Raw genomic sequence first — 72,089 nt, forward strand, 5'->3', positions numbered from 1 at the left:
TACGGATAGTCACGGTCCTTGGAACTATAAGGTAAATACCATCATGTCTAGGCCTCAAGCAAGTCATGGATTCCATACAATTGCGGTACTTCCATCTGGAGACCCAATTACCAATTTACGAATTTCAGTTTGAATATCAATTTGTATTAATTTTATTACACAATTACAACCCTTTTCTGCTTCTTCATAAATTTTTGACATTTTTGGCTTCTTGGTTGATCCTCATTAGCCAATTTGCTTTGATACCAACTGTAAGATCCCTGACAACACTGCGCAACGAATTTGGGGTTGCTAGCAGGCGGAAGTAGCACTTCTTGCATGAGGTAAGGTCCCACACTTGGGGCCTCGCCCACCACGGATATCCAGACAAGAGACTAATCCATCGGTTCTTCCAAAACTGAACTCGGAAAAACTTTCCTTGCCCGAAAAGCACGGGTGATTCCTCCAGGATAAATTTTCTCTAACGTAGTCAAAAGCTTGAACTAACTGAACTAATCTGACTGAACCCATAAGTCCCATAGTCATATTAGGGAAAAGATTATACTTGGATCATGGAGACCAATGCTTTTTTCCTCATTGAGAGGCAGAGCCGTTGATTCTTTTCCATAGAACAATTTTTATCCAGGATTTACCTCATCTATCGTACTATACAGAAATTGAGTCTCGATTTACGGATCCATCATTCCAGCCTAACCCCATCCAGTCCCATGGGTTAGCCAACCGCCCAACCACTATAGTGATGGGATCCAATTAGGAATTTGGTTAGGTTTTGTCTCAAGTACCAAGGAAAAGAGTTCCCAAGCCCCCTAGCCGGATATTCATGCAAATATAAAACTAATCACACCACTTACACACCCAATATGAACTTGCCTTTTTCACAGATTCAAGAATCTTTAAAACAATCATTTAATGAAACCATAGTGTTACTAATTATAATCCTCTAAAAATCCAGTTGAATCCTAATTTCCAATTCGTTCCTTCATTCCTTCATCGGTGTACCTATGGCATCATTGGCCAGAACGCTCACCACTTGTTCACTCAGGGGCCTTTTCAATAGTTCCTAGCTCATAGTACCCAATAATATAATCACATAAAAATATCCAGATGGAATCTCCGTTGAAGATCAGCAAGATCAACCAACAGATCCATATAAAAGAGCCATGGACTCATCCGTTGAGGACCAGCAAGGTCAATCAACCAGATCCATGCCCGAATTCAGAGAAAACAACTCTTACTCCTTGTTCCAATATCTTCCCCGACGTACTTGTGGGTATCTTTGGCAACCCAGAGCCTGAGCACCGTATGGTCACACCACCCTCTAGGATCCTTCGTAGAGGTCACCTAGCGCTTCACTCATAGGCCGCTTCCTCGGTCCCTCATCCACTGTACTGGAAGCTCACCATTTAAATCAAACTGAGGCTGGTCAAGACCTCGGTCGACCTTGCTACTCGAGACGTCCTCCATTGACTCTCCGTTATAGCAGTTGCAACTTTAACAGATAGGTCTCCACGACTTCAATCATAAGACGGTCAAAATGCTTTCCCAGTATTCTTGACATAAAACAGTCATTTAAAAACAGATTTCACATACAAATACTATCCAACAATATTTCCATCTTTTCTCATTACTCCGCATCCTTTCACATTAGTCCCCATCTTTTCTCATCTTACCACAATTTTATTTTCTTCATCGATCCCTATCACATCACATCATTCCCACATCAAATCGCATCCAATGGCATCATCCACATATCAATCCACATCATCCATACATCCATCCACATCAACCACATCAATCCACATCATCCATACATCCACCATCCACATCAATCCACATTATCCACACATCCATACACATCTTTCATATATCCATCCACATCAATCCAGACGTCAATCCACATTATCCATACATCCATCCACATCAATCCACATTATCCACACATCCATTCACATCATCCATACATCCATCCACATTACCCACACATCAATCCACATTCATTTCATAAGTCTTTCCATTCTCATCTAATCATATCTTTTTCTATCTCATCACTTACTTCCTCATTTATCCTCATCATTTCTCATCCACTTGCATCTACCCATACATCTCATCACTTCACTACTTATCGTTCATTCACATCCTGATTCACATCACATCACATCCATTCAAATCCCTTATCATTCATTCACATCCCGATTCACATACTAACACATTCATTCACATCCTATATCATTCATTCACATCCTGATTCACATGCTAACACATTCATTCACATCCCTTATCTTCATTCACATCCCTTATCAATCATTCATTCACATCCCGATTCACTAACACATTCATTCACATCCTATATCATTCATTCACATTCTGATTCACATGCTAACACATTCATTCACATCCCTTATCATTCATTCACATCCCGATTCACATGTTTACATCTTGATTCACATGCTATCACATTCATTCACATCCCTTATCATTCATATCTATCCAATTTACATCACATCTCATCGCCTCAATTCTTGTTCATATCCATCACATTTACATCCACATGTATTCTCCCACATACATCCACATCCATACTTATCACATACACATCCACATCTATCCTTTCACATACATCCACATCCATTCTTTCACATACATCCACATCCATTCTTTCACATACATCCACTTCTATTCTTCACATACATCCACATCGATCCATCCATTTATTCACATTTATCTGATTCACATCACATCTATCCATCCATTCATTCAGATTTATCTAATTCACATCACATCTATCCATCTATTCATTCACATCACATCTATCCATCTATTCATGCACATTTATTTGATTCACATCACATTAGTGGGAATAACACGTTTATAAAAATCCCTTTATACATCTATTTATGCATAACTCTTTTGAAATAAGAATAAATCTTTTGAAATAAAAATAAATTCTTTATGCATCTTTCTATGCATAAAATCAAAATTGATGAGAATAACTCTTTTGAAATAAAAATAAATTCTTTATGCATCTTTCTATGCATAAAATCAAAATTGGTGTGAAAGTAACACTTTTATGATAATAAAATTTCTTTATGCATCATTTTATGCATAAAAATCAATATTGATGAAAGTAACACTTTTATAATAAAAAAATTCTTTTATGCATCTATTTATGCATAAAAATCAATATTGATGAAAATCACTCTTTTATAATAATAAAAATAACCAATATGCATCTTTCTATGCATAGAATTTAAATCTAATAGAAATAACACTTTTGTAATAAAAATATTTCTACTATGCATTTTTCTATGCATAGAATTAAAAATAACACTTTTAAAATACACAAACGATGGGGATCACTCTTTTTGAATAATAAAAGGTAATACTTAATTCACAAAATTTAAGAAAATTTTGCCATAACCTCCTTTGTATAGCTTACCATTTTTTAGTTTTTCTTATTCTTAATTTACTTAAAAATTATCCCCAATTTGTTTAAAGCATTTTAAAGTAATCAAATTCCACTTTTAAAAGAGAAACAATGTGAAAAGTTTAATTCCAACAATTAGATTACTTATCTAGGATAAAGAAAGGCTGAATTTAAGAATGAGAGAGGGGGAAAGCCTTTCCAGCAAGGCATAGCATCAGATTATCATTTTAAAGATAACAAAAAATTAGAAAACCATTAAAGAATAAGAAAAAGTAAGATTTCTAACTTACATGAAATTCTAGGAGCTTTCCTTTGGCTTGATGGTTTAAGAGATCTACTCTTGTTTGTAACAAGAGTGGCCACCTCAGAACCTTCTGAACCCTTAGGATAAGGCCTTTTGATGAACAGATTATAATTGATTTCTAATGCACCTTCTTTTTGAACTTCTGTTTCAGGGGAATTTATTTTGATAAGAAGAGATATTTTTTCATCCAAAAATATCTAAAAATTGAATAACCTCTCTCTAGAATATTTTCTCTCTCTATAGGCCAAAACAGGGTAAAACAGGATCTTTCTTTTATTTCAGAGAGGGGAATAATTATAAGATCAGAAGGGCAGGTTCTTACACCTGCACACCTCAAAAGCCGGAGGGAGGAATCTTACACAGACCTTGATCATCACTCAATAAAAATGTTATTTGTGTTTATGGTTGTGCATGACCTCAAATGGGCACACAATTACAAAGATGTAGGACGTGTAGTTCTTATGTATATGTACAAATCTCCATTCAAGCATCTCTGTGTCTTCTTGACAAGTAAACATCCATTACATATTTTGTCTCTCGATCATGATCAGTGCTCATGTGTAAGTCTTCTTGTCTTTAAAATAAGGCCACTGTAAAAGCCATGGGATAGTTGTTCTTTCCAAGAAGCTCTGAAACTGCTCACATTTCTGGTTGCCCATCTTTGGAAAAATAAGATAATTTCTTGGCATATTCCACATGACCTTGTATGCAGTGTCATTAAAAAATGGCAGTATTACTTGCATCTAAGTCTTTAAGCACCTTCTAAACACAATTCAAATTCTTGTGTGGTAAACCCGTTTAGCCAATCATGATATTTGTACTTTGACATTTCTCCTTACCCATCAACACCTTGAATTTTTTGTAATGTTTAGGGAGGGGAGAGATGTTGGAATTAGGGTTGCAGGAATGCACACACAACTTCAAGAAGATGAGGAAGATTGAGCACAACACAGTAGTGTATTATGAGTGCCAAAAATGAAAGATTACAAGCCCTAGAAGATAATGGGCGTATATACAATGCACGGGGGAAAAAACCTCCTAGTGAGGAAAAAAGTGCCCCGGCGGTCCTAAGTGTGTTCACACACATCACTAGTATAATATGGTAACAAATCCCCCCTGGAGTGATGCGGTGAACAAGAGCTAGCACTCATGTATAGGGAAGTGTCTAGCTATGTGGACGAATCCACAAAAGGGAGTAAGCCCAAAGCTTTGCGAAAAGCTTCGAACTTCTCACGAGGCAGAGCCTTTGTGAAAAGGTCTGCAAGGTTATCCTGTGTTGGCACATAAGCCAAACTGATCTCTCCTGCAGAGAGTCTCTCCCTGACATAATGGTAGTGCACCTCAATGTGCTTCGTACGAGCATGGAACACTGGGTTCCGCGCAACTGCCAATGCGCTCTGACTGTCAGTGAAGATGGTGGTGGCAGATGGCTGCCCAACACCCAAATCAGCCATAAGGCGTCTGAGCCACACACACTCAACCGTAGCTGTGAAAGCTGCCTTGTACTCAGCTTCACAACTAGAAGTGGCCACAGTAGGCTGCTTCTTGCTCAACCATGATATGCATGAGCTTCCAAGCATGAAGCAAAAACCACTCGTGGACACGCGTGTGTCATAACAACCAGCCCAGTCAGAATCTGAAAAAGCATGTAAATCTGGCGGCAATGATCCCCCCTTGGGATAAAACAACCCAAGATGCCGAGTACCACTCAAATAGCGAAAGATACGCTTCACTGCCTGCCAATGCTTAATGCCTGGGCTATGCATAAATCTGCTCACCTGTGAGACTGCAAACTGAATGTCTGGCCTCGTAATGCATACATAAATGAGGCAACCAACAGCTGTTTGATAGAGTGTGACATCAAAGTGATCTCCAGCATCATGAAGACTCAACTTCAAACCTGTCTCCATTGGAGTAGCAATAGGCTTGCAGTCTTCAAGGCCAAATCTCCGCAACAATGTTTCAATATACTTTGTCTGACACAAAGCAATACCTCCATCACACTGCTTAAATTGTATCCCCAAATAATGATGCAAATGCCCCAAATCTGACATCTCAAAAGAGGCATTCAAATCAGCCTTAAAATCAGCAATATGACTCTCATTTGGTCCTGTGAGCAGCATGTCATCGACATAGAGAGCAATGATTAGATGTACACCATCCACACGTTTAACATACAAAGTGCTTTCTGTTGGACTATTCTGAAACCCATGTGCAGTCAAATATGCATGTATTTTTTCATACCAAGCTCGTGGAGCTTGCTTTAAACCATATAAAGCCTTTTTTAACCTGCACACTTTGTTTTCCTGCCCTCTTTGAACAAAACCACGAGGCTGCGATACATACACCTCCTCATGCAAATCTCCATTTAAGAACGCAGTCTTTATGTCCAGCTGATGTACATTCCAACCATTATGAGCTGCTAATGCACAGATGCTACGAACAGTGGTCATACGACATGTGGGAGCAAAAGTCTCATCAAAATCAATGCCCTTCTCTTGAGCATAACCTTTTGCAACAAGCCTAGCCTTATGGCGATCCACTGTGCCATCAGGCTTACGCTTCAATTTGTATACCCACTTAGTGCCAATGGCCTTCTTGCCAGGGGGCAAGTCACATAAAGACCATGTACCATTCTTCATAATAGCATCGTATTCTGCTTGCACAGCAGCCATCCAATTTTCTGAACTTTGTGCCTCATCAAATGAAACAGGCTCACTTTCATCGCACATACTAGAAACAGCCAATGCATAACAATCTGACGCATAAGAGGCACCATGAGAGCCAGAACGAGTGCGACTAGACAAAGGGGCATCCAACTTGCTGTCACGCAAAGTCTGCACCAGCCATCTAGGCATATTCCTAGAGCCCTCAATCTCTTGTCTCTCATCCTCAAGTGCATCATGCACATCTGCATCAGATATAGGCTGATCTGTGCCATCATTTAAAACCTGCATAGGCTGAAAAACTGCCTCATGAGGTATTGCACTTGACTGTGCACCACTGAAAAGAGGCAACAATGTATCATAGACATCACGTGAGCTGATATCTGTCTCCTTAGTACATGAAACCAAGGGCTGAACTGCATCTTCCACAAATATAACATCACGGCTAACCAAAATGCGCTTTGTCTGTGGATGATACAAACGATAGCCTTTGCTCTCAGCACTATATCCAACAAAAATACATTTGACAGCTTTGTCATCCAATTTTCTGCGATGTTGCACAGGCACTAATGCATATGCCAGGCAACCAAAAACACGTAAATGGCCAACAGATGGCTTGCGGCCATGCCAAGCCTCATATGGAGTGACAACCTGTAATGCTTTGGTGGGACACCTGTTTAGTACATAAGTGGCACACATGACAGCCTCAAGCCAAAAACCATGTGGTAGACTTTGACTCTTAACCATACATCTTGCCATTTCCATGAGAGACCTGTTTTTTCTCTCAGCCACACCATTTTGCTGTGGTGTATACGGCACTGTACATTGGTGTTTTATCCCACGCTCAGCCAGAAATGCATTAAATTCTGAAGACATATACTCCCCCCCTCGATCTGAACGGAGGGTGCCCATCTTACTTTCTGACACATTTTCAGCCATAACCAAAAACTGTTTGAAGCACAAAAACACTTCGGACTTTGCCTTCAAAGGATATACCCATGCATGCCTGGTAAAGTCATCAATGAAAGTCACGAAGTAAAGGTAGTTTCCAAATGATGGAGTTTGCATGGGTCCACAAACATCACTGTGAACAAGCTGCAATCTGCGTTCAGCTCTCACTGATCCATCTTTGGGAAAGGAAGCACGCTGCATTTTACCCAATATGCAGCCCTCACAAACATGCTTGACAGGTGCCTCAAGCTTAGGCAAAGAAGACACCATTTCAGATTTCTGCAGGCGCAGCAAACTTGCAAAATTCAGATGACCAAAACGTGCATGCCACAGTTTTGCATTTGAAATAGCCTGCGTATCCATAATAGCACATGCTGAATCCTCTACACATTTGCCATCCATATTGAGCTTATACAGCCCTCGACATAGTGAACCAGATGCTACAATGATGTCACCACAAGAGAGATCATGAACAGTACATCTGTCATCCACAAATTTTACAACCAAACCTGTTTTGGCAAATGCGGAGACTGACAGCAGATTCTTTTTGATCCCTGGCACATACAATGCATCAAAAAGTGTAAAGGTGTTGCCATTTGCAACATTCAGCACAATCTGTCCAACTCCTTTAACGGGATAAGAGGAGTTATTGGCACAAGTGACAGTATTCCCTGTGGGAGCAGACTCAAGGAAAGTGAATAAACTGCGCTGCGAGGTGATATGCTTAGTGGCACCACTGTCAAAGTACCATACATCTGAATCTACTGCAGACATACATGTGTCATGCAAAGATGGGTCATAACTGCACTGCGCATTGAATGCCCATTCTGTATCTAGCACAACATTAGCAGATTCATTGTTAGAAGGAGAGGCATCTGCAACAGCCATACCAGCCTCTTTCTTCTTAGCCTCTTTCGCAGCCAGCTTAGGACACGCTTTGATGACATGATCATTTCCCTTACAGTACTTGCAAAATGTCTTCTGTTTGTCACCCTTCTTCTCATCTTTGTCTTCCTTCTTTGGTTGCGCAGCATTTGCAGATTTCTGCTTACTAGAAGAAAAGCCAGCTTTACCTTTCCCGCTTCTCTGACTAGCAACGAAAGCTTGATCTGCGACACGCATATTATTCCTGTTTTGCCTTGACTGGTCTTCTTGCAGCAAAACAGAAACTAACTCCTCAAATGATAAGGCATTGGGATTGCCTTTCATCATCAAGCGAAGAGTGGAAGCAAAACCCTGATAAGAATCTGGTAGACCATTCAAAACAGTCTGCACAAGTGAACTGTCTGACAGGATTTCATCTGCAGAAATGAGCTGCTCTTTGAAATCCTTGATCTTTGTCAAAAAGCTATCCATAGAATCACCTTCGTTCATATGCTCATTCTCCAACTGTTTTCGGAGGTAAGCAACACGAGCCTCATTTCTTGCCTGATACAATGTGGCAAGTACATCCCAAGCATCCTTAGAAGTCCTGCAGGAGCGAATATGTGGGATAATGGTACGTTTGACAGACAGCGCAATCAAGGCATGAGCCTGCGCATCTCTACCATCCCAACGAATCTGCTCTGCTGAAAGTGGTGGTTCTCGAACAGCTGCAACAGCACTTGTGCCTGCACCATCATCAACAGTACCTGTTTCTGATGTGTTTGCAGCATTCCCAGCCACAATAGGACGTGCATCAATACCCTGCACAATGTTCCATAACCCCTTTGCTACCAATACATGTCGCATCATATATGCCCACAATGGATAATTGGTGCCATCCAACTTATCCTCAGCAGCCAACATGCGGAATACATCATTGTTGTCAGCCATGGCCAATGACTGTACTACTAGATGTAAATGCTGTCTGTAAGAGGTAAACCTGTATAAAATCGACCTGTGCTATGTAGCACAGCCCAAAACAGACGAATGGGCACCTGTCCTGCAGATTTTAATCTTGACAGAAAATCTGCACAGTAGGACGATTTTGCCTGCGCAGTACTTGGAATGCAAAAACGGAGGGCGAAATGACTTCAGATCAAAATTCTGAAACAAACAAGCCCTACGGGCTCTCCCACGGCATACACTAACCTGCAGACGCTCGTGAAACCTCGTTGCAATCGGAGGAGATGAAGCGGCAGGTGCCGGTGATGCTGCCCGGGAGGAGGAAGCCTGCTCTGATACCAATTGTTGGAATTAGGGTTGCAGGAATGCACACACAACTTCAAGAAGATGAGGAAGATTGAGCACAACACAGTAGTGTATTATGAGTGCCAAAAATGAAAGATTACAAGCCCTAGAAGATAATGGGCGTATATACAATGCACGGGGGAAAAAACCTCCTAGTGAGGAAAAAAGTGCCCCGGCGGTCCTAAGTGTGTTCACACACATCACTAGTATAATATGGTAACAAGAGAGAGAGAACACTCCACTTCTATTGCAAAAATGTGAGAATGAGTTACAAGCATGAGAAATTGGCTTTTATAATTCCATGCCTTTTCCCACTAGGCCGCCACCTGGGAGTAAGTGACTTGAGACGCCCACAACATAGTTACAAGGCTTTTTGTAAGATTCCTTCCTCTAGGTTTTGAGTTGTAAAGGTGTAAGAACCTCCCCTTCTATTTTTGCAATTATTCCCCTCTGAAATAAAAGAAAGATCTTGTTTTACCCTGTTTTGGCCTAGAGAGAGAGAAAATGTCTAGAGAGAGATAATCCAAAATTGAGATATCTTTGGATATAAAAATCCTCCTAGTGTCTAAAATGGTTTCCCCTGAAACATAAGTTCAAAATGAAATTTCTAATGTGCATTAGGAATTAATTGAAAATAGTATAAGGAACCTTAGCCTAAGGGTCTACATTAAAAAAAAAGATTATGGTCCAATTAAGGTTCCAATGGGCCAATTGGATTAATCCAAGTGTTGGGATGAGATAAATCCAAAGAATAAAAGAAAATACCCAAAAATGAGTAAATGCTCACATAAGATGAAGAGTTGACTGAGTACAAGGTTTATTAGTTAAAAGTTATGAGATATTTCTAAAAAAATGAGATATTTTGAAATAATGATGCATTTTGACACCTTGGTAAGGAAAGGGGGACTCTTGAGGTAGGCGCCTCTTTCACATGTGTGGAAGGGTTTTTAATTCAAAAAAATTGTGATATTTTTATCTCTCCTCTCTCGTGGATCAAACCAAATCAAAAAGGGAGCCAAAGTGGTCCAAATCTTATCCAAATTGAGTCAAGCTGAACCTGGAAAATTCTAGAACCCAGTTGGACTTGGTTAGTGGCCTCCCTCACCTATAAATAGACCCTCAATCATTTGTAATAAAATATTGGAGCTATACTATGCCGGTATTATATTAAAATAATCATATTTTTTATTATCCTTTAAATTTTCCTCTCTCTTGGGAGCTTGGAGCTCTCTCTCTCTCTATAACAACTCTTGGAGTTGCTCTTCTCCTCTTGGTGGACCAATTGATTGGTCGGGAGCTTCAATGATAATAGAGGATCAAGCCAAACTTGGAGGTAAAATCAAATTTTATGGTTTTTTTTCTAATTTATCTCAATGACTTTCTTCTTCTCAACCCCTCTCAAGCTTGAGAAGCTTTCTAAATAATTGTTTTAATTCAAATCAAGCTTTCCCTTAAAGTCTTAATGCTTAACTAAGAGAAAGTTAATATTTATGCTTATTTGTAATGCTTTCTTTAAGTAAATCTCTCTCTCTAAAAGAATAGCCATCTTTATGGCTAAATCCCTTGAAAAAGGATGCTTCTCAATGATAGTCTCTTAATTCAAAGCTAAACTCTAGGCTTGTTAAGGTAGAGACTAAGAAAATGATATTTTTATGATTTTGTGTTAACAAAATAATGGTTATTTCTTTTAGATTATTTATAAGTAGTTAAAAACTACTTTGATTGATTCTAAATCAGAAATAGATTATCCTATCAATCAAAGTAGTTAAAAACTACTTTGATTGATTCTAAATCAGAAATAGATTATCCTATCAATTTGGGAAAAGAGAAATAATGGAATGAGCTTAATCTAGTGGGATATAACCATAATTAAGTTTATGATTATGGTTAAAATTGTGATTTAAATTCATAGTTTTATTTTAAGCATAAAAGAGGAACTACTATCATATTTTCATTACAAGCTTTTATTCTTTAGAAAAAAATTGAGAATTATTAGTAATAGCAACAAAGTTATGGTAAAATTTTTAGAAAATAATACATATCTTATTTTTATGCATAATGCTAAAAGAGGACTTCCTACCATATTCTAGGATTGGACATCCTATGCAAAAAGAATGATTTTCATCATATTCATGAGAAATAATTTTTTTATAATTATGCATAATTAATTGATTATGAGAAAAGAGTAAATTTTGGTAAATTTATTTTTATGCAAAAGAGGAATTCCCATGATATTTGAGACCCAATTAAATGGTAAAAGAGGGATTTTTGGCATAGTTCAAATTATGAGTATTTATCAAAAGTGAAATTTTAGGCATTATTAATTTTATTGGAAAATATGGGTAGAATCGATTTTTGTAAATCCCATGAATCTTTTACTCAAAAGAATATGAAAATATTGTGGACTTGACCAGCCTCGGTTCGATTTAAATGGTGAGCTTCCGGTACGGTGGATGAGGGACCAAGGAAGCGGCCTATGAGTGAAGCGCTAAGTGACCTGGGAAGGTAGAGGGTGCTGACCATACCATGCTTTGGGCTTTGGGTCGCCCAAAGATACCCACACGTGCATCGGGGAAGAAAAATGGAACAAGGTGTTAGAGTTGTTTTCTGAACTCGGGCATGGATCTGGTTGATTGTCCTTGTTGGTCCTCAATGGATGAGTTCGTGGCTCTTTTATATGGATCTGTTGGTTGATCTTGCTGATCTTCAATGGAGAGTCCATCTGGATTTTCTTATGTGATCATATTGTTGGGTACTATGAGCTAGGAACTATTGAAAAGGTCCCTGAGTGAACAGGTGGTGAGCGTTCTAGTTGCCAATGATGCCATAGGTACACCGATGAAGAAATGACTAGAATTAGAATTCAAGTTAGATATTTTGGAGGATTATGATCAGTGATACTATGGTTTCATTAAAATATTATTTTAAAGACAGCTGAATGAATCTGTGAAACAGGCAATTTCATATGGGTGTGTAAGTGGTGTGACTATCTTGAAGTTTGCTTGAAGCACCGGCTAGGGGGCCTGGAAACTCTTTTCCCTGGCACCCGAGGTAAAACATAACCAAATTTCTAAATGGATCCTATCACTACAGTGGTTGGGCGGTTGGCTAACCCATGGGATTGGATGGGGTTAGGTTGGACTGATGGATCCCTAAAATGAGACTCAATTCTGTTAAATTACGATAATTGAAATAAATCCCGGATAACCCTTGTTCTATGGAAAAGAATCAACCGCTATGCCTCTTGATGAGGAGAAAAGCATTGGACTCTATGATCCAAGTGCAAGACTCTTCCTTGATCTGACCATGAGACTTATGGGTTTGGTCGGATCAGTTTGGTTAGTGATGACCTTGACTACGTTAGAATAAAATATCTTGGAGGAATGGTTCGATTTTGGAAGAACCGAGGGATTAGTATCTTGTCCGGATATCCGTGGACGAGGCCTCTAGTGAGAGGTTCTGCCCTATGCAAGAAGTGTTACTTTCACTGCTAGCACCCCGAAATTCGTTGCGCGGAGGGGCAGGGATCTTTCACTTTTCTCTATGGTTTGGCCAACTGACCAAGATCCTCTTATCTATCCTTTGAATCTCAATACTTGGGGGCATCTTTAGGGTGTTTCCCTCATCAAATGATGGGATTTACAATATAGCACGGGCACCCATTACATAAGTGTGGGGACATAGTATTCGTGGAATGTGTTAACCAACATGTGGTTAACCAACATGTGGTTAACATTATTGCACTTTTATCATATTTTGTTGGAGTGGATCCTAAGTCAGAGTATATCCTACTCTAAGGGGGCTCCTTTGATTTAAATATAAGAGCTGTTTACAAAAGGTTTAATGTAATATAATAGAAACATGTATCCTATTTTATAGACTCTTCAAGAAATTGTTATTATTATCTAGTTGCATCTAGTTGCATCCAATGTAAGAATGACAATATTATGTTTGCATTTTTTAATTTTAGAGCCACAACAAGGAGAGAATTTTAAGAGAAATTGTTCACATCACCCAATGTGTTATTGCTAGAGTGGATTTAACACCCACCCCTACGTCACCAACCAAGCACTTTAGGACATCAACAATGACAGCCACATCACCAACCAAGCACTTTAGGACATCATCAATGTGATAGCCACGTCACCAACCAAGCACTTTAGGACATCATCAATGACAGCCACGTCCACTACTACCAAGCATGCCTTTAAAAAAAACTAAGGAGAGTACTTATCTTGGATATAGAAGGTATGCTACTCAAGTCAGTTAAAATGCAACATGTTGAAAATACAAGTGAATAGGGTGTGTGCGGGAACAAGCCCTTGGTTAGAGGTTGTAAAAGAGGATGTGTAAATGTGAAAGAACCTGTGAAAAGGTGAGAAGAATCTACTGGGAGAGAATAAAGGATAGCATGACAAGATTTAGGAAGTGTGGAGATATTCTGGGAAGTGTGGAGATATTCTGGGAAAAGTGAAGAGGTGGAGAGAATCAAGGAAAAGAGGTGGAGTGAATCATGGAGAAATCAGTGGGATTTGATGCTTGGATGTAAGCTCTATAAATTGAGGCATTGCCCAAATGAGAACTAGCTAGTTTTTGAGTATCCATGCTTACATTAATCTATTTGTTAATTACCCTAATTACATGTTAATTATTTACTAATCACTTTGTTAATGATGTTGATTCTAGTGTTTGATCCACCATAGCTCATCACAATGCCCTAATTTCAACACAACATAGTGATTTGATGCCAGATTGGGCTAAGTATATGCACATTGTAGAGGTGAAAGATAAGGTGTATTATGTGGTGTGTTCATACATAGAGGTTTTCTTAGAATTTTGCTTTTAATGGTTTGAGGTATGGATACGGATATGCTTCAAGGTATCTAAGACTCAAAATATCAATAAAACCTGCTTCTGCAACACTAATCTAGCATGTGTGGTGTGCTTAGGGTTAGGGTTGGGAGTGATTAGTGCTAATCACTCGTTTTCTCTTGCTTTCCTCTTTCTTCCTCTCTCTCTCTCTCTCTCTCTCTTTCTTACTTGAGTGGTTAGGCTACCAATGTGATCGTCTCCCATGGAGATCCCACACGATCTTCACGAGAGAGGTTGTACGAGAAATCGCCTCGAGGTGACAACGAGTGCCAGAGGAGAGCGGCTACGGTGGAGCTCTTGAGCATAGCTCAAGCTCAGTGGATAGGCAACTTTCCATGACACGTTAGGGTAGGGTTTCCTTAACAAATAAAGTTTAAGAAAACTCTTGCCACCATAAAGATTTAAGGTTGTCATGAACATAAACTTTAATAAATTTATTAAGAGACTAGCAAGCTACATTGAAAACTATCGTCTCATATTAGGAGTACATAAGGATTTCCTCCCTCTAGAAAAACACCTTACAAACATTATCAAAGAGTGTTTACATCTATATATTTCTTTACATGTACTTCTAAACTTCCAAGTACTATCTTGGTTCAAAGTTCTCAGTCCAATGCATGACATTATCATTTTAAGAGCAGCTCTTTCCACAATTCATACAGCCTAGAAAAACCTGCACGAAATAAGTTGCTTCAGTTAGAATGCAGATTCCTTATAAACAATTGTGTATTATTATAGTGGAAATTTCAAATAGAGTGGTACCTTTGTGTTACTTGATATTTAGGAGACCATGGTCAATTAGTGATTTATTTACAAATGTCTTCACAGACGGAGCCTTCAAGTTAGTTCCTCCTTTGCAACCCAATCTTTTAGCTAGTGAAATCAATTTTGTTGGATTCATGCTAGAAATGTGTGTACCTTCTTTCTTCAAGATATCTCATATCTCATCTCCTTTGTGTTGTGATGAACCAATACTCCTTTATCACCTCTCCTACCACTTGTATCAACCAATGCTTCTATATTACCCTTAGAAATGCCTTGTAATTGCTTCACAAGAGGAATTCCACCTATGTTGAACCTGTTTTGTGACCATTCCAAATTATACTCTTTTCAATTGTCAATAACATCACTAATAAGGTTAAATAATTCATGGTCATTTGACACTGGGAGGAGCTGGCCATAATGTAGTTAAAGCCAATGACACTACGTACATCCTTATCATCATTAAGGTAATAATTCCCCCATAAGAATGTTGTCATCCTTCTTATCTATATCAAACTTGGATGGGAAAATGCAGTTATTAACGGGAGTAACACAACCTTTATATGGAGATTCATCAACAAGAACTGTCTTCCTAGGATCACATTCAAAGGCTTTGGACATTCTCTCCAATGGCTTAACATTGCCTCGACACCTAGGCTATCTAGCCTAAATAGTTCTTGTTCTTATAAGTGTAACAAGCCTCTTAATCCCAAATGACAAAAAAAGGAAGTATTTTCCCAACTTTCTTTAGCAAACCTCTCACCATTTGAAAAGCATTATCCTCCATTATAGTTGACTAGATCCCAACATTAAATCTTTCTAAAAGGGTCTAAAATTTTTTTATACATCCAGGTCATAGTATAAGATATCCATTTGGAGCTATCTGCTGTTTGGAGCATACATAGTGGATTGATGCAATGGTTATGGCTAAATAACATGCTTCAATAGTAATCCATTCAAATCCAACACCACAGTGAGCATTGCTTTCCAAGATATGTTTTATCTTGTACAACTCTCATTATCGCCTAATAACTGACTCCTAGGAATATCAGTGAAGCTAATGCTCTTTCCTCATGAATATCAGAGGTTCCTACTTAATTCAAATCCTTATAATGTTCATATCAATTACGACATTAAAACTCTAGTGACACTACATTCTCACAAAAAAACTATAGTGACATCACATTAAAACAATGTGAATGGAAGAATGGCCTTAGGGTTATTCTATACCCTTATGGGATAGTAAACACACAAGACACGGCCCTAACATGATTCTTAATTTGTCGAGAGATTGGCCCAATGAAATATGCATTCCTTTTATAACTTATTGGATAAATGGCAAGAGCTAATATGACAACATAGAAGAGACGTAATCTTTCAATCATCAATGTATAATGTACATAATGTCAAAGAAACTCGTAGTAGTTAGCAAATAGCTCTTCCCCAACATGAATGTCGCATAAGGTTTCAACACATATGTAGCCATACTTAGCTGAATTGACATTTATGGTTGTTGTACACCAAGGTGGTAAGTATGGGACAAGAGTGTAACATACATTTGGTCTCATGTTCATGCCACACAACAATATACACCAAATCATCTGCATAATCTACCTTTGGGTCCTCTTGAAATGAGTACTTCAAATCCCTTGTATATACCTTGGACAACTCCTTTCAATCATCGAGACAATACTTATCTTCTCCATAGTGGAGTGTGCACAAATAGCCCAAGACCTACTTCTTGTATAGTTGAGGCATGGAGCATAAATGCTACACTACTTATCTCAAACATCTCATCAATTAGAATAGGGGAGATGGGTGTAACAAGAGGATCATCCTTTCTCACATATCGTGCAATGCATGAATTTTAATAGACCTATCTGATTGTCTAAGTCCACAATAAGCAGTACAAGTGTCGTTAGAAATAAAAAACGATGAAGCCCATGCCACCCCAACTACTAATGCTATCAGTCGAAACCAAAACATATTTAAAAGTACGTTAGAAACATGGAATGATCCTAGTTCCATTCCATACCCTCTTGTGCTATAGAACAATAGGATACATAGTAGGTATACCCTAAGGGCATTTTATGACCTCTCCCATTCTATAACATCTAGTGCTAGACTAGAATACTAGGGTGTAGACTGGCCCTAGGCCCATTCTATAGCCTCTTGTGATAGTGTGCATATAGAATGGCCCTAGAGCCATTCTATACTCTCTTTTGATATATAATAATAAAATGCATGGTAGATACAACATTGTGTATGGTAGAATGGCCCTAGGGCCATTCTACAATTCTTGTGCAACAGCCTTGTGCTAGACTAGTAAAAAAGGATTCATTCTAGAATGGCCCTAGGGCCATTCTACAATTCTTGTGCAACAGCCTTGTGCTAGACTAGTAATAGAGGATTCATTCTAGAATGGCCCTAGGGCCATTTTAGATTCAATCATGCTATAGAACAATAGGGTGAATGGTAGAATGGCTCTAGATACAATTATGCCATAGAACAATAGGGTGAATGGTAGAATGTCTCTAGGGCCATTCTAGACCACCTTATGCTAGAATGGCTCTATAGAACAATAGGGTGAATGATAAAATGGCTCTAGGGACATTCTAGACCAACTTATGCTACACTAAAACAACATAGTGCATGGTAGAATGGCCCTAAAACAATTTTATAATAGCCCCAGGACCATTATTGAACCTCTTGTTCAAGACTATAACATTAGGCTACATGGTAAAATAGCCCTAGTGCCATTTTATAACCCTTGTCCTCAATAGAATAACATTGTGAGTGGTAGAATTTTATTCTAAAACTTCTAGTGCTAGACTAGAATACTAGGGTGTGTGGTAGAATGACCCTAGAATAACCATTGTGTTGCACTAGAACAACATTGTGCATGGTAGAATGGCCCTAACGGGCATTTAGAATGGCCTTAATGGGCATTTAGAATGGCCCTAGGGCCATTTTATACCCTCTTATAATATAGAACAATAAAATGCATGGTAGAATGGCTCTAGACCCAAGGACTTCTCACATCTCTACCAATCCCTAATGACACTTGGGAACAAATATCTATGGATTTCATTAGATGGGTTTGCCTATTACATCTGGTCATTAATGATATGATCTGTGGACCGTTTGAGTAAGCAAGCCTATTTTTTTACCTTGTAAGAAGACTTTGACTTCTCACCAAGCTGCGAACATGTATATCAAGTAGATCTTTATGCATCATTGTTTATCATCAAAAGTCATTATTTCATGCAGATTCTGTAATAATTTTTGGATTGCTCTTTTCTTCAACTTAGATACTAAGATAGACTTTTCTACATCTTTCCATCCGAAAATGAATAAATTGATTAAAGTTATTAATAGCACTATCTTGGATCCACTTAGAGCCTATGTTGCCCAACAACCTAATTCATGTCATAAGTGCTTTCATCATCTCCAATTTGCTTACAACAATACTCCTCATTCGGCTATTAGTCGTGCACCTTTTGAGATTGTGCATGGAAAAGGTCTACCTATTCCAATTATATGACTTTTCCACAAAATCAAAGGTGTTGACCAATTCACTATAGAATTTTCCACAAAATCAAAGCTGTTGAATCAATTCACTACAGACTTTCCACCTGGGGCCTCATTAATACCCTTCTCTAGATATAAGGTCACTGTGCCTTCATTTGGATTGCACCTATTTACTTTCTTGAGCACTGTTAACTACGCATATTACATCTCTACTTTCTTTAAGTGTGTATCTTAACACAAAGCCATTATTGAAAGCATCACAATCAACACAAGATCCTACATGCAATATAATCTAATACACCAATTGATGACAATGGCCTTCTTGTACTATAAAAAACTTTTGGCATCCAAATCTTTCACGATCTCATAGTTTATATTTAAAAGATCTGCATCCGAGACACGATCCCCTGAGCCAACAAACTCATTGTAGCCTTCAAAAGTATCTTTCTTGCTCAAGTAAATAAGCACACTAAAGAGCTAGACTGCACTAGTACACATGGTGCATCGCTCACAAAATCTATTGTGCCAAAAAATATTTTGTGCCATCCATGTACCTTTGTGTAAGGCATCTTGTAGACACAGAACATTTGTAGATCTTCAGAATGTAAGAAAAACATAATGTGAAAGACTTGTACCACTAGTGATAGCCATGATGTCATTCAATAGTTGGAATTGCATCTCCCTTGTAGAACCCTTTGTGCTATCCAAAACACATAATCCAGTCAGTATTGGATTGCTGAAGTATCGAGCCAAAAACAACTCGCCCTCCATCTCCAAGCTCACCATGGGAACATGCCAAGGATGTAGTTCTTTACAATGATAATCCATTATATGTAGTTTTTTACATCTAATGAAAACTTTGGGATTTCTTTTTCGACCTACAACTTAGCCTTTATCCATGGATCACACTTATGTTGTAGCACACGATAGACATTATCATTGACATTATAGGAGGCATCCAACTCTTCCTAGTTCTTTGAATCATCCAATTTATTGAACTTGATAAGTAACTCCTCTTGGATAACCTTATCTTGCATCATTAACATTACATGCTCAGCCATGTCAATCTTGTCCTTGTCATTAGTACCCTTGGAAAGAAAAATGACTCCTCTTGACTTTAGTTCTTACTGTATGATCTTCACCTCCTCATTTTCTAGCCCTCCCAAGCATCTAAAAAGAGAAGGGTTGGGTTTTCTCCCTTCAATTGTGCCTATGGGTGCCAAATTTTGTTTGGCGATTAATTAATTTATTGAGGTGGAATAACCTTAGGAGTGAGAAATGGGATGTGGCCTTAGAGTCTAAGGTGTGGAGATGGGAGGTTTAAAAAAATCAAATTCTTAAGATTTCTCTGGATCCTTCCTTAACCGCCCTTAGGTGGGAATAAAATGGAAATAGGTTATGGCCATTTTGAGGCTATGGCCTCTACCACGAGAGAGGGAGAGAGAGAGAGAGAGAGAGAGAGAGAGAGAGAGAGAGAGAGAGAGAGAGAGAGAGAGAGAGAGAGAGAGATTCACCTTGTATGCAATGATCGATCTAAAGCTACAAAGTAGACAAATTAATCTACGATGAATAAGTGATGGTGGTTTAAACCTTAGAACCTTGATTAATTAATTGAGCTCATTAGATCTCGATTAATTAATTATTGTGTATAGTCTAAATATGTGTATAGCTTGTTAGAGAAATGAAGACCTCATCTAGAAATGCAACCATATGTGACTGCTTCTATGCAAAGTAGGCACCCATAGATGTTTCTGCACCCTCAATAAATTTCTACAAATACGAATGAGCACAAAGTAAACAACAAGAAAGTTCAAAGTCTAATGTATCTAAAAGTATTTCAATAAGTAAGGAAACATAAGAAATAATAACTTACATCCCAATCTGAGTGAGATTACATGTCCCCTTACAACTCCAGTTGCCGACCTTGAGGGTTTGTGGTAGAATTCCCATTGGACCCTCAAATGCTTGAGTATATCATTGTAGGATTGTTGCTTAAACACTACTTTGAGATATCCATGCAAGCTTCTAGGGGTGCATCAACCACAATACGAGCCTTCAGATTTGCATAAATATTCCTCAAGTAAAGCATATCATCGAGTAATTGATTCCTTAACAAGACCTTGGCAGCATAAATGGAATGTTGGCCATTTATGATCCAATAATCATTAGACCTTTTCCTTTACCACCTCTGCTTCAATCAATGGCTTCCCCCCTTTTTGCCAATCCTCTTGGCATCAAAAGTATGCACAAGACGAAGGATTATTTGCACGATCAATATACTAATTCACCATTTTTGTCACATCCTTCTTGTCCAATGGGAGACATATATATTGTTTGGGTGCTTGTGCAGACACTTTAACACACTGGGATTTCAAACTCAGTGTGTACAAACCAAGAGGAAATTATTTTTCATACTTATCCATATCGACCAGAGGTGAATCCTTCACCTTTCTAGTCTTCTTTGCCAAAGCTTTGAGGTTCATAATCTTCAAGTTTAAGGAAGGCACCTGTTGAGAACCTCTAGCTTCCGATGTAGCAGGATGTTTATCCACATCAAAAATATTGGCCTCTCCTCGTGGAGAAGATCTTGCCTTCTTTGATCTTGATGCAGCACCATACACATTTGTACGGGGCTTTGCCACTCTCTTTTTCAATGCTTCCATAATTGCATCTTGTAGCATATCACCAATGATATCAGAGGGATTATCCACATCTAGCTTCCACCACCCTCTAGAGAACATAGTGTCCTCTTAGTCTACTACCATGCAATCCTTGGCATATACATGAGGAGCAAGTTGATACAATAGTTCTATAAGAATATGGCATAGCGAAAACAGATACAACAAGAGAAAGTACACTAGACTGCAATAGAGAGATTGGAGAGAATTTTAAAATTTTGATTATACCAAACAAGAGATACTCCACAGGAGTTGAACAGAGTTTAAGGGTATAGCCTAGATGATGGCATTATGTATTATAATCGCAGGCTATGCATTCCCAATGATGAGGGAACCAAGGACCAAATTCTGAATGAAGCTCATGATAGCCTTATAGCAGGACATCCAGGTTTCATCAAAACCTACATGTCTGTAAAGAAAAGCTTCTTTTGGCCTGGTCTGAAAAAGGATGTACTGAATCATGTACGTCAATGTCTAACATGCCAGAAAGTCAAAGTTGAGAGAGTAAAAATGCCTGGGAAGTTACATCCATTGGACATCCCCCAGATGAAGTGGGAATGTATCAGTATGGCGGGTGGCTCTACAGAGAGGCGGGTCGTGAAAGAGCAGGAGGGTACGCTGTTTTGCTGCAAGGGGAGTTGGCAGTAAAGCAGAGGAAGCAGGGTAGCACGTCTACTGGTGTGAGGCGCAGCCACCACAGGCGCAAGGGAAGTGAAGCTGGCGCAAAGCTGACTGAACGGGGGACAGCTAGCGACGAGGAGAGAGAAGCCGCTGCGGAGACGGTTGGCCGGCGACAGTGTGAAGAGCGGTGGGTGGCGACTGCAGGCAGAGAGAACAAAGACGGCATGGCTGGTAGTGAAGACGGCCTCTGGTGTGCGTAGGCAAGGCTGGAGAAGTCGCCTTCGTGAAGACGCCGGGAAGCTATTTTGTGTGCTGGCAGTGACTGCTAGCAAAGAAGAGGAGGGTCGCTTTGCTTGGTGACTAGTGTGGAGTGTGGAGTCTGCTATGAAGGTAATCGCCTCTGAGGAGGGCTGCATGTATGGCTAGCGTTGACTGAGAGGCTGGTTGGGTTTTGCTGGGAGGTCACCTTTAAAGCCGGTAGCGCTGGAGATCGTTGTCTTTAGTTGAGGTGCCAGCGCAGAGTACACGCTGCAGGTAGTGTGGTGGATGCGTCCAAGATGTGGGCTCCTACACTACATTGACGCGGCTCACCGCTCACGTATTCATAACGCATCCCCACCAACCACCACCCACTAATGATGAACTTAGTATCCGAGGGAATATTCTAGGTAATATTCCCTATACCATTTCGATTCTCCTCATAATGGGAGCCGTACAAATGTACACCACACATCAATGTGAGATACATGCGGAGAGGTGGTGGGCATTGAACATAAACGCAAGTTCACCCAATGTCTCAATGTCAATACATTCAATATTAGGATGCTAATAAATTAGCAGAAATAGAAACTAGCCTCATTTTCCCTATATCCTCAAAAGACTCATTGCCATCTGTGCTATAAATAAAAAGCTGCATCCTACACATTTTTTGACCTTGTAAATTATGAAAATCTATGTACCACTTCTTGGAGTCACCACTAACCCATCAACATTTATCGGAAAAGTAATTTTATTTTTAGGAGCCATCCTTGTACCTGAAATGAGTTAAAGTTAAATTATACAATCAAATAAAAACCAATCATACTTACAAAATTGAACAAATTAGATACGACCTATGATCATTCTATACCTTTGCATGCATGGAATATCAAGATTAAACAAATTAGATATGACCTATGATCATTCTATACCTTTGCATGCATGGAATATCAAGATTAAACAAATTAGATATGACCTATGATCATTCTATACCTTTGCATGCATGGAATATCAAGATTGTACACGGTAGAATGGCCAATCCCTTGTTTATGTGGTAGAATGGCCCTTATACCATGCACAATATGATTTAGAATGGCACTAGGGCCATTCTATGCTGACTTCTGCTCAACTAAAACATCAATTTAGATGGTAAAATAGGACCATTCTAGACCCCATTATGCATGTTAAAATGGACCTAGGGCCATTCTACCATGTACAATGCACTTAATAGAATGGCCCTAGGGCCATTCTACCATATGGGCCCACTTGTGCTATATTAAAACATCAATCTACCTGGTAGAATGGCCCTAGGGTCATTCTATACCCCCTCGTGCCAACTATTGATACATGGTAGAATTGTCCTAAGCCATTCTCTATCCCCTACATGCATGGAAAATTAAGAATATGCATGGTAGAATGGCCCAAGTGCCCTTCTATACCCCCTTGTTCATGGTAGAATGGCCCTAGGGCCATTCTACCATTCATATTATGCTTTAAAATGGCCCTAGGGTCTTTTATGAATAAGGGGGTATAGAATGGCCCTAGGGTCTTTTATGAATAAGGGGGTATAGAATGGCCCTAGTACCATTCTACCATCCACATTCTTAATTTTCCATACATGCAAGGTATAGAATGGCCCTAGGGTCTTTTACCATGAACAAGGGGGTAGAGAATGGCCTTGGGACCATTCCATGCCCATTTGGGAAAATGGCCTTAGGACCATTTTATCATGCCTAATGTTCTTGTTAGAATGGACTTGGGGCCATTCTACTATGCACAATGTGCTTGATAAAATGGCCTTAAGGCCGTTCTAGCATGCACAATGTGCTTGTTAGAATGGCCATAGGGCAATACCATGCCCATTTGTGCTACATTAAAACATCAATCTACATGAAAAACTAGAGTACCATGCCCATCTGTGCCAAATATTGGTGCATGGTAGAATGGTCACAAGGCCATTCTCTAGCCCCTGCATGCCTAAAATATCAAGATTATGCATGGTAGAATGGCCCTAGAGCCATTCTATATCGTTTTGTTTATGGTGGAATGACCCTATAACCACTAGGGCCATTCTTCCATGCACGATGTTCTTTAGAATGGCCCTAGGGCCATTCGACCATCCATAATGTGCTTGATAGAATGGCCCTAGTGCTATTCCATGCCTATTTGTTCTAAATTAAAACCTCAATGTGCATGGTGGATGGCCCTGGGCCATTCGAGCCATTCCACCATCATGTACAATATAATTGATAGAATGGCCTTAAGATTTTATCATACCTAATGTGCTTGTTTAGAATGGATGTGGGGCCATTATACCATTTACAATATGCTTGATAGAATGGCCCTATGGCTGTAGGGCAATACCATGCCCATTTGTGCTACATTATAACATCAATCTGCATCAAAAAATAAAATTTTTTGTGCCAACTATTGGTGCATGGTAGAATGGTCCTAGGGCATTACACATAGGGAAAGTTCAATCCGAATGCCAAAGGGGCAGAAAATTAATCTTGCAAAAAAGCTAAATCATTTGGAGAGAGCAGTTATATCAAAAAGGGAAGATTAAAGTTCTCAAAAGAGTTCCATTATCTAAAGATATTTCACATATTATGCATGCATGTCATGATGACAATTCAAGTGGACATTTCGGATTTGATCTTATAGCTAGAAGCCCCTGGCATTGTGCCCTCACAGCCCGCAGCCCCCTGGTGCCATGTCATGTCCCCCTCCGCCGGTGCCATGCCATCATCCCCCGCACCGCAGCCCCCCCCCAAGCCTCCCCGCCTTGTGTCCCCCCCCTCGGGCCATGTCATGCCCTCACACCCTATAACCCCCCATCGTTTCAAACACAGGTGCACCAACAACCTGCCCTTTTCGTGATTTGTATATTTAGTTAATTAACCAATAATTAACTAATTAACACATTATTGATTACTTAATTAAATATAAATTAAATGTCAATTAATGCAAAATATTGAAACTAACGTGTAAGCTGCTTCTTCTTCTTCTGTGTTTTCTTCTTCATCATCTTTCTTCTTGTTGCTATGTGTGTGTGTGCATGCATGTGAAAAAGAGAGAGAGAAGTAGAGAGTGTATGCATGAGAGTATGTGTGTGTGTGCACGAGAGAGAGAGAGAGAGAGAGAGAGAGAGAGAGAGAGAGAGAGAGAGAGAGAGAGAGAGAGAGAGAAGGGGAGAGAGGGAGACAGACAAAGAGAGAGGATGGATAAAGAGAGAGGGGGGAGAGAGGGCGACAGATAGAGAGGGACCGAGAGAGAGAGAGAGAGAGAGAGAGAGAGAGAGAGAGAGAGAGAGAGAGGGGGGGGGGGGGAGAGAGGGCCACAGATAGAGAGAGAGGGGGAGAGAGGGCCACAGATAGAGAGAGGATGGATAAAGAGAGAGAGGGGGAGAGAGGGCGATAGATAGAGAGGGACCGAGAGAGAGAGAGAGAGAGAGAGAGAGAGAGAGAGAGAGAGAGAGAGAGAGAGAGAGAGAGAGAGAGAGAGAGAGAGAGAGAGAGAGGGGGGGGAGGGAGGGAGGGGGAGGGGACAAGAGAGAGAGGGACCGAGAGGACAAGAGATGGAGAGAGAGAGAGAGAGAGAGAGAGAGAGGGCTAGAGGGAGAGAGGGCCAGAGAGAGAGATTTCTTTTTCAACCTACAGCTTAGCCTTTATCCATGGATCACACTTATGTCGTAGCACACGATAGACATTATCATTGACATTATAGGAGGCATCTAACTCTTCCTAGTTCTTTGAATCATCCAATTGATTGAACTTGACAAACTATAAATTAAATTTTAAAAAATAAATATTAAATTAAATTAAATTTATAAAATATAAATTAAAAATAGTAAAAACTAAATAAATTATAGAGTAATTAGTAATAATTAAAAATAAAAAATAGTTAAATTAGAAAAGAATAGATAATAGTGTGGAGACATTTGCAAGGAATTTGTGAGAAAACATTGATCATTAGAGTTCTCTCATCACGCATGAAGAGTGGAAGCATCTCTCTCTAGAGCAAATGGGAGAAGAATTGAAAAGTTTGTTTGTTAAATTAACTCTTTTGTTTTTTAAAGTTTTACTTGTTTCATCAACTAATTTCTTTGGTTGTCTATTAGGCAAAAACCCATGCTTCACATGCAGAGAATAATGATTGAAAAGTTGAATTGCTCTAATTAGGATGAGACAGTGCTCTACCATTCAGACTCAAGCAAACCCCAAGTGTTAGAGAAGTACATGTTGTTATTTGGTAACACGGTGAGTTGTTCATCTTGCTTTTAGTTTTGTTTAACAAACCTTTTTTTTCCACCTCTCACATCTTGATTGGAACAAAGATCCACGGGTTGCCATCAAGCAAATCCCTCTTGACTTTGAGCAATTTCTTTCCCGTTGTTGTCTAGAGACGAGGAGGAGACAATAGCCCCAAAGCATTGAAATCACTCCTGGTCTCATACTTTTCATTCTTGATGATGTAGAGTCTCCAACTCATTGGTGTGTACATGAAGGCAGAGTTGAAGACATGGACACTTTTGTCACAGCTCGTCCTTACACTTACTTTGGCCATTGCAAATGCTCCTTATGGATTTGTTCTCCAAACTCAATCAACGACAATGTGAAGTACGGAGTATCTGCCTACAAAAAAGTCATAGAGGCTTTTAGCAAGGTCACTACTTGTGACTCTTGGGCACTAGTATTTTTTCATGCCCATGATCAAAGTACTGCAGCATAGAAAGCCTTCACCGACTCAAACGTGACATGTCAAATGATGACATGGTGAGTAAAACCTTTGAAAATTTTGATACTAGCATTAAGGTGTTATTATGTGTTGCTCTTTTCTTAGATGTTAACTTTTGTTTTGTAGGACATCCATGGTTATAATATTGATCATCTTTCTTGAGCTTCTGAGTTTGCTACCATTGGTTTTTATTCATCTTTGGGCATGCAAAGTAGAGGATCATACAAATTTGCCATGAAACCAAATTGCACAACTATTTTTAAACAACTAAGAATTTGCAAAATGTTCAAGCACACCAATGCGGGTCTACAAGGAGTCATAAATCCATATGAAAAGCCTCAGCTTTTGATGATGGATTTAATTGATTTACTTTCTATGAAAGGAGAGTGGTTGATGGATCTCTTTGCGGGGACTAGTACCACAGCTACCCTATCACTGCATTGAAAAGAGGTAGAAATGTGATTGCAGTGGAATCTAATCCACTCGAGGTAAAATTTATCGAGCAAAGAGTGAGAGCTCTCAAGGAGTTACCAAATGAGTTCCAAGAGGTGGGAATGAAGAGCATGGAATCCAATCCTTGTTTTCTTGATTGCATCTGGAGAGCCATAGCTAGTGAGCAGGTTGGGGAGATAGTTGACCTTGTGGATTATAAGCCAGATGGCCTAGAGGTCGAGGAACAAGTTACTAAGACTACTCTTACAATCACTTCAATGGGAGAGGAGGTGAGGAATGAGGAGAAAGACGAGCATCCCATTCAAGCATAGTTATCATGACTTTTTAGATCACGTTAACACATACTTTTAGTTTCAAAAAACTTGTCATTTTGTTTGTGAAGATACTTGTTTTGAGTTGTGGTTCAAATTGTTTGCAACAATTGTTTGCTGAAGTTTGGCATGTTTTGATTTTTGTTTGGTATGTGGTATAGTTTTATTCATGGATTATAAATTCATTAAGCTTCTTTGGAGATTGCATGAATGTAGGCCTAGTATCTTAATATGTCTTGAAGTTTTTGGCTCTTTCATGGAATGGCCAGCCTACAAAAGCATAAAGCATCAAAACCATTAAAGTTATTTTGCCAGAGTCTCAAATTTGATTGAGATTGAAAAGGCTCATGTTTTTGCTAAGTTTTGGAAACATAGATTTGTAGGTGGTGTCTGTTGTTTTTTTGTTAGAAAAATAGTTTTGGAAACATATCTTTATAGGTGGTGTCTATGTTGTTTTTTTTAATAGAAAAATAGCTTGTTTGTCTCTCGAGACAGAGAAACCATCAATTAATGCTATAGTATTTTTCTTTTAAAAAATAGCATGTTTAACAACAAAATTACAACCCTTTGTTACAAATGGCCATTTTCTAAGTTGTTGTGAAATTTTGGATGAGAAGTCGTCCACACTTTACATGCTCCAAAAAGTGGCCATTTTCTAAGTTGTTGTGAAATTTTGGATGAGAAGTCGTCCACCCAAACCAAGAGATAGGGGGCGCAAGCCTCATCGTCTAAAAGGATCCTAAATAGCACCAACTAGAGTCCTAGTCAAGGACATGAGAATAGATGAGTTGGTAAAAAATCTACTCAACCAAATAGGCCAGCCCCAAAGCCCACCCCAGCCAATTGCTCAAGCTAGACCACAAAGAGATGTGGTTAGGGATTGGCCATTGCTAAGCCAAGGTAACAATAGTTTTATGCTCATTGCCAGTGCTATGGGAACCATGATACAACCCATAATTCATACAAAAAAGCCTAGTAGGGTGGACTTAGGCACCACAGCCCCCATGATCCTAGCACCAAAGCAGCCAACCTTCTAGCCATTCTAAATGCTCCTCACCACCCCAACTAGTTCCTCTCAAAACTCTGCCAATATAACAATATTCAATGACTTTACCATAAACTCCAAGACTCTAGAACAATAGAGCTATGAGTCTATGCCTCCTTGTTTTGAATCCATGGTGCAACAAAGGATGAGAGACTTCAATAACATGTCATGTAGGCCACCTCTTCACATTGTTTCCATTATAAGGGTATCCAATGTGTTTTTGAGTGTCCTCATAGAGCCGTAACACTAAGTTATCGAAATCTATTCCCAAATCTAGTGCTAAACCCTCATGTCATTCCTTATAAAAGCACGTGTGAATTTGAACATCATGTTTTCAAGTATTTTCCCAGTCACCCTAGTGATAGGAGAAACATCTATTTTGACAGTGTATAAGGAGGACTTCCTCATATAATTCCCCTTAATACCATCATAAGGATCCAAACCAAGATAATATACAAGGAAGCATCCAAGGCAACAAGGAAGCAAGAAGATTAAGCATCAACCTCAAAGCCAAAGTGCCTAAGGAAGGTGCAAGTGACAAAGGCTACAATAGCCCTTAAATGCCCAGAACTAGAGTTCCATTTTAGAAGAAAACATTAAACAACATGAGAAAACATAATACATGATCATTTTGCCAACAAAGACAATGACATCATGACTAGTGAAAGTGATTCGAACACACGAGAGCTTCGAAGATGCCTCCCTTTGTAGAATCAACGAGTAATCTATCGCTCAAATGTGCTCTTCTCAAAGAAAAGAACCCCATTGATTACACAAACCTTCCAAAGAAACTAGTACTCCAAAATTGTATTAGAAAAAGAGAAAAAGCCAAGATCTTGTAAGCAAGGTGTAGGTTAAATTAGAACCCATCCTTAAGCAAGTGCTCGAATACAAACCACTAACCTTGCATAAGCATAAGTATCCATGACTTGATTCTAGAACCAATCATAGAACCCGGTGAGGGAACCTCAAAGCTTTCGAAAGGCCTTAACCAAAGCCGTAACATTCTAAAGAGGTCATTAAGAGAGCAAGTTTTAGAGCCTCTACCTCTAAAACCAATCCAACTAGACCCTACATTGCTAGATGCAGTGAAAGAAGGACTTAGTGTGGCAGACAAAAGTTGGTCGTGGTGGGTATCTTCATTTCAACTCCATTAAAGGCACTGCCTCCTAGAGGTAGCAGATTCAATACATATCTCATACACATTGGCAGGTCTAAGCCCACCTCATAGTGTACAAGCCAATCAACGAATATTGCTTGCCCATGGGACATAGCAACATGGTATATTGGTGAAGTGCCATCTTCATGGATTCTTCCTTGAGGAATACCCTTTGTATTTTTGCTAAGAAATTTTTTTAAGTACCTTCTTATGTGCTAAAACCCCCAACAAGATAGCACCTAGAGTAGCATATGGACCTTATGGTGTTGAGATATCGAGCCCAACTAGTGTTGTTGACATTGATGACCCGCTTGGGTGATAGCTTCTACCTTTATGCCACTAGCACGGTTGGTGAGATAATGGTTGATATGCCGCTAGTGGATAACATGTTGTGTGACAACCACTATGGAGTGCTAAAGTTATGGCATAGTTATAGCACCAGCTCATGTAGTGGAGCTCACACTATGGACCCACCATTGTATGTTATAGTAGGAGAGTACTTTCTCTTATAGTATGTACTATTATCTCTTTATGTTAATGGTTGTACACATTCTTATAGTATGTACTCTTATATCTTTATGTTAATGGTTGTAGAGAAGAAAAGAAGATAGAAGGAAATTCAGCCATCCATCTCTCTCTTGTGTCGTGCTCTCTTGTGTTATATTTGCTTGTAACAAGAAACTCAAGCTCTCCCTCTTCCCCGTATTTTCTTTATGGTATCAGAACTTTGGTTTATGTGACAGTTGAAGAGGCAAGCAAAAGGCAAGAACAAGGCAAGGAAGGAAGTGGTACACAGGTAATGGTATTTCCATCTCTTTCCCTCTTTGATTTTGGGGCAACACCTTCGGTGTAGCTATGAGAGCTACAAGCAAACAAGAAAGTCATTATCTCAGATGATCGAGGAATCCTTTTAGATGAAGGTAAAAGACCATATTATGTGCAATTATCATAGTTTTTATGTGTTTTGATGCGATCCGGGCCCGTTTTGGTTCTGCAAGTTTTTTGCAAATAATGAAGTATTGATTTTGACTATTTATGCACAATTTCTAGTTCGGTGCAAAGTTGCAGCAGAAATTTAGTTATAGGATAGTTTGTGTAGAGAATCTAAGTGTTACAAATGTTGGTAGATGTATCTGTATATGATTGGTTCACATACAATGGCATTATAATAGGTTTACAGTACCGCTGTATGTAGCATTATATGGTAGTGGTGTGTGAACACACTTAGGACCGTCAAGGCACTTTTTTCCTCACTAGGAGATTTTTTCTCCCATGCGTATGTACACCCTCTTATCTACTCATTTTGGGATGTGTACTTATCTTTTGTATCTCGCACACATTTGTTCATTCTAATCTACTGAGTTTGTGTGCCCTCAAGCTTCTCTATCTTGTGTTGTGTGTGCATTGTTGCAACCCTAACCCTAATTCCAACAATTGGTATCAGAGCTAGCTTCCTTGACACTTCATCCAGTAGTTTGCCTCCCTCCTCATCACGACCCTACTTTTTTGTCTCCGATTATTGAGATACCCTCTTAGGAGAAGAAGATATATACTATAGTGTGATGTATACGAAGTATACATAGTTTTTGGGGTCCACGATGCGATTTGGGTGCATTTTGGGCACAAGGTTTCTATAGACGTTCTGGAGAGGCATCATTTTGGATTGGTTCTGCTTGATTTTGGGTGTTTGGGCTATGTAGCGGCAAAGATTTGGTATACAGCAGCATCTACAGTGTCTTCAACAATATCAACCATCATACTTTTGCCACTAACACTCTATTCTCTACTCTATGTTATTTTTCATACACTTTGCAGGTGATTGAGTTAGTTGGTAGCCATCCAGGGTTGCATTCAATGAATACTGAGAGTACTTGGAGTGTGTTGAAAGATATTTCATTTGGTAGAAAGTCATAACTAGTAGTAGTAGTGATGTATTCAACATGTTGTCTACTGAGGACAAACTTGATGGGACTAACTACCCATTGTGATCCTATATGATGAGACATGTATTGGTTGCTAAAGGCCTTTGGAATGTGGTCAGTGGTAGTGAAACTTGTCCTGTTTCACAAGTACCAATGCAATCAGTGTTGTAGATACATCTGAAGTTGAATCTAATACAGATGTGGGTCCTCCACATGCACCACCAGTACATCCCACTGCTGCTTAAATGATATGGGATGGAAGAGATGCACATGCACATGCATTGCTTGCAGTTCTTGTGAAGAAAAGAATTATTCCTCATATTCGGTCATGTAAGACTTCAAAACATGCATGGGATGCACTTGCTGCTACAGTATACCAGGTACGCAATGAAGCACATGTTGCATATCTGTGCAAACACTTGGAGTTTGAGCACATGAATGAGGGAGACTCAATGGACAGCTTCTTAACTAAGATCAAAGATTTTAAGGAGCAACCTGCTAGTGTGGATGAGATATATCCTGATAGTACATTAGTGTGGATGAGATATATCCTGATAGTACATTAGTGTGGATGAGATATATCCTGATCAAAGATTTTAAGGAGCAACCTGCTAGTGTGGATGAGATATATCATGATAGTGCATTAGTGCTGCCCACAGTTCTCAATGCATTGCCGGATTCTTATCAGAGTTTTGCCCCTACCTTTAGACTCATAAAATGAAGGAAAATACAAATGCCCTTACATTTGATGAGCTGGTTTCAATACTCTTGCAAGAAGAGTAGTCTAGGCAAAACAGATCTGTTATGCACGTTAGTGACCAAGCTTTTGTTGCCAATCAGAAAGGAAAAGGTAAAGCTTCTTCTCATGGTGGCTATAAGGCAAAATTAGACTCCTCAGGTAAGGATGCAGAGAAAGAAGGTGATAAGCCTAAAAAGAAGGGAAAGTGTCACTATTACAGGAAACCAAGGCACTACATAAATGAGAGTGCAAGAAAAGGCTAGAGGAGGAGAAAAAGAAAGAATCGAGCATGGTTGTTGGGGCTGATGCATCTGCACCAAGTGCAGAGAAGAAGGAATCTGCAAGTTTTTCTCCTCAAGATGATCGGTGGGCATGGACTGTACATTGCAGTTATGACCCTTCTGTTCATGATGTATGCATGTCAGTGGGGCAGAATCGGATGGTTGGTACTTTGACAGTGATGCTAGTAAGCACATTACTTCACAAAAAAATTTCTTCTCATCTCTAGAATCTATCCCAAGTGCAGGAACCGTCACATGTGCAAATGCTTCCTCATATCCTGTTAAAAGAGTTGGTAGAGTTGTGTTAACTAGTGAAAATGGGGGTGTATTTACTCTTTCTAAAGTTTTATATGTGTCAGGCATTAAGAAGAACTTGCTATCAGTTTTAGCCTTAGCCTTGTCAGGCTTGATGGTGAAATTTGTGGATGAAAAATGTACAGTTCAAGATAGAAATGATGGTTATTCTATCATTGCCTCAGGTACCTTGTTTCATGGCCTATACAAGACGGATGTATTTGAGAAGTTGCAGCATGATGCTTGCTCAGTATCTATGACTCGTGCTATGAGTGATGTAGAATTATGGCATGCACGATTTGGCCATTTGAATTATGGCAGTTTGTTACACCTTCACAAAGGCATGATATATTGTCTGAGTTGCCAACTCTTGAGACCCCTACTAGACATGTATGCGAGGGGTGTATTCATGGTAAAATGCATCGGGCAAATGGTGTAGCTAAGAGGAAGAATAGGTCTCTCATGGAGATGGCACAATGTATGGTGAAAGCCTAAGATTTACCTCATGGTTTTTGGTTAGAGGCAACTATGTGCACAAACTATGTGTTGAACAAATGCCCTACCAAGGCCTTGCAGTCTAAAACTCCTTATGAAGCTTGGCATGGCAAGAAGTCTTTTATGGCTCATTTGCATATTTTTTGTTGTCTTCCTTATGCTCTTGTGCCTGAGCACAATGCAGTAAGCTTGACGATAAGGCAATTAAATACATATTTATGGGATACAATTCAGAATGCAAGGGATATAGACTCTACCATCCAGCCTCAAAGCAGATTTTGGTAAGCAGAGATCTTGTTTTTGTCAAAAACTCAGTTCAGCCCATGCTTTCATGCAAAAAACAGCATAATGTATGCTCACAGGACATGTTTGATTTCCTCCTACCTTTGTTGTAGCCATATGTAGAGCAATTGAATGCTCAACCAAGTGCTGAAATTGAGCCTTTGCAGGTGCAAAATCAGCTTGCAAATCAACCTTTTGATGAGGTAATTATTGAGGATGTAGTGGATGAGGAGAGAGCAGCCATAGAAGAATCTAGGCGTATGCCAAAATGGCTTGTGCAGACATTGAGGGATAGCAAGTTGGCAGCTCATTTACCTAGTAGAACTCATGCAGGTTCTCATCATGCAAATTATTCTCATGTGGATCATGTTCTCATTTCTACTTTATGTAATGAGGAGGAGCGCGCTTCCTTTGAGGAAGCACAGGATGATGATCATTGGATGCATGCTATGCAGGATGAGTATAACTCTATACTCAAGAATGACACCTGGTATTTGACAAATCTACCTCATGGCAAGAAGGCCATTGGTACTAAGTGGGTTTACAAGTTAAAATATAAAGCATATGGTAGCATTGATCACTACAAGGCCAGACGTGTTGCAAAGGGGTATGCCCAGCAAAAGGCATTGATTATACCTTTGCACCCACATCTCGTATGACTACCATTAGGTGTCTCATTGCTTTTACAGCATATCATGGATGGAATGTACCTCAGTTAGACATTAAGACTGCATTCTTGAATGGTGATTTACATGAGGAGGTGTATGTATCATAGCCTCCTGGTTTTGATGTGAATGGAGAAGAGTCTAAAGTATGCAGGTTGAAAAAGGCTCTTTATGGCCTTAAGCAAACTCCTAGAATGTTGCAAATGATTTTTGCAACATTCCAATAGAGAGTAACCTCTATGTGAATAGGAGTAAGGACACATTTTTGGTCATCGTTCTATATGTTGATGACATGCTGCTCACATGAGCCGATATAGATCAGATTTCAGCTTTTAATGTAAATTTGCAGTCATCGTTTGAGATGTCAGATTTGGGGCCGTTGCATTACTATTTGGAGATTCAGTTTATGCAGTACAACGATGGCATTGTTATGCTACAGTCTAAATATATATAGAAGCTATTAAAGAGGTTTAATTTTGAAGACTGTAAACCTGTAGCTACACCTATGGAGACAAGAACTCAACTTAGTCTTTAAGATGTAGGAGACTCTTTTGATGCTAGTTTGTATCAGCAAGATGTTGGATCCCTTCTTTATGTATGCAACACGAGGCTAGATATATATAGTATGGGGTCTCACAGTTGAGCAGATTTATGCATAGCCCACATACAAAGCATTAGCACGATGGTAAGCAGGTTTTCTGCTATTTACAGGGCACTCAATATTTTGGATTATTTTATCCAAAAGGGGGTGAGTCACAGCTACATGCTTTTAGTGATTCGGATTGGGTTGGATGTTATGACACATGAGTGTCCACTAGTGGGTTTTTCTTTTACCTTGGTAATTCATGTATATCATGGCTCAGCAAGAAGCAGCCTATAGTGGCCACTTCTAGCTGTGAAGCTAAGTACAGGGCAACTTTTGCAACTACAGTTGAGTGTGTGTGGCTCAAACGTCTTATGGTTGATTTGGGTGTTGGACAGTCGTCTAGCACTTTTCCTTGACAACTAGAGCGCATTAGCAGTTGTTGTGAGGAGCCAAGTGTTTCATGCTTGCACTAAGCTTATTGAGGTGCATTACTACTATGTCAGGGAAAGACTCTCTACAGAGATCAGCTTGGTTTATGTGCCTACACATGATAACATGGCAGATTTATTCACTAAGGCTCTTCCTCATGAAAAGTTCGAAGCTTTTCGTAAAGCTTTGGGCTTACTGCCTTTTCAGGATTGATCGGCCATACCCTGTACATGTTCACATCATCACTCGAGGGGGGATTTGTAGCATTATATGGTAGTGATGTGTGTGAACACACTTAGGACCACCATGGTACTTTTTCCCTCACTCTAGGAGGTTTTTTCCCCCCGTGCGTATGTACACCCTCTTATCTACTCATTTTGGGGTGTGTACTTATCTTTTGTATTTGGCACACATTTGTTCATTCTAATCTACTAAGTTTGTGTGCTCTCAAGCTTCTCTATCTTGTGTGTGTGCATTGTTGCAACCCTAACCCTAATTCCAACACTATAGAAGGTTACAGATTTGCTATAAAAGTAGAAGACTTTTTTGTAAGCTTTTTGTAAGACTTTTTGCAAGCACTATTTTGTAAGTTGCTACACATAAAGATGTCTAACAACTTATCACTAATTATGAGTGAGAAGCTAGACAAGAATAACTTCCAAGCATGGAAGTTTTGGACGACCAGTTTCCTTATCGGGAAAGGATATTGGGAGTTCATCAGGTGATAAAAGGGAGCCAGATATTGGTAAAGAAAATTTGATCCCTCAATAAGTGTAGGCATATAAAACATGGCATCAAAAAGCTAGAAAGGTGTTGTATTAGTTGTCTATCAGTGTGACATATTCTATTATTGTGCATATACAAGCTGTACAAATGCCTAAGGAGGCTTGGGACACCTTTGGTAAAGATGTATAGCACAAACACCCAAGCTCAAAAGATGCAGCTAAAGTAGGAGTTGCATAATGTGACCAGAGGAAAGCTAAGTATAAATTATTATTCTATAAAGGGATTGCAGATTGCCTATCACCAATAGATGATGACGATATGGTGCCCGTCTTGTGATCTTGAATGGTCTTGGCAAAGAATACAGTCGTGATCTTGAATGGCAAAGAATACAGTCTTGGCAAAGAATACAGTCGTGATCTTGACCAGAGGAAAGCTAAGTATAAATTATTATTGTATAAAGGGATTGCAGATTGCCTATCACCAATAGATGATGACGATATGGTGCCCGTCGTGATCTTGAATGGTCTTGGCAAAGAATACAGTCAGTTTCGTACCTCCATTGGAGTTTTTCAAGAGAACTTTCTTGATTTTCAAGAATTGATTACTCTTCTCATCCATGAGATGAATATTGGGGGAGGTTCATCCTTTAGAAATTCAAATGAATGGGCCTTCTACTTAGATATAGGTAGAGGCAGAGGGAGATCATCATCTAGAGGCAAAGGTGAAGATTGTTTTGGAAATAGAAATCATGGGCAGAAAAAACAACAATAGGATTCAAATGTGTGAATAGTTAAAAGAGGCCACTCTAGTGGTAAGGGGAGCCAGAGGGGCCGAGGTCATTGGCAAAGAAATAAGAGCACAAATAGCATATAGTGTTATTACTGTAGCAAACCAAGGTACATGGCAAAGGATTACTATAAAAAGAAGAATGATATTAAAAGTGGAAAATTGTAACAAGGCAACTATATATCATCAAGTAAACAGTGTGGTGAGTGATGACAGAAGTGAGCAATTTTGTGATGTAGCATATGCTCACATGAGATGTGTCAAGCTCTAGAGATGTTTGGTATAGGGATTCTGGTGCCTCCAACCACATGACCAATCATTAGTGAGTGGTTTAGAGTGTTGAGATATTGAGCTCATCTAGTGAGGCACTGGACACTGATGACCCACCTAGGGGATAGGCCCCACACTTACACCACTGGCATGGTTGGTGAGATCATGGGTGATATGCGGCCAGTGGGATGACAGGCTGTGTGACAGCCATTCTAGAGACTGGCATAAATATATCGCCAGCTCATTTTAGTTGGGTTCACACTATAGAGAACCCTAGTATGTATTTGGTTGAGTACCTCTTCATATTGTGTGTACTCTTATCTTTGTATATGGTGTGTTGAGTGTTGTGTGAAGAAGAAGAAGATTTTCAGCCTCTCACCTTGTGTGTTCTCTTTTAGGGTTTTGTGAGTGTGTGTGTGTGTGCTTGCAAGAGCTCAGCTCTCTTCCCCCCTGCATCTTTTCATGGTATTAGAGCCTGGTTCATGCTAAGGGCTGAGCTGCAAGCAAGAGAAGCACAGGGAGCAGTACGAGGGTAAGAGCTTCATCTACTCTTCCCTCTATTTGTGTTGGCGAGTACACCCTTTTCAGGAGCTCTACGGGAGGCACCAGCAACAAACAATCTCTGATTGAGGAGCTTTCTTCGTGGGAGTAAAGCTATAGGGCAACTATAATATCCTATCAGACTAAATTTTTGGTGCCGAAAACGCGTTTCGGGCTCATTAGGACCTCCGTTTTTCAAAAAGTAGGCAATTTCGAGCACTGCGGGTAAGTCATCATTTCTATGCAAAACCCTGTTTTAAGAACTGCAGGAAGACAGATTGGTTGTGCAGACATTGTGTGCACTACAAGGAGGTTAACAGTTGTTGCCATTGGGTGTATGTATGCACATTGAGGTCACTGGTTGTGACATTTGAGTGTAGTACAGTACCGCTACAAAAAATACAGCAGTTTGTGCAGGAGAAACCAGATTGCTGTTTCTAGTAAATTTGTGTGTCTGGTAAGATGCCAAATGATGGCATAAACCAGATTGTTGCTGAGAAGCTTGACAAGAACAACTTCCATGCTTGGAGGTTCAGGTTGATAAATTTCCTGATGGGAAAGGGTTACTGGGACTACATAGAAGGTGAGCATGAAGAGGCACCGGCAGAGATACCAGAGATCAATCCGATTGTTGCAAATGTGAAAGAGTTCAAGAATTGGAACCAAGGAGCCAAAAAAGTTATGTATTGGCTCTCTATCAGTATACAAGACACCATGATTGGGCACATACAGGATGCCAAGTCCCCCAAGGAGGCGTGGGACACCTTGGTAAAACTCTATGAAACGAGTACCAAGGCACGAAAGATACAGTTGAAGAATGAACTTCATACGGTGGAGAAAAAGAGTATGTCTGTGATGAATGACTATGCATTGAAGATCAAGGGTATTGTGGAATCCCTTGCATCTATTGGTGTTTTAGTAGATGATGATGATAAGGTGGAAGTCTGTCTACGTGGTCTTGGACCACAATACATGGCATTCAAGACGTCTATTCAGACTCGGGAAAACATTCCCAATTTCACAGATTTGGTGTCTATGTTGATTTATAGAAGAGAAGAGCTTGGGTGAAGACCAACTGTCTTCACAAAACAAAAAAAGTTCAGAGCAACAGGCCTTCTACAAAAGTTCAGGAAGAGGATGAGGTAGAGGAGGCCATGGACGCGGCCAAGGAGGTGGCCGAATAGGTAATCAGAATTATGGCCAGCAGCAGCAACAACAACAATCCCAGAATTCACAACAACAATAACACGTAGGTGGAAGAGGCCAATTCAGAGGTAGGGGGAGTCAAAGAGGTCGTGGAAATTGGCAAAGGCAGTATAATGATACACGTGGATGCTTTTATTGTGGTAAGCTTGAACATGTGCAGGCAGATTGTTTATAAGAAGCAGGCTAACATGAAAAATGGAAAATTGCAGCAAAACAACTATGCATCCTCGAGCAGAAACAATGAGGATAATGAAAGGTTGTTTGTTATGCAGCATGTCGTTAATGCCATGTCTGAAAATGTTGAAGCAGCACATAAAGATGATGTATGGTGCGTTGATTTAGGTGCTTCGAACCACATGACAAGTCATGGGGAGTGATTCAAGGAGATGAAAAACCTTGAAAGACCAGGTTTTGTGGAAACAGGGGATGACACTGCTCATCCAATTGCCCATGTTGGAGATGTGCCATTGTCTATACAAGATGGCCAAGTGAAGTACCTTGCAGATGTACTTCATGTTCCAAACATAACAAAGAATCTGGTTTCAGTTGGCCAGATGATTGAGCAGGGTCTGCAGGTTCGGTTTATGGTTGTTATGTTAAAGACTTTAAAGACAAGTGCAGGTTGGTTGCAAAAGGCAATAGAGTGGACAGAATGTTTACATTGAATGTAAACATGCCTGAAGTGAGTGCTGCGATGTTTGCAAATGGTTCACGAATTGTTGCAGACACAGATATTGGGCATAAAAGAATTGGACATGTGAATGTGCAGAGAGAATGAAGTCTATGCAGACTAAAGGAATTGTGACAGGGCTGCCAAAGTTTAAAGTTTAAGGTATGCAGAAAATATGTGGAGCATGCCAATTTTGGAAAGCAAACAAAGCATGCATTTCCACGTGACAGAAATGTGAGCAGAAATGCACTAGATGTTGTACATTCAGATGTATGAGATCCTACGAAGACCATGTCTATGGGAGGCTGCAGGTATTATGTGACATTTATCCACACAAGGAAAGTGTGGGTATACTTCATGAAGGAGAAGAGTGAGGTGTTCACTCATTTTTAGAATTTCAGAGTTATGGTTGAAAAGCAAACAGGGTAACATGTAAAGTACCTAAGGTCAAATGGAGGGGGAGAGTACCTCCAATTGAAGAAGAATGGTATTCAAAGATAGTTTACATGCAGATACACTCTGCAGCAAAATGGAGTTGCTAAGCAAAAAAACAGGCACATTGCTGAGATTACGTGAGCATTGATGGGAGAGAAGAATATGCCCCATAGCTATTGGGCTGAGGCTGTTTTTACAGCAATTTACATCATGAACAGGACTCCAACTGCAGCCATACATGATGTAACTCCATAGGAGAGGTTTACTGGGCAGAAAACCTGATTTGTCTCATCTGAAAGTCTTTGGATGCATTGCATATGTGCATGTGCTAGATGAGCTGAGAACTAAGCTGGATCCAAAAGCTGAAAAATGTGTGTTTATTGGGTATTCCCTTGAGCAAAAGGGATACAAGTGTTATAATCCTGCTACACGTGAGTTGAGGGTAAGTAGGGATGTTTTTGATGAGATGAGTAACTAGTATGCTGCTAAAAAAGAAGCTGTTGGGGTGGATGTGAGTGGAAATGTAGTTGCACAGAATGCAAGTCAGCAATCACAGTCTTTGAGTGGACCAGGAGAGTCCTTATCTAGTGGTTTAGTTAATAGACCATGGAGTGGCAGGCTGCGTCATAATACCAGTCCTGCAAATGTGATTAGTACATCACATAAAGGCAAAGAGAAAGTGGTTGAGCCCCTTAGTATGCCTGACATTTTTGCAGGGCATTCTCATGTTGATAGAGAGTCTAGTGGCTCACAAATGAGCCTTGATGAGGATCTTGGGATACCAGCTATGAGAACACCTAGTGTAAAGAAGGCTATGGAAGCCATGAATGCAAAGCTGCGAAGATCTGGGAGAGTGAAGAATCTTGTGCAGAGGTTTACCTATAATGGTTATGTGGCACATCACTATGCATACATGGATTAAGTTGTGCAGGTTGTAGAGCCCACATGCATTGATGAGGCTATTGGAAATGTGTGTTGGGAGAAAGCTACGAATGAGAAGATGGATGCACTATATGGAAATGAGACTTGGGATTTAGTGCAATTGCCTGAAGGCAAGAAAGCCATTGGATGCAAGTGGGTGTACAAAGTAAAACATAACAGTGATGGAAGCATAAGCAGGTACAAGGCTAGATTGGTAGCCAAAGGATATACGCAGACATATGGCATTGATTATGAGGAAACTTTCAGCCCAGTTGCTAAGATGGCAATAGTGAGAGTTGTGATAGCAATGACTACGTCAAAGCAATGGTCTTTACATCAGATGGATGTAAAGAATGCATTCTTGCACGGGGATTTGCAAGAAGAGGTGTATATGTTGCAGCCACCTGGTTATGTGAGGATGTGAGTCACCCCGAGCATGTTTGCAGGTTGAAGAAAGCCTTGTATGGCATAAAACAAGCACCAAGAGCATGGTCTGACAAGATTTTTGAATATCTTGTCACTATTTGCTTTCATGTAGCCAATGCAGATTTCTCGCTGTATGTGAAACACACTGATAGAGGGGTTGTGCTTGTTGTCATCTATGTAGATGACCTGATCATTACGGGGGACCATGATGCAAAGATCTTTGATGTAAAGATCTTGCTTAGACAGAAGTTTGAGATGAAGGATCTGGGGGAGCTTAGATATTTCTTGGGCATTGAGGTGATTAGGTCATCACATGGTATTGGATTACTGCAGAGACAGTATGGGTTGGACATGTTGTCCACGTATGGTATGACAGGCGTTAAGCCTATCTCAGTGCTATTGGATCAGAATGGCAAGTTGAGTGCAGATTCAAGTGATTTCGGAGGATCCTAATATGTATAGGCGCATAGTAGGAAGCTTGATCTACATGACGATCACCATGCCAGATTTGAGCTATGCTGTTGGGTTGATGAGTCAGTTTATGCAGGTTCCTTATAGAAGCCGCATTTGGATGCATTGAGATGCATACTAAGGTATGTGAGGTCTACTATTTTATGAGCTATGCTGTTGGGTTGGTGAGTCAGTTTATGCAGGTTCCTTAGAAGCCGCATTTGGATGCATTGAGATGCATACTAAGTATGTGAGGTCTACTTTGCACTGTGGACTATTTTATGAAGCTGGGACAGAGATATGTGTACATGGGTACACAGATGCTGATTGGGCTAGTAGTATCTTAGATAGAAGATCTACTAGTGGGTTCATGTTTTCTTTGGAGAGTGCTACTATGACTTGGAGCAGCAAGAAGAAGCCTACGGTTGCTCTATCTAATACAGAGGCTGAGTACAGAGGTGCTACTACGGCAACATGTGAGGTAGCTTGGTTTGAGAAAGGTACTTACATATTTGGGTCTATCGGTGGATAGACAAGTTGTCATTTTCTGTGATAACATTAGCAGTATACAGTTGGCCAGGAACCTAGTTTTTTATGCTCGCACGAAGCATATAGAGGTCCACTACCATTTTGTTAGAGAGAAGGTTTTGGTAGGAGACGTTGACCTTGTTTATGTCAGCACACAGGATCAGGTCTCGCTGACATCTTCACCAAAGCATTGGGTACAGAGGATCTCCGCAGATTTAGGGCTTCGCTTGGTGTACATGAGATGGAGTTGAGCTCGAGGGGGAGTGTTGAGATATCGAGTTCATCTAGTGAGGCGGGGACACACTGATGACCTGCCTGGGAGATAGGCCCCACACTTACACCACTGGCATGGTTGATGAGATCATGGGTGATATGCAGCCAGTGGGATGACAGGCTGTGTGATAACCATTCTAGAGACTGGCATAGATATAGCGCCAGCTCATTTTAGTTGGGTTCACACTATAGAGAACCCTAGTATGTATTTGGTTGAGTACCTCTTCGTATTGTGTGTACTCTTATCTTTGTATATGGTGTGTTGAGTGTGTTGTGTGATGAAGAAGAAGATTTTCAACCTCTCACTTTGTGTGTTCTCTTTTAGGGTTTTGTGAGTGTGTGTGTGTGCTTACAAGAGCTCAGCTCTCTTCCCCCTTGCATCTTTTACCTCTTCATATTGTGTGTACTCTTATCTTTGTATATGGTGTGTTGAGTGTTGTGTGAAGAAGAAGAAGATTTTCAGCCTCTCACTTTGTGTGTTCTCTTTTAGGGTTTTGTGAGTGTGTGTGTGTGCTTGCAAGAGCTCAGCTCTCTTCCCCCTGCATCTTTTCATAGAGACATCTTTTCATAGAGACATGTAAAAAATAAAAAAAACTGGTTATGTAGAAATAAGTGATGATACTGCACATCCCATTGTGCATGTTGATAAAGTGTCATTATCTATGTAGGATGGAAAAATGAAGTACTTAGCGATGTACTTCATGTTTCAAATCTTATAAAGAACCTGGTTTCTATTGAACAAATGGTTGAGCAAGGTCTACAAGTGAGGTTTAATACTCAAGGGTGTTTTGTGGAAGACTTTAAAAATAAGTGTCGCTTGGTTACAAAGGGTAATGGAAATGGTTGAATATTTACTTTGGATGTGGATATGCATGAGGTAAAGACATCCATGTTTACACATGGAATATGTGTCATTATAGATATTGACATATGGCACAAGCACATTGGTCATGTGAATACACAGTGTGACTAAAGTCTATGTAGGCCCAAAATATTTTAGTAGGTTTGCCAAAGTTTAAGGTTGATGGTATGCATAAAGTATGTGAAACATGTTAGCTTGGTAAGTAGGCCAAGCGTGCTTTCTCGCATGAAAAACATGTCAGTGTAAGGCCATTGGATGCTATACACTTAGATGTATGGGGGAACCGACCAAGATTGCAACAATTGCAAGTTGCAAGTATTATGTTACATTCATTGATGATCACACGAGGAAAGTATGGGTTTATTTTATGAAGGAGAAAAGTGAGGTGTTTTCTCACCTTCATAGATTTAAAGCCTTGGTCGAGAAGGAAAAAGGTATGCAAATCAAATGTCTAAGATTGAATGGTGGGGGAGAGTATTTTTCCTGATGAGTTAGTGATTTCTTTAGAAAGAAAGGAATCCAAAGAGTTTACATGCAGGCACACTCTGTAACATAATGTGTTGTAGAAAGGAAAAATAGGCACATTGTAGAATAGCACATATCTTAATGTCTGGAAAGAATATTCCAGATTATTTTTGGGTAAAAGTAGCAACTATTGTGTATATTATGAACAGGACGACCCACATTGCAGTTGTTCATGGTATGATGCATGAATAAAAGTTTACAAGTACAAAACCATATGTGTCTCACTTAAAAGTGTTTAAATGTGTTGTATATATGCTCTCAATGAAGTGAGAACAAAGTTAGATCCAAAGATAGCTAAATCCATCTTCATTGGTTATGCTTTGGATTAGAAAGGTTATAGATGCTATAGCCCTACCACTCGTGAGATGTGAGTAAGTAGTAGTAGAGATGAGTAGCTAGTATGCACTAATGAAGGCAATAGAAGAAGTAGATGTAAGAAGTAATGATGCTGCCCCACATGTAAGCAATCACAGGTGCTTATTAGTCCTCTAACAGTGAATCCAATGTTAGTCCATGTTCATGCAGGTTGAGGACAAATGTAGGTATGCATGTGTCATGCAAAGGGAAGTACAACTATAACTAAAAGATAAGAGTACATACTATAAAGGAAAATACTCTCCTACTATAATATACAAAGGTCAATCCACTACATGAGCTCTGGCACTATAACTATACCATAGTAAACCAAAATGGTTGTCATACAACCTGGTTGCATTGCATATCACCCATAATCTCACCAACCATGCCGATGGCATAAGTGCGGAGCTGTCATCCTAGTGTGTTGCCCATATCTACATTGGGTTGAGCTTGATATCTCAACAAGGATAATACTCATTTTTTAAAGGAAAAGGATAAGTGTAGTAATCCAATAACTGTTGCCAACCAGTAGCTCTAATCTTATTATTACTAGAAATATAATACTCTGAGAACATCGCATGCCCTTGCCACCATCAATAAACCCCCAAAGTGGTCCAACAAAGTCCACACAAACCTAAGCTCATAAAACCTCAAGCTCAAAGAAGTTAGTGATGATGGGTCCCCAAAACCTAGTTGGGGATGCCCAAGAGTTTCACAAAGGTAACACCCAGCTTTGGCTTCCAAAACCATCCCTACCGCCTCACATTTCCTTGCATTAAACAAGCTAATTCAAAGAAAAGGCTAAAAATGTGCCTATAAGCATTAGTTGACTACAAAGAACCCATACCATATGTCAATAATAGTTGTCCAAAAGTCTCTTAGAAGCTAATTTAAGGCTTTTATGACGGCAATACAATCATCTGCGTTCCCAAGAATAAGGGCCCACTATCATAGAAATCTACTAAATCAACTTAAATGGTATGTCAGAGTCTAAGAAGGAGCAAGTAGACCATAAGAACCTTTCCTCACAATCGGGTTCCCAACGAGGGAAGACCGAAGAACATACTTAAAATATGCAAGATAAGGGCAAGAAGTAAGACCCACCCTCTACACCTAAAAGTGGAGTACCTCTCTTCTACAAAACCTCACCACCCCTTACACGAGTGGAACCACAAGAATCTGCATCCAAAAATGATGCAACACCACATAAACTCTTCTTGCACATGAGGGAAAGACTTCAACCTCCACCATAATCTCATCATGGGGATGGGCATAGAGCGAGCTTTAAAGCGAGGATTTTTTGACAACCCCCAATATCTCTCTATACCCTTTACACCCTCTATTACCCTTTAAAGTGGGCTTTTTTTTACAACCAATATCTCTCTATACCCTTTATTACCCTTTTTTTGACAACCAATATCTCTCTATCCGGACTTAGTTTGTGTCCTAGAATCGAAAGGGAATCTTCAAGGTCATGAAGACACCTTATGAGTGTGTGTTGTTCTCCTCTCGAAGCTTATTGATTTGCATTGGGTAGATAGACCATTCACTCCATTGAGTGGTCTTGGGCCTTTTGGGGGACGCTAAAGAGTCTACAAGGTAGAGCTTCGGCATACTTTGCTGATTACATGTAAACCTGCTCTCTTCAAGGAGAGATGATCATGTGACATGGATATTACGCACCTTGGGATTGATAGAAATGTCACCAAAACGAGTGGAATGAAATCAATGTGTGAGGATACCTTGGATTTTACCAAAATTGAGAAGAAGAAGGGGGACACAGAGAAAGGAAGGGGAGGGAGGGAGTCTTCAAATGAGCATGTACTTTTCTCATGTGTAAAACATCGGATTAAGGCAAATTACAAACATGTTGACCATCCATGCTATGTGGCAAGAATTTGGATGTTCGAGAAGGGGAGGAGGAGGGTTGGGTAGAATTTGAATTTAGAGGTCTTTAAAGATGTGCAAAGCACGGGTTGCCCACTAGTTCTACTTAAGGGCATGTTCTCACGTTTGGCCCTCAAGGCTCCATCATCGCTTCTACACATATTAAAGTAGAGAAACTCCAAATGCCTAAAAAGTTACGTACTAACATAGGCAATATGGGTGCCAAATTCTTTTTCGTTATTAATTAATTAGTGAGAGGGCTCGAACCTTTGAGTGGAAGCTTTAGATTTTTTTTTAAAAAACAAACCTTATGGTGCTTTCAAAGGTGGTGGGATTTTTCTAATTTTTTTCGGCTTGATCGTCAACCGCCTCTCCAAGTGCCTATAAAAAAAGGCGGTGGAATTCGATTGTCTACTGAGGCGAATGCCTCCTTATAAAATTTTTGTGAGAGAGAGCTACGTTGAAATGAGAACGAAGATGAATGAAGAGAGAGAGAGAGAGAGAGAGAGAGAGAGAGAGAGAGCTATGTTGGGCAATGTGTATTGTTTTAAATGAAAAAAAATGTTAAAAAATCAAAACAAAAGTTCGATAACTATTGTCTGAGAGAGCTACGCTGAAACGTAGCGAAGAGAGACGAACGTTAGGATGCTAACGTTTAAACCTTAGAATGTTGGTTTAAACGACGTTAAGTCTTCAATTAATTAATTAGTGCCCGTTGGGCACACTAATTAATTAATTGAAGACGTGCCCAAATATGGGTAAGTGAATCTTGAACATTGTAGGCTCTCCATTCATTTTGAACCATTAATGTTTAGGGTGTTTACACACTTGGGTGGAAGCCCATGAAAAAGTTTTGCCCAACCAATTAGATAACCACAATCACCGCCCATCTGACATTTCTTTACAGATTGTGACCACGCCCATGCAACCTCAGTGCTGATGTGCTCTTCTAGTTCTAGACTAAATAGCATACCCACAACTCTTTCTAAAAGGTATTGTCGCCCAGCAATAAGGTGCTGCCAAGAGCTCTCAACCTTTAACCTTTTTCGTGGAGTAGTCTGTAAACAACCAACTGCTTAGGGTGTGTCGGCTTGAAGAGCGCTCACTCGATCACTCTGCCTTCAACGCGCACAAAAGCGAACCCCGATCTCTTACACGCTGGTTGTGCTTACTGTTGGAGGGACCTATTGCTGCTGAAACGGAACGATGCTGATGGCTTTCTGCGGTGCTGTCTGTGGGCTTTTCTGCTTTTGTATGGCTCGTGGAAGTTAGCATTACAGACAAAGGGGCGGGCTTCCACATGCTGCGGCTGCCCTAGACTGCCTACCACTTGCGCTGACTGGAGATTGTAACCATCAGTCCGCACTTGAGCGTGGCGATGGCGTTGCCCAAGTCCCAAAAAGCCAGATATGTCCAGAGGATTGCTGCAAACGCTGTGCCAGAAAGGAGAACTAGACAGGGCGCTAGACGTGCTCTCTCGCTTGGACCCCCCCATTTCCACCAGCACCTACCTTTCCCTCCTGAAAGCATGCAGCAACGCGAGCGAGGGGGCCCTTCGCAAAGCCAAGCAGGTCCATGCTCACCTTGCCCGACACAGCATCCGGCTGACAGGCTTGCTGGGGGACTACTTGGTGGTGACTCTGGCTAAGTGCGGTGCCGTGGAGGATGCTCGCCTCGTGTCCACCAAGTTGCCTCACCTCACTGTCTTCTCCTGGACTGCCCTCATCTCTGCTTACGCCGACTCGGGCCGCCCACAGGAAGCCCTCAGAATGCATCAATGTATGCAAGACAAAGGTGTGGAGCAAAACAATTACACGTTTGTCGCCCTCTTGAAAGCTTGTGGCGCTGTACCGGACCTCACACGAGGCAGGAAGTTCCATGCAGATGCCTGCAGGAAAGGGTTTGCATCCGATGTATGTATTAAAAACACCCTTCTGAGTATGTACGGCAAGTGTGGGGCCATTTTGGAAGCAGAAGATATGTTCTTTGCCATGACACAGCGCAACTTGGTTTCATGGAATGCCATGCTCTCAGCATATGTTGAGCAGGGCCAAACTGAGAAGGCTCTACAACTGTACAAACAGATGCAAGAGGATGGTGTGGAGCCAAGCACTTACACGTTTGTCACCCTCTTCAAAGCTTGTGGCAGCATAAAGGACCACGAACATGGCAAGATATTCCACACCCTTGCCCAAAGCAAAGGCTTTGTATTTAATGTATTTGTGGGCAACACCCTTATAAGTATGTATGGAAAGTGTGGGGCCATAATGATAGCAGAGGATGTGTTCAGTACACTCTCAGAGCATACCCTCGTCTCATGGAATGCCATGCTCTCAGCATATATTGAACAGGGCCGAGGAGAGAAGGCTTTGCTGTTGTACAGACAAATGCAACTGGAAGGCATGAGTCCAGACCAGTCGACATTTGTGGTCGCTCTTCATGCTGCCGCCCTTGCAGGGAACAAAGAAGCTTTGCTTCTGGATGGACAAGCAACCAAGGTGATGGCTCTAGAAGTTACACAGGCATTTCATTCAGATGCCTGCAGGAGAGGCTTTGTATCTGAGGTCTTTGTTGGCAACACCCTTGTGAGTATGTATGGCAAGTGTGGGGCCATTTTAGAAGCTGAGGATGTTTTCTGTGCAGCATTGTTTAAGCATGACGTTGTGTCATGGAGTGCAATGCTCTCAGCATACGTAGAACATGGCCAAGGGAAGAAGGCTTTATGGCTTTACATACAAATGCAAAAGGAAGGTGTGAGTCCAGACGAGCAAACATTCGTGAGCGCACTTCAAGCATGTGCCACCCTTGGAGAGGAGGAAGAGTGCAATTGTCTGGAGGGACAATCAACCCAGGCAGTGCCTTTGGAAATTGGACAGGCACTACATGTTGATGCTAGCAAGAAAGGGTATGCATCTAATGTCTTTGTTGGCAACACGATTGTCAGTATGTATGGCAAGTGTGGGGCCATTGTAGAAGCAGAGAATGTGTTCAATGCATTGTCCCAACGCACCATTGTGTCATGGAGTGCAATGATCTCAGCATATGTTGAACAAGGCCAAGGAGAGAAGGCTTTATGGCTGTATACACAGATGCAAAAGCAGTGCATAACTATGGATCATGTCACACTCATGTGCATTCTGCAAGCTTGCAGTGTCACAGGAAGTTTGGAGGTTTGTAAACAGATTCACATAGGTATTGTCTTTGCTGGATACGATCAGATGCCTTCTGTAGCAGCCACTCTGATTCATGTTTATGGGAGTTGTGCAAGTATGGTAGAGGCACAAGCTTTGTTTGATAAACTTTTGGAGCCTGATATCGTATCATGGAATGCATGCATTGCTGGTTATGCTGGAGTAGGAAATTATGTAGCAAGCTTGCAAATGTTTGAGAAATTGAGACGTACAGGAACTAAGGCGAATGAAGTTACGTTTGTTTCAGTTCTCTCAGCTTGTAGTCATAACGGCCTTGTTGTCAAAGGGCTTGAATACTTTGAATCCATGAGTCGAGATTACGGTTTAACTCCAGACTTGAAGCATTACAGCAGCATGCTAGACCTTCTTGGGTATGCAGGGGACTTTAGGAGGGTAGAGGATATGTTAGAAAGGCTGCCAATGGAGGCTAACCTGACCATTTGGTTGTGTTTGCTTGGCGCATGTAATACATATGGCAATTTAGAGCTGGCAAAACGGGCCTTTGACAGTGCAGTGAACCTGCAGCCCAAGCAGGCTACTGCATATGTTTTGATGTGGAGCATATATGCAGATGCTGGACTGCATGAGTGTGCAGAGGAGGTGGAAACCTCTAGGCTGAAACGAGGTGCATGGAGGGAGGCTGGCTAGTGCCACATAGAGCATCTGCAGGAAGCATACTCATTTGTTGGAAAAGGTTCGAAGTACCCACATTTGTAGCAGCTGTCACGTGTGACAAGCAAAGAGCTTAAGGAGGAAGGCATCTTCCAACACAAAAGCGTAATGTGGGTGCAGGAGGATGAAAGAAGTTGGCTTTACCATTGGGCTGTGAACATACCCATGGGAAAAGTGGGTCATGTGAAGGACATGTATATTTGTATGACTGTCACAATGTTTGTGACATTACTACAGGTTGATTGTGTTCTTCAATGTGGGGAAAACTGGATTGAACTGTTCTTCTATCTGAGAGGGCCACCTGTCACAATGACAGCGCAACCCCCTCAGCCCCCCTGTCACAGCTGGGACCCCAACCTCCTGGTTAGTGTTTTTTTACAAATGTTTAGTATGCCCCCGTGTTTCATTTTGTAGAATTCTTTGGTTTTTTCAAGAAACAGGGTAGCTAAAAGAGCATGTATTTTAACCAATAGTACAAGTAGTATGGTTACTAGTATTGAATTTGGGATGCATCTCTATTTACTAAAGGCCTTTGATGGTTGTGGATCTGAGTGTAGTCTATACATGGACCCAATAGGTATTTTTAGTTATTTGTAGACTCCAACCGTCCTCACACATATTACCATGTTCAGGCATGGATTATTCCAAGCTTACATTACCAGCATTGAGCTCGCCCCCCTGCTGCCTCTATGTTCTTGCTCACATTTAAGAAGACTGTGTGTGTGTGTGTGTGTGTGTGTGTGTGTGTGACGTGCACCCAGCACTGTAGTACACGGTGACAAACTGGCTTATCAACAGTGCAAGAATCATGTACAGAAGTAGTACCTTTTAGGATATTTTGTCGTATGCTGTGACCCCTTTGTTAGACATCATCTCCTTGTTGCTAGCTTCCTGTTTGGTGTCCTATTTCAGCCTCTAGGGCTGACCATGTTAGCTATAGGGGCTCGTCACCCCTCACATATTTTTTCCCATATTATTCCCCATTTTATGGAGTCTTGGGCTTTTTTCCCTAGTCATGGAGGATCTTTTTCCTAGTCGGCTGCCTTCATGTGGGCATATATATAGCTGGCTTGCCTCCCTCATTTTTCACTACTTGCTTAGCATTGTTTGCTACAGTCCCTCACATGCGAGGTTTTCTCCCCTCTTGCTCGGGACATGTATTCCTTTGGATGATGATATTGAGAGCAGGTTCTCACTTGTGTTTCCTTTCCATCTTTCTCTCTCACTCTCTTCTGGGTTTCCACTTTTCCTTCTTTTGCTGCATTTTCTATTATGGTATCAAAGTGCTGGTGATGTACAGTGTTGGATGCTCCCTCCTCTCCCTCTTGGCTACGTTTTTCTGCAAATGGACAGATCTGCGTTTTTTTCTCTTGGGTTGCTGCTGGTCGGCTGGCTTCTTCTAGGCGTTTTTCTCTACAACCCGTGGTCATCATCAGGTTTTGACCTTCTGAGAACCCCCTTCAGCTGTTGGCTGCATTGTTTTCAGGGCAGCAGCACCTAGTTTGTTGCGTTTTTCTATAGGTGGTTGTCGTTAGCAGATTGCAGCAGTTCTCAGTATTCATACCTCGCTTGTAGTGCTGGCCGCCTGTTCTGTACAGGCCAGCAGCAACATATTTGCTGCGTTTTTTCTTCTACAAGTTCTTGATGCTGTTTGCTACTCTGGGACTTGATGGTACCATATATCTTCTGCTTTTCCAGATTCAGCCCCGTTCTACAGTCCCTTTTACCTCTGCGTTTTCAAAATTCCAGCCCTTGTTGCTGCGTTTTTTTCTAAACAGATCTTGCTGGTAGCTCTACCTTCTTCTGGGCTTCATTTGTTGGACCTGAAGGTACCTTCTCTTTAGCGTTTTTCCTCATAGGAGGTGTGGACACTGATTGGCCTAAATTTTTAGGTTTGTGGCCCTTGTTTGGCTGCGTTTTCTTGTTGTTTTGGAGGATGGTTTTTTGGACCCAGTGGGATGCTTTGGATCTATGGTTGCTAACCGTGCCTGGGGCACAGTGGTACTTCCAGAGTTTTTTGGATTTGGATCAGAATCGGGTTGGGCTTGTATCAGTCTGACCACATTTTTTTCAGAGGGGGATGTGGAGTCCTTTCATCTTGCGATGCCCACCTCAGTGGCGTGTACTTATGTACAACATTGGACAGCTCATTGTACGGAGTTTGAGCAGATGGAACCCATCTTTTCTACAGTGTCTTTACATCTTGCGATGCCAACCTTTTCAGAGGATGCTTTTGTACAGCATTTGGCTACTCTTGGTACAGTGTCGGAGGAGATAACTCTTTCTTTTGAGGGTTCTAGTGAGGAGCAGTTTTCTTCTCCCAAGATTGATTATATACAAGATCTGATCTTGGTTGGTTATGAGTTTTTTCATACCTTCTCCAGGCTGGACACACGACATTTGACTTTGGGGAGTGTTCTTACACTTGGGTTTGGAACCATTGTTAGACATCATCTACTTGTTGCTGGCTTCTTGTTTGGTGTCCTATTTTAGCCTCTAGGATTGACCATGTTAGCTATAGGGGCTGGTCACCCCTCACATATGTTTTTTAATACTATTTCTTATTTTTTGGAGTCTTGGGATTTTTTCCCTAGTCGTGGAGGATCTTTTTCCTAGTCGGCTGTCTCCATGTGGGCATATATATAGCTGGCTTGCCTCCCTCATTTTTCATTGCTTGCTTAGCATTGTTTGTTGCAGTCCCTCACATACGAGGTTTTCTCCCCTCTTGCTCGGGACATGTATTCCTTTGGATGATGATATTGAGAGCAAGTTCTCACTTGTGTTTCCTCTCCATCTCTCTCTCTCACTCTTTCCTGTGTTTCCACTTTCCCTTCTTCCGTTGCACATTCTATCACCCTTTGTGAGCCCATTCTTGGACATTTGAGGCACGAGTTACGTAGGTTAGTCTTTGAGCCTTAGAGTGTCAAGTTAGTCCTCTTAACCCACTGTGGAGAATTCAACAAGTGTTCATCATTTAGATGCATGTAGATGTCAGCCATAGCAGTAGGATGTGTGTAAGCATTTAGTTGCATTTGCATGTAGGAGGGGCCAGTCCCAAAAGGTGGGCTAGCCTTGCAAGGGGTAGCCATACCCCCCTAGCCATCACTTAGGCCTTGTTGGCAGCCCCTTATGGACTTGGGCACCATTCTTGAGGCCACTCATGCAGTTGGCTAGGTCGGCGGGGAACCAGTCCCATCAAACAAAAGCCTTTATGCACCAATCGTGGGAATTTCCTTCAGGCCAGCAACTTCTTGAGGTAGCCGACCTGCATCTTGGAGCATATAAAAAGGCAAGACTAGTTTAGTCCATAATTCATCAGGTACAAATTAGAGATTATCAATAGAAGTCGAGTGTGTATGCCTAGGCTCTTGCTTGTGCATACCTACAGCCATTCTTGTGCTTTCAACCCAAGGCAAAGAAGCTGAGTCTCTTCAGGAGTATTTAGCACACCTACCCTCAGTCTCGGGCCAGTGTATTCTCTCGAAGATCGCTTCACAGTGGCCTAAAGCTTATGCATAGGTCTGCCCAGGGTTTGGTCGCTTTCTCCTTGCGTTTGGCGGTCAATCAATCAGTTTGTCCACTCAGTCTTGTGGACACAGTTCAGTTTGTATACAGCACTCTAGAAGAAGAAATAAAGCAAATACTCTTGGTTGAGGGGGGGCCTTTAGTGGGTAATTCGGCACCCCATCTGGTGTCGTCTCTACTAAATCTCTTTCAGATTTATGTATGCTGTTTTAAAGGATTGCTAAAGACTCACTAAACTCAAGTTTAAAGAAAGGCTTCGTTGTTTCACACGGTTCTAGCTCAACGCATGCTACATTGGTATCAAGAGCTTGGGACGTGATTCAACTAGGCACAATCTAGTGTGAATACCTTGGAGAAGTTAGAAAGATCGTTTTGTTGGCCAAAGATGCGCAGGGATGCGTACAATTATGTTTCACAATGTTCCATATGTCAAAAAGTGAAAGTACCTCGTACCAAACAAGCATGGTTGCTTCAGGCATTGCTTGTTCCTGGGAGTCTGTTTCACGACATTTCAATGGATTTTATTGGACACCTTCCCACATTTACTGGATCTCGGAGTACTTAGTGTATAATGATAGTTGACAAATTCAGTAAATTTTGTATGCTTATACCATCCAAGCAAATGGCCACAACACAAGATATAGCCCGACTTTTTCTCTGACATTGGTATCCAGTTTGTAGTTTGCCATGGACCATTACTTTAGATCGGCATCCAAAGTTTACATCTCACTGGCGAGCTCTGTTCGACAACTTTGGTACCAAATTGCAATTGTCAAGTGCATTCCATCCCCAAATCAATGGCCAAATCGAGATTTACAATCAATTGGCTTTCGATGTGCTTAAAGCGTACCATCATGATCAGCAGTCGAAGTGGGAGCTTCATCTCCGATTGGTAGAGGTGATTCTCAACGACACTCACTCATCCAGTGTTAGCTGAACTTCGTGTACGAGGCAGCCTTTAGTTGAAGATTTTCATCCCTTCTCACGAGGATGATCTCTCCTTTCTTGGAAGCCAACAAGACGACATAAACTTTTTCAGCCATCATTGAGTCCGTCAAAGAGCGTCTTACCAAAGCTCAAGAGGCTTACACCGTCAATTTCAAAGCAAGTGAATGGGTATATTTAAGGATCATGAAGCAAAGAGTCAAGCAAGTGGGCAAAGTTGTCATTCAGAAGTTTTGGTCCTTTTGCCATCATTAAGAAGATAAGTGATGTTGCCATGCACCTCAAATTGCTAGATAGTTGGACGATGCACACTTAGTCCCTATCGGCAGTCCCTTATGGGCTTGGGCACCAGTTGGCCAAGCCAAATAGGCAGTCGGCTACGTCAGACTGTGTTGGCCAGCAGCTCTACCGGCCCTAGCAATCGACCAACATCAGACAAAAGCCTTTATGTACCAGTCGTGGGAATTTCCTTGAAGCCGACAACTTCTTGAGGTAGTTGACCTGCATCCTGGAGAAGGCAAGACCAGTTCAGTCCATAATTCATGAAGAACAAATCAAAGATTATCAACAGAAATCAAGCATGTATGCCTAGGCTCTTGCTTGTGCATACTTACAGCCATTCTTGTGCTTTCAGCCCAAGGGGCAAAGAAGCTTAGTCTCTTCAAGAGTATTCAACACACCTACCCTTAGTCTCGGGCGGGTGTATTCTCTCGAAGATCGCTTCACAGTCGCCCAAAGCTTATGCACAGTTCTGCCTAGCATTTGGTCGCTTTGTCCTTGCGTTTGGTGGTCAATCAATCAGCTTGTCTGCTTAGTCTTGTGGACATAGTTCAGTTTGTATACAGTTCTTCGGAAGAAGAAATAAAGCAAATACTCCTGCTTGCAAGGAGCCCTTTAGTGGGTAATTCGGGACCCCATCTGGTGTCGTCTCTAGTACATCTCTTTTAGATTTATGTATGCTGTTTTAAAGGATTGCTAAAGATGCACTAAACTTAGGTTTAAAGAAAGGCTTCATTGTTTCACACAATTCTAGCTTAGCGCATGCTACAATGTGTGTGGGGAAGGAGGGAGTTTGGTGGTTGTTTTATGCATTGGATTGGTTAAGTCCATCCCACTGCACTTTGGTGCCATCATATGTTTCATTACATAGCTCGGGAGTTGGCCACGATGTTTGCCCTTCAAAACAAATACAGCTTCTTGGTTTTTACATGTCATTGTACAAATTAAATATGGGAAAAAGTTTTTTTACCTTATTTAAAATTTCTATTTATTACCATGTTCAAGCATGGATTATTCCAAGCTTACAGTACCAATAACAAACCCACCTCCCGTGTTGCCTTTATGTTCTTGCTAACATTTAAGAAGACTTTCTCTCTCTTTGTTTGTGAGGGGGGAGGGGGGTTTGGTACTCTCTGTGGATGGATCAGAGACGTAGATGTGATCACATGTACATCACATCTCTCCATCTGCTGTCCAAATTAAATGGAATAAAAGGCAACAACCTCTTTCTCCTATAGTTTCGGGAATTCCATAACATGAAGGGGCATGCTTGTTCCAGAAAAAACTCCGAACCACAAGTGGTGACCCTCATCTAAGAATGTACCAGTGATCTAGCGGTTAGGTATAGTTACATCAATCTATGCACTGTGTGAAAAGATGCAGGGGAGAGGAGAGCTTGAGCTCTTGCAAGCACACACACACACACTCAAACAAACCCTACAAGAGAGCACACAAGTTGAGAGGCTGAAAATTCTTCTTCTTCACACAACAAAAGAGGTCTACAACACAAATAAAGTGACTGACACACATAATAGAGTATATACAAGCGGTCCATAATGTGAACACGCTAAGAGGAGTGGGTAGATATGGACTAGCCGGTGTAGTCCAGCTGTGGAATCTCTGGCGAAGATATGTTGATGCCAGCTACCAAACTCGCCAATGATATAAATGTCGAACGGTCACATAGGCACCTCGTGAGTGTTAGCTCATGTTGAGGGTGACATCTCAACACTCCCCCTCAAGCTCAACTCCAGCTCATGAACTCCAAGCATATCCCAAAACTTGCGGAGCTTCTCAACACCCAAGGCCTTCGTGAAGATGACAGTGACTTGATCCTGGTGTTGATGTAGGCCAAGTCGATGTCGCCTGCCAAGACTCTCTCCTTGATGAAGTGGTAATGTACCTCAACGTGTTTCGTCCACGCATGAAAAACTGGGTTCTTAGCCAACTGTATAGTGCTAAGATTGTCACAATATATGACAACCTCTCTCCACATACAAGCCCAAATCAGCAACAAGTAGCTTGCGTAACCAAGCTACCTCACATGTTGCCACCACAGCTCCTCTGTACTCTGCCTCTGTACTCGACAAAGCAATTGAGGGCTGCTTCTTGCTTCTTGCTGCTTCATGTCATAGCACCACTCCCCAATGAGAACATAAATCCACTGGTTGTTCTCCTGTCTGAGATGCTACTTGCCTAATTTTCATCTGTGTACCCATATAGCTCCAATGATACGCCTGTTGCATAAAACAATGCATAATCAACAGTGGCCCTCAAATACCGAAGTGTGCATCGCGTACTATCAAGATGTGGTTTTGCGGAACTTGTATAAACTGGCTCTCTAAGCCAATAGTGTAACTCAAATCTGGCGTGCTGATGACATAAATCAAACTCCCCACAATCTTCCTGTACATAGTGGGATCCTCCAACACAACTTGCATTTGCACTAAGCTTGCCATTTTGATCTAATGGCACCGAGATTGGCTTATAATCAGCCATCCCATACTTGGATAACATGTCCAATGCATACTGTCTTTGCGACAGCCAAATACCCTCAGGTATGTAAATGATCTCAATTCCCAGAAAGTAGCGCAGATCTCCTAAATCCTTCATCTCAAACTTCCTTTTGAGAAGACTTTTCATATGCTCAATCTCATCCAAGTTGTCACCCCCAACAATAAGATCATCTACATAATTGGTGATGATCAGAATACCCTTATCAATCTTGCGTACATACGAAAAGTGATCTGCATCTGTCATATGAAATGTGACAAGATACTTAGCAATCTTGTCATGCCATGCTCGTGGAGTTTGCTTCAGGTGCCATACAAGGCCTTACGAAGCCTACTTACATACTCTGGGTGACCTCCTGTATCCTCAAAACCTGGTGGCTGATCCATATACACCTCTTCTTGCAAGTCACCATGCAAGAACACATTTTTTACATCCATCTGATGTAAAAACCAGCCTTTAGCTATAGCCACCGCAATCACAACTCTCATAGTTGCCATCTTTGCAACTGGGGCAAATGTCCCCTCCTAATCAATCCCATGTGTCTGCGCATATCCTTTGGCTACCAATCTAGCCTTGTACCTGCTTATGCTACCATCACTGTTATGTTTCACCTTATACACCCACTTACAGCCAATAGCTTTCTTGCTTTCAGGCAATGGCACCAAATCCCATTAGGGGAAGGTTGAGGTCTATAGGGGCCCTTTAAGCTGCCATATTACGATTTTAATGACTTTTTGTTAAAATGTTAAGTTTCTTTGACTTTAGATACCTTCTTATTCTTCAAATGGCTAGAAGTTTGAATTTCAAAGTTTTCCGCCAAAATTGAATTTAAAATTGAGTGGGCAAAACCATATCATGTGACATATCTATGGAAAGAGCTCAGCGAGTACATTCTGGATCTCTAATCTCCGACAAATTTTAACCTCATATGTAGAAGTTATGGATGTCCGAAATTTCAAAAACTTTCCCCCCACTTTTTGGGAATGAAAAGTACAAAAAGGCATCTTCTAGAGAATCTTTTGACCACCTTTAATCACCCAACATTTTTGTATATATGGCATCACATGATTGGCCCTTTTCCTTAATAACCTTTTAATCACATGGCATCTTAAAGGGCCCCTATAGACCTCAACCTTCCCCTAATGCCAAGTCTTATTTCCATACAATGCATCCATCTCCTCAGCCATAGCTTTCTCCCAACACACATTTCCAATAGCCTCATCAAAACATGTGGATTCTACAACCTGCATAACTTTGGCCATATAAGCATAGTGATGTGCCACATAAACATCATAAGTCAACCTCTACACAGGGTTTTTGACTCTTCCAGATCTTCGTAACTTTGCATTCATGGCTTCCATAGCCTTCTTCATACTAGGTATCCTCATTGCTGGAATTCCAAGCTCCTCATCAAGGCTCATCTCCGAGCCATAGAATCTCCATCAACAAGAGAATGCCATGCAGAAATATCAGGCATACCAAGAGGCTCAACCACTTTCTCTGTACCTTTATGTGATGTACAAACTACATTTTCAGGACTAGTATTATGGCGTAGCCTGCCATTCCATGGTCTATCAACAGAACCGCTGGATGAGGACTCCCCTGGTCCACTCATTGACTGTGATTTGCTGACTTGCATTCTGTGCAACCACATTTCCACTTACATTAACCCTAACATCTTTTTTAGCAGCATACGAGCTACTCATCTCATAAAATACAACATCCCTGCTTACCCTCAATTCACGTGTAGCAGGATTATAACATATATATCCCCTTCACTCAAGGGAATACCCAATAAACACACATTTTTCTACTTTTGGACATATGCAACTCATCTGGCACATGCACATACGCAATACATCTGAAAACTTTCAAGTGAGACAAATCAGGTTTCTTGCCAGTAAACTTCTCCTCTGGCGTTATATCATGTATAGCTGCAATAGGGGTCAAGTTCATGATAAAAACTGTTGTAGACACAATATCAACCCAATAGCTACATGGCATATTCTTCTCTGCCACCATCAATGCTGGTGCTATCTCTATCTACAATGTGTATTTTTTCGCTCAGCAATTTCATTGTGCTGCAGAGTATATCTACATGTAAATTGTCTCTGAATGCCATTCTTTCGCAAGAATTCAGAGAATTCATTGGAGAAGTAATCTCCTCCTCCATCTGACCTTAGGCACTTCACATGATTTCCTGTCTATTTTTCAGCCATAACTCTGAAATTTTGAAAATGAGTGAACACTTCACTCTTCTCCTTCATGAAACAACACACCGACACTTTTCTCGTGTGGTCATCAGTGAATGTTACGTAATACCTGTAGCCACCCATAGACATTGTCTTCGCAGGACCCCATACATCTGAATGCACAACATCTAGTACATTTTTGCTCACATTTCTGTCATGTGGAAATACATGTTTTGTTTGCTTTCCAAATTGATATGCTTCACAAAATTTTTGCATACCTTCAACTTTAAACTTAGGCAGCCCTATCACAATTTGTTTAGTCTGTATAGACTTCATTCTTTGCACATTGACATGACCAATTCTCTTATGCCAAATGTTTGTATCTGCTACAACTCTTGAACCATTTGTAAACATTATAGTATTCACTTCAGATATATTTACATTCAATGTAAACATTTTATCCACTCTGTTGCCTTTTGCAACCAACTTGCACTTATCTTTAAAGTCTTCTATATAACGACCATCACGGTTAAATCGAACTTGCAAACCCTGCTCAATCATCTGGCTAACAAAAACCAGATTCTTTGTAATGTTCGGAACATGAAGTACATTTGCAAGTTACTTCACCTTACATCTTGCATAGACAATGATACATTTCCAACATGGACAATCGAATGAGCAGTGTCATCCCCTGTTTCTACAAAATGTGGTCTTTCAAGACTCTTCATTTCCTTGAACCACTCACCATGACTTGTCATGTGGTTCGAAGCACCTGAATCAACATACCATACGTCATCCTTACATGCTGCTACATCATTTCCATACACAGCATTAACCACATGTTGCATAACAAACAACCTCTCATTATCCTCATTATTTCTGCTAGAGGATGTATAGTTGTTTTACTGCACTTTTTCATTTCGCATGTCACTCTACTTCTTGTAATAATCTACCTGCACATGTCCACGCTTACCATAGTAGAAACAATCTCGTGTATCATTATGTTGCCTTTGCTAATTACCACGACTTCCCTTGTCTCTAAACTAGCCTCTTCCACCTATGTGTTGTTGCGAATCTTGGGACTGTTGCTGTTGCTGATCATAACTCTGATTACTTGTTCGGCCACCACCTTGGCTACGTCCACGACCTCTTTCTCTTTCTTTACTTGCACTTGTGTAGAAGGCCTGCTGCTCTGAATTGTTTTTGTTTGTGAAGACTGTTGATCTTCACCCAAGTTCTTCTCTGCAATCAATGATCAGTATTGACACCAAATCTGTGAAGTTGGGAATGTTCTCTTGAGTTTGAATAGATATCTTGAATGCCTTGTATTGTGGCCCGAGACCACGTAGACACACTTCCACCTTATCATGATCATCAACAGAAACACCAATTGATGTAAGGAATTTCACAATTTCCTTGATCTTCAAAGCATAATCATTCACATATATATTCTTCTTCTCCACAGTATGAAGCTCATTCTTCAACTGAATCTTTCGTGCCTTGGTGTTAGCTTCATACAGCTTCACCAAGGTGTCCCATGCCTCCTTAGGTGACTTGGCATCCTGTATATGCCCAATCATGGTGTCCTGTATACTAATAGAAAGCCAAAACATGACTTTCCTTGCTTCTTGATTTCAATCCTTGAACTCTCTTACATCTGCAGCAGTTGGATTAATCTCCGGTATCTCCGGTGCCTCCTCATTCTTCAACTGAATCTTTCGTGCCTTGGTGTTAGTTTCATACAGCTTCACCAAGGTGTCCCATGCCTCCTTAGGTGACTTGGCATCTTGTATATACCCAATCATGGTGTCCTATATACTAATAGAAAGCCAATACATGACTTTCCTTGCTTCTTGATTCCAATCCTTGAACTCTTTTACATCTACACAGCAGTCCGGTGCCTCCTCATGTTCAACTTCAATCTAGTCCCAATAACCTTTTCCCATCAAGAAATTTATCAATTTAAACCTCCAAGCATGGAAGTTATTCTTGTTAAGTTTCTTTGCAACAATCTGGTTTATTCCATCATTTGATATCTTTTCTGCAACACAAATTTACTAAAAACAACACTCTGCATAAACTGCTGTATTCTCTGTAGCGGTACTATACTGCACCCAAACTGTCACAACCAGTGACCTTACTTTGCATACATACACCCAATGGCAAATTTGAGACCTCTGTAGTACACACAATGTCTGCACAACCAATCGCCCTTCGTGCAGTTCCAGAAAGAGAGTTCTATACAGAGAATCGAAACTTACCCGCAGTGTCTGTGAATGCCTGCGAACTAAAAAACGGAGGTCCAAACGCGCTCAAAACGTGTTTTCAATCCCAAATTTTTGTCTAATAGACAATATAGTTGCCTTGTAGCTCTACTCTCGCGAAGAAAGCTCCTCAATCGGAGTTCGTTTGCCGGTGCCTCCCGAAGAGCTCTCGACAAGGGTGTAGTTGCCAACATAAAGGGAGAAGAGTAGATGAAGCTCTTATCCTCGTACCGCTTCCTGTGCTTCTCTTGCTTGCCGCTCAGTCCTTAGCATGAACTGGGCTTTGATACCATGAAAAGATGCAGGGGAGAAGAGAGCTTGAGCTCTTGTAAGTGCACCATTAGGACCTCAATGGAAGGCTTCTTGGGCCCTTTTATTTGGCAGTTTAAGGGAGTCAAACCTTTTCTCTTAAGAAGAAACGTTTTCTAATTAGAAGCTTCAAAACGGCTACTTTATTCGAATTTGAATTTTGGGAGAAAAATGGAATTTAAAATCTAGCGGATAAAACCATATCATGTAACATATCTATGGAAAGCTCTTGATGCGTAGATCACGGATCTGTAATCTCCGCTCAAATCGGAGCTTGTATGTAGAAGTTATGGAGGTCCGAAAATTGTAAAATTGCCTCCCTCCCCCTTTTGGGAAAAAAGTGCACCCTTTGACCACTCTTACACCTCTCTTAAAAACCCAACATTTCAGTCCACATGGCAACCCCCCATTTGGCTATTCCTTAATCACCTTGATTAGGCTTGGGCAAATTAAAGGGCCCAAGAAAACCCCATTCACTTCCTAATGCACACACTCACACAAACTTTAGAAGAGAGCACACAAGTTGAGAGACTGAAAATTCTTCTTCTTCTTCACACAACAAAAGAGGTCTACAACAAAGACAAAGTAACTAACACATATAATAGAGTATATACAAACGGTCCATAATGTGAATACGCTAAGAGGAGTGGGTAGATGTAGACTAGTCGGTGTAGTCCAGCTGTAGATATGTCGGTGCTAGCTACCAAACCTGCTAGTGATATAAATGTCGAACGGTCATGCAGGCGCCTCGTGAGTGTTAGCTCATGTTGAGCTTGGCATCTTAACACTGTGTCGGTGACTCCCTTTGAGATGCTAGTTAGATGCCTCTCTCTCATCATTTGGAAGACTTTTAAAGTATTCTAGTCAATTATTGTCATTGTGTGCATCTCTCCTAGCCTAGTCATCGCATCTATCATGTTGCACCTTGGGGTTTGCCAAGATCATCTCTAATAAGGTTGTTCCACATAATGGGTTGCGTGTCAGTCCTATCTATTGTGCTTGGGGTCTTGTGACATGAAAATGTATGCAAACTACTCCAATCTTGGATGATGGGAGAAACCAACGTGGAGAACGAGGCGCGGCAATCTGCCTCAGAGAAAATAAAATGTGTTGTACCTCCAGTCACCACCACTCTCAATATGGTACATGAAGGGCTTAATACCAACAAGAAGGAATGCTCTGACCACTAGCTTGCAAAGCAGAGCTCTGCTTTGCATTGGATCTCTGGATCAATGATGTTCAATTCCCTTCGTGCTTGGGAAGGATAATAGTTTCCCAACCAACTGTGGTCGTGGTGTCAAATGTGCCATTAAGCCCTAACCATAAGAAGTTGTGGATCACCCTCTGCAATTGTCTAATGCATCCATGGTCATAGCACCAAACAAGAAGTGACATTCCACGCAGTGGCAAGCAACATGTGGTATTGTTGGAGAATGCAGATGCAGAAGCATAAACTAAACAAGAGAGAGAGTAGAGAGAGCTCGTGGACAAAATCACCTTTTATAATAGCATGAAGGCTTTACAATGGCAATAGGCCAGCAAGGAGTGTTGAATAATGTGTAAGGATGAATACAAGTGATGATGGGAGGCCCTTTATATAGGGAGACTAAAAGCTAGCTGATTGCATGATGAAGCTGGCCAATTAGACCAAGACCAATAATCACGTGAAAAATAGGTAAAATCCCATAAAATAGGTACTTCCCAACTACATTGAGATGCACTAATTCTAACACCCCCTCTGTAGCTCATAGTGTGCAAGAGTCTGAAGAAGTTAAGTCGATGAAGATGCAACCATGGACCCTCCAAGACCGCGAATACTGGAATCACCTCAGAGAGAGAACCCGCCAACCTGATTCCTCGAAACAAAATGCCACCACGAACAGCAAGGAACTTTTCTTGGCTACGAATTCTCACACAAGTATGCAGTGAACTCCGAGAATAGATGATGAATTGCTGGACACATCGCGCCCATAATCCCCAACAATGGACGGAAAACACATCATGTCCCAAAAACCTCAAACAATGATCTCGAAACAGATCCAGTTCATAATCCCTACTATACCAAAGATAACCATGTCCTACCAGATTTCTAATGCTTGGAACTCCAAATCACGGTTCCCATGCACTAGTAAGTGGTTCTGTAATCAACCCCCTCTCCTACCCACACCATAAGCCTCCTCTGGCTGGAAGCACATGGGGGGAACTGCATATATACTAGAGAGAGAAGTACACCATCTAGGTCCTCCTGAGCCGGAAGGCGCCCTAGGAGCCCTAGAAGTGTTACTAGAGGAATTTGTATCACTGTCGTTTGTCGTGTCTTTGCCCTTTCTCCGAGATGAAGACTTGCCCTTGGTCTTGTCCTTCTTCTTGGACAAACAATCCTTGGACATATTGCCTCTCTTCCCACCAGATACTCTGTCAAATCCTCTGGCCTGCCATCTTGTCTCAAATTGAGCTACGTGGCAATCAGGGTCTTCTTTAGACTTTCTCAAAAATGTCTCGAACTTGACGTGTAAATCTGCTCTAGCCGTCGCCATGTTTTGAAGTGTATTTGGGGATAACTGCCCTGCCTGTGTTGATGCTGATGATGATGATGATGTCGACCCCCAATGATGGTGGTCGAGGTGCTTCCAACACTGCTCTTCTCCCTACTGTTAAAGGATCAAACTGCAATCTCCTCCTGTGGCCAATAATGTCTGCTGTAATACTGTTGCGCCTATGAATTGCAAAATTATCTACCTATTTTCCTCTAACACATCTCTTTTTGATGGTTCACCACCATACTCCTCCATTTCGTCAAATTCTTCTGTATCTGGCTCCTCTGATTCTTCCCCGGAACTATCACTTTGCATCCCAATTTCTTCACCTCCTTCTTGTAATACCTGATTCTGGTCATCCTCCTCCTGCTGCATACTTTGCTGCCTTGCTACTGATCTTGTAAAATAAGGATGAGATGGTCTTCCCAAATCCTCCAAGTCGAAACTGAACAGCCGTCGGAATCATACAACTTCTAAAAGAATTCCAAACGTTATCCCAAACAATTGCTTTGTAACCTCTTTGGCACTCATCAATCTCATAGAAGAAAATGAATTCGACCATGACAACCCATCACAAGCACCGTGATCGCCAGTGTAAACTAGTGTAACTCCCTAGCAGATTGAATAGGATGACAATTAACCTGACTTCTGATCTGACAAATGCCAGCCCTTTTATAGTACCTGAGTATGGTGGTCGGCCAGCTCTGTAGAGCAGGCCGATAGCATGGCTGTAGAAAAAAAATGCTATAAAATTTCTTAAAAATATCAAAAAATGGTAGAAAAAATGCTGAATAATCTTTGCTAAGATATGCCAATGGAGGGCTTCATATGGAGCCAAATACAAGCATGAATATGCATGGAAAGTCCATCTGAGGATGAAATAATTTCCAACACCTCCTCTTCAGCACCACTAGATGGGTGAACTAGGTCCGATATGCTGCAAAAAATCCTCCAAAGAGTCTGAAGGAATAACCTCCTCATAAAAGGCACAAAGCTCAAAGATGTGGTACATCTGAATACTGAGAAGGTCTTCGGAAGAAGCCACGAGAAGATTGAGAAGATATCGAAGACAAAACACTAGGATCAATCTGGAGAGAGAAGCCCTCAAGAGATGGAACCATGGATAGCTCCAAAAAATGTGGTACCTCCTCTGCATCTGCAAACAAGTAGTATCGGGACCGAAGTAGAATCCTCCTTTGAAGAAGAAGAAACTGAAACAACCAATGGAACAAACTGATCATCAGTGATGATAACTGAATTTTCCAAGTTCGAAGTAGGAACATGCTCCAAGATAGTGGAAGATGCCTCCTTTGAAACATAAGAAGGAGAAGCAACTGCCACGAGAGAAACCGCCAAAGTAGGAAGCTCCAGAATATGTGAGGATATCTCAACAAAATCATCCACCTACTCTGTAGAAGAACCATTATCCTCCTCTGAAAGAGAGGAGAGAAAATCTCCAATAATAGCATCAGCATGAAACAGCACAAGGGAAGGAAGATACTCATCCAAAGAAGGGATGAGAGGGGAAGAGAATAGAATCCCCAAGAGGGGAGAATGGTGATCTCCAGAAGCCATCACCTCCAAGAGCTCAAGACTCCTTTAGAAAGACTAGAAGAGAGGGTGGGTGAGAGGGAACCAGAAAGAGAGGGAGAATAGAATGACTCTCCAATGGTAAAGGCTATAAAGCAGCTCTGTAGAAAGAAATTGCAGCACTTGAGGCAGTCCTGAGTGAAAATGCAGCTCCACAAAAAAACGCAGGTTACTGATGAAGAAAACGCACCAACAAGTGAATAGCTCCTATATGCTGTAAACAGTCAACAACAACATGGGAATAGAAAACGCAGGTCCCTGTAGATGTTGCCTACTCTTATAACATGAAAGAAGGGGTACTATGCTATGATACCCACAAAGAAATGCTGCAAGAACTGTACAACACTATATATGGACAGCAAGCATAAAGGAGAAAAGAAGATCACTATTGAATATCACCAAAAAAGGTAGTATATCATGTGGAGCAGCATGAGGGAGGTCCCGTAGATGCTGTCTATCACTGCAGAAGCTGAAAAGAGAGATAATCTGAGGGAAAAAGTGAGCCAGCCCTTTTATAGTACCTCAGTATGCTGGTCGGCTAGCTGTAGAGCAGGCTGACAGCATGGCTGTAGCAAAAAAATGCTATAAAATACCTAAAAACAAAAAATGGTATAAAATACCTAAAATGCTATAAAATACCTAAAAACAAAAAACGGTAGAAAAAATGCTGAATAATCTTTGCTAAGATATGCCAATGTAGGGCTTCATATGGAGCCAAACACAAGCACGAATATGCATGGAAAGTCCATCTGGGGATGAAATAATTTCCAACAAGATGTGGTTCAACACCTGGCATGTATGCATGAATCACAATTCATTTCTTAAATTCATATGTGGCACAAGCATATGAGACATGTGAGGTATGATAGCATTATGTACTTGAAAAGGGACATGTGAGGTATGAGAGCATTATGTGCTAAAAGAGACGTGAGGTATGAGAGCATTATGTGCTAAAAGAGACATGTGAGGTATGAGAGCATTATGTGCTAAAAGAGACATGTGAGGTATGAGAGCATTATGTGCTTGAAAAGAGGTTAGTGGATGGGTTACCTAACAATGCAAATTTTAAACAAACATAATGTATGTGCTTCATGCCGCTTTGGGAAACAAACACGTATTAGATTCCCTAAAAGCACATTTCATAGTCAAAGGGTATAAGAGATTGTGCATAATACAGATATTTGGTGATGGGCTTAAACTACATTATATTGCAGTTCAAGGTACTTCATAACTATCTGCAAGGTTTTGGCTTTTGTAAATAAAACAAAAATCAAATGCCTTTAAACATTCAAGGGATTCAAGGCAATGGTAGAAGTGGATGCAAGGATTGGAGTTTGAGGATTATTCTTGGCATAATAGAATAAAGAGATAATTCACATGCGGGTATACACTTACAAAATGGGGTTACTGAAAGGAAGAATGGAGTCATCATCGATGAACAAAGCACATGCACCTAATGTATTTTGGCCAAAAGTGGTATGTATACCATGGTGTTTCCTATGGATAGGTTGCTAATAGAAGCCTTGAAAGGCATAAAACCACAAGAGGCATTCACGTGAAGGAAGTGTGGCAAACTTGAAAATATTTGGATACATGTGTTATGTTCACGTGGCATATAAAACCACAAGGAAATTGATGCAAAGGTCGTAGCTATGCTTTTGGTACACTTGGAGCTATCAAAAGCATATATCCTTGCAACTAAGGAGTACTTTATCTTACACACGATAGAGTCTTTGATGAGAAATGCATGTGGCATGGACCAAAGATAATGGGAGGAGTTTAGATTAAGCATGTACATGTATATTAACCACTCCATAGGTTAACATGGTTTCACATGCACACGACTTACTGTGAGGTGCTACCATCTTACCCACTCTAATAGGCACTTATCTTTCGTAAGATGTCAATAGAACATATAAAGTGGCCTTAACTTTTGCTTAATGTCAAATAGAGAAAGTCTAAGGACTTTGTGTACATACTTGCTTAAGACTAGTAATAGAGTCGGACCACTTTAAGTTTGGTCGACCTAATGTGGAAACTAGTCATTTTTAATAATAAGCAATATAAAATCATTTCCTTGCAATAGTTTACTTATGAGATCTCCTTCTTGCTTGTATGCTATTGGATTCATACTTGCTTGCTTGTTTGAATAGCTTTGTTTGTAGGTTTTCCGCTTGCATTAGCTTCCTCTTCATCCTCCTTTTGTGAGAGAGAACCATCGTGAAAGACCATCTCTTTTTGCCTCAGCTAGGCATAGAGAGCTTTGTATTCACTTCTTTGGGAAAGGAGTATTTCGGTGTGACAATGAAATAAGGGAATGTGGACTCAAGCTAGTGCACCTACATAGGGAAGTTACAATTTGCGACTCTAAGGCAAGACCCCAAGGAAATATTTTAGCAAGGCTAAGGTAAGCTTTTGACTTGGAACATATTTGGCACCACTGTTGAGGACTAGCCTAGGGCTTAGCTTTGTTCATCTGTGCAATCCAAGCTATTAGGATCACCCAATATTGCATGATGTTGAGATTAGGTCACACTCCAAAAAATATACAATTTTGGAGCCTTCAATGTGTTATTTTTTGCTTTCGATTTTGATTTGAAGTTTATTTCACTCTAGTTTCATATCTTAGAAGGGGAAAACCATGAGAGAGAGAGAGAGAGAGAGAGAGAGAGAGAGAGAGAGGCTATCTTTGTCTTTCATGTTTATTTAGAGAAAAACATCCATAAAGAGAGAGAGAGAGAGAAAGAGGGAGGGAGAATGGCTTTGTAATTGCATCACGTTTATGTTCAGAGCATTTAGAGAGAGAGAGAGAGAGAGAAAGAGAGAGAGAGAGAGAGAGAGAGAGAGAGAGAGAGAGAGAATGACCAAAGAGAGAGAAACATGTAGAAGAGAGAGAGATGTGTAGAGAAAGAAAAGAGAAAGAGAAAGAGAAGATGTGGTAGGCACAAAAAGATAGGAGAGAGAGAGAAAGAGAGTTGAGGCAGGTAACCTCTGTTAACACCTCTGTACACGTGTCGAAAGAGGTTGCTCTAGAAGGCAAAAAGCTTCGCTTAAGTATATTGCTTCTTGAAAAGGCAAATGAATCAGGAGAGAGATTGATAGAGAGAGGGGGGGCGAGGCTCATGAAGAGGGAGGAAGAGGGGCAGAGGGCTTAGGAAGAGAGGGGGAGAGTGCTGCTTATATGAGAGAGAGAGAGAGAGAGAGAGAGAGAGTGTGTGTGTGTGCTCTAAGGGTTGGTTGGGAGAGAGAGGGCGAGGAAGAGGTGGGAGAGAGAGAGAGAGAGAGAGAGAGAGAGTTATGCGAGATGATAGGGAGAGGGCACTAGTTGAGAGAGAAAGAGAGAGTCTGTTGTTGCTACTACTGTCTGCGAGCTGCTTGAGAGAGAGGGAGAAACAAGGTAGCAAGAGAGAGAGAAAGAGAGAGGGGGTGTACTATTGCTATGGACGAAGAGAGAGGGAGAGAGAGAGAGAGAGAGAGAGAGAGGAATGTATTAGTTCTTTGGGTGGTAGAGAGAGAGAATGATTATGTGCATGCTATGACACATTTATAACTGTACCATAAAAAATTTATGCTTAGTTTAATATTTTGTTTTCATTTAGAGAGGAAGACATTAAGGTTTATTTACAAAAAATAAACATAAAAGAGGAGCGGAAAATTAAAAAAAACTAGAGTTCACCCAACAAGCGCATGGAGAGAGAGAGAGAGAGAGAGAGAGAGAGAGAGAGAGAGCACACAAAGGCTCTTGAGAGAGATAATAAAGGAGAGGGAAAAAGAGTTTGATTATTGTACTTCAAAGATTCCAATAGCATCTCAAAGTAGGTAAAATAAACTAGTAATTTAAAAGTTATTCAAATTTGGTGCCATGATATCCAAGGTAGGTACTAGATCCGAGTTTATAAGTTCGGACCTGCTTTCTTCTTGTTCTTGCTTTTCTTGCTAGATTGTTTCTTGCCAGGAGGTTGCTCTTGCTTTTCTTGCCGGACTGCTTCTTGTAGGTTGTTTCATCTCTTATGGCTTTTGTCACTACCAAACGTCGGGGTACGTTAATGGCCTTCAACGTTTCCCCTAAGGTTGCGAAGATAGATGAGGTTGAGTCTGCCAAGGATTCCTATCCCCCTAATTGTCTCCTCTTGCCTGTGAAGAATGAAAGCCTGTTTGTGGATGAAACTCAAGAAAGTCTTTATCTCACAGGGGCAAAGATGTCTTATTTGCACCCCTCAATCTCTGCACCAACAACGAGACGTTCCACCGAGGCTCACAGCTCAATGATATGTTTGGTGGTTTGGATGTAGAATTGGTGAAGAAGCTGGTGCTTTTGTACTTCGATCTCTATGGTCTTAGTTGAGATGTGTGTGAGACGGATCTTGTTCTAGTGGTCTCTAGCTTATTAGAGTACAAACTTCATAAATGCATGAGAGGCAAAGCAGATTTTAATGTTGACCAATAGTCGGCCTGTGAGGAGAAATAAATGTTGACATCTTTCTTTCACGCTAGCGTGAAAGAAAGTTGCCAACCTATAATCGACCTGTGTGAGCAGAAAAAAGGTCGACATCTTTCTTTCACACTAAGCATGAAAGAAAGATGTCGACCTATAGTCAGCCTTGTGAGGTGATCCAGATTGGCCTGTGGTTAGGTAATATGGGCTTTTCCTTGGCCATAAAATCTAGCAGAAAAAACCCACCAGAAAATAAGAGATATGGATAGGTCGAAAACCCATCGAAAATAGGAATTAAAAAATGAACTTTTAGCATGCACAATAAAGAAGACAATTTTTGAGTTCAATACTTACATTTAGATGCACACAATGTATCTAATTGAAATCCCCTTGCACTCTGTGAGATCCATTGTTTTGAAAAATGATGGGATATGTAGATGATCCGTTGTTCAATAGGATTGAATTTGGTGGGTGCCACTTGGTGGTCGTCCAACTTCATTCATTTGTGGAGGTGGCCGATATTAAATTTATGCATTAAGGAATGTTCTTTTTCCAAAAAAATTGGTAATTGGCGGTGGCTGTTGGCCTCCAACCAGTGTTAGTGAGGGAATATTTCATTGTGTTTATTTTATCCATTTATGAATGAATGCACAATGTTATTATCTTGAACATGAAACCATTGTGGAAGTATACTGTTTGTCGAAAATGAGCCTTGCCTTTGGAAGCAATATTGACAACAAATCCTCTAGATATCCACTCCATCATCTCTACTCCCAGTCTTCAAGTGTGTGTGAAATGGAGAGAGAATCTCAGCTTCTTCCAGGACGTAAAAAACGTAAATCTGTTGCGCAGGTCAAAAATCGTGGAACCAGAAGTTAGGAGAGACCCGTAACCTCGACTCCAGATCGGAGGGGTCTTTTTGAAGAGCCTGGAAATGTGATTTTAGAAAGAGATAAAGAAGGGGCCGATCATGCTGAGACTACCTATGTTGCAGCCCATGGAATGAGACCTCTAGAGAAACCAGTGGAGGGAGACCTTTATGAAGATGATAGCAACCATGGGACCACTCTCATGAGGAGGAGAATGAAGGGCAAGATTTGGAGGATGTTGTGTAGAGGGAGGAGGGTCTTGAAAGGG

The 72,089-nt window shown here is 40.8% G+C and overlaps 1 protein-coding gene across 1 annotated transcript; it reads left to right on the forward strand.

The window, feature by feature from the left end:
* The first annotated feature begins 47,908 nt into the window (after positions 1-47,908).
* Positions 47,909-50,338, forward strand: LOC147633514 (pentatricopeptide repeat-containing protein At3g02330, mitochondrial-like). The gene has a single exon (XM_086805736.1). It carries the CDS (start codon positions 47,909-47,911, stop codon positions 50,336-50,338), a length of 2,430 nt encoding a protein of 809 aa, XP_086661862.1.
* The last annotated feature ends 21,751 nt before the right edge of the window (positions 50,339-72,089 follow it).

This window comes from Cibotium barometz, chromosome 12, assembly GCF_041138505.1.
Source record: "Cibotium barometz isolate CiBa-2024 chromosome 12, ASM4113850v1, whole genome shotgun sequence".
NCBI lineage: Eukaryota > Viridiplantae > Streptophyta > Polypodiopsida > Cyatheales > Cibotiaceae > Cibotium > Cibotium barometz.

Excerpts from the sequence above, each read along its gene's own strand:
- LOC147633514 (XM_086805736.1), top strand. The coding sequence starts at position 47,909 with ATGTCCAGAGGATTGCTGCAAACGCTGTGCCAGAAAGGAGAACTAGAC.